Genomic DNA, 72,089 nt, shown 5'->3' with positions numbered 1-72,089 from the left:
ATTTAGACCGTTTAGGACTCTAGGGAGCGATGGTTAATTTAGACCCTTTAGGACTCTAGGGGGAGCGGTTGTTAATTTAGACCCTTTAGGATTCTAGGGGAAGCGGTGGTTAATTTAGACCCTTTAGGATTCTAGGGGGAGCGTTGGTTAATTTAGACCCTTTAGTTCTCTAGGGAGCGGTGGTTAATTTAGACCCTTTAGGACTCTTGGGGGAGCGGTGGTTAATTTAGACCCTTTAGGACTCAAGGGGGAGCGGTGGTTAATGTAGACCCTTTAGGACTCTAGGGGGAGCGGAGGTTAATTTAGACCCTTTAGGATTCTAGGGGGAGCGGTGGTTAATTTAGGCACTTTAGGACTCTAGGGAGCGGTGGTTAATTTAGACCCTTTTGTACACTAGGGGGAGCGGTGGTTAATTTAGACCCTTTAGGACTCTAGCGGGAGCGGTGGTTGATTTAGACCCTTTATGACTCTAGGGGGGGCGGGGGTTAATTTAGATTTAGGTAAATTTAGCCCCTTTAGGACTCTGGGGGGGGGAGGCAGTGATTAATTTAGCCCCTTTAGGACTCTAGGGGGGGGGGCAGTGATTAATTTAGCCCCTTTAGGACTCTAGGGAGGGCAGTGGTTAATTTAGACCCTTTAGGACTCTAGCGGGAGCGGTGGTTAATTTAGACCCTTTAGTACTCTAGGGGGAGCGGTGGTTAATTTAGACCCTTTTGGACTCTAGCGGGCGGTGGTTAATTTAAACACTCTAGGGGGGTGGTGGTTAATTTAGACCCTTTTGGACTCTAGCGGGCGGTGGTTAATTTAAACACTCTAGGGGGGTGGTGGTTAATTTTGACCCTTTAGGACTCTAGGGGGCGGTGGTTAATGTAGACCCTTTTCGACTCTAGGGGGGGGCGGGGTTTAATTTAGACCCTTTAGGACTCTAGGGGGCGGTGGTTAATTTAAACACTCTAGGGGGGCGGTGGTTAATTTAGACCCTTTAGGACTCTAGGGGGGCGGTGGTTCATTTAGACCCTTTAGGACTCTAGGGGGCGGTGGTTAATGTACACCCTTTAGGACTCTAGGGGTGCGGTGGTTAATTTAGTACCCCTTTAGGACTCTGGGGGGGCGGTGATTAATTTAGCCCCTTTAGGACTCTAGGGGGGGGGGGGGCAGTGATTAATTTAGACCCTTAAGGACTCTAGGGAGCGGTGGTTAATGTAGACCCTTTAGGACTCTAGGGGGGCGGTGGTTAATTTAGTACCCCTTTAGGACTCTGGGGGGGGGGGGGGGTGGTGATTAATTTAGCCCCTTTAGGACTCTAGGGGGGGGGGGGCAGTGATTAATTTAGCCCCTTTAGGACTCTAGGGGGGGCAGTGGTTAATTTAGACCCTTTAGGACTCTAGGGAGCGGTGGTTAATGTAGACCCTTTAGGACTCTGGGGGGGCGGTGATTAATTTAGCCCCTTTAGGACTCTAGGGGGGGAGGGGGTGGATAATGTAGACCCTTTAGTACTCTATGGGGAGGTAGTTAATTTAGTACCCCTTTAGGACTCTGGGGTGTCGGTGGTTAATTTTGGAGCCTTTAGGACTCTAGGGGCGGTTGTTAATTTAGATCCTTTAGGACTCCAGGGGGGTTGGGGGTTAATTTAGACCCTTAGGACTCTAGGGGACGGTGGTTAATTTAGACCCTTTAGGACTCTAGGGAGTGGTGGTTAATGTAGACCCTTTAGGACTCTAGGGGGAGCGGTGGTTAATTTAGACCCTTTAGGACTCTAGGGGGGACGGGGGTTAATTTAGACCCTTTAGGACTCTAGGGGGAGCGGTGGTTAATTTAGACCCTTTAGGACTCTAGGGGGGTTGGGGGTTAATTTACACCCTTTAGGACTCTAGGGGGCGGTGGTTAAACACTCTAGGGAGGCGGTGGTTAATTTAGACCCTTTAGGACTCTAGGGGGAGCGGTGGTTAATTTAGACCCTTTAGGATTCTAGGGGGAGCGGTGGTTAATTTAGACCCTTTAGGACTCAAGGGGGAGCGGTGGTTAATGTAGACCCTTTAGGACTCTAGGGGGTGCGGTGGTTAATTTAGACCATTTAGGATTCTAAGGGGAGCGGTGGTTAATTTAGGCACTTTAGGACTCTAGGGAGCGGTGGTTAATTTAGACCCTTTTGTACACTAGGGGGAGCGGTGGTTAATTTAGACCCTTTAGGACTCTAGCGGGAGCGGTGGTTGATTTAGACCCTTTAGGATTCTAGGGGGAGCGGTGGTTAATTTAGACCCTTTAGGATTCTAGGGGGAGCGTTGGTTAATTTAGACCCTTTAGTTCTCTAGGGAGCGGAGGTTAATTTAGACCCTTTAGGACTCTTGGGGGAGCGGTGGTTAATTTAGACCCTTTAGGACTCAAGGGGGAGCGGTGGTTAATGTAGACCCTTTAGGACTCTAGGGGGAGCGGAGGTTAATTTAGACCCTTTAGGATTCTAGGGGGAGCGGTGGTTAATTTAGGCACTTTAGGACTCTAGGGAGCGGTGGTTAATTTAGACCCTTTTGTACACTAGGGGGAGCGGTGGTTAATTTAGACCCTTTAGGACTCTAGCGGGAGCGGTGGTTGATTTAGACCCTTTAGGACTCTAGGGAGCGGTGGTTAATTTAGACCCTTTGGACTCTAGGGGGGGCGGGGGTTAATTTAGACCCTTTAGTACTCTAGGGGGAGCGGTGGTTAATTTAGACCCTTTAGGACTCTAGGGGGAGCGGTGGTTAATTTAGACCCTTTAGGACTCTAGGGGGCGGTGGTTAATTTAGACCCTTTAGGACTCTAGGGGGAGCGATGGTTAATTTAGACCCTTTAGGACTGGTTAATTTAGACCCTTTAGGACTCAAGGGGGAGCGGTGGTTAATGTAGACCCTTTAGGACTCTAGGGGGAGCGGAGGTTAATTTAGACCCTTTAGGATTCTAGGGGAAGCGGTGGTTAATTTAGGCACTTTAGGACTCTAGGGAGCGGTGGTTAATTTAGACCCTTTTGTACACTAGGGGGAGCGGTGGTTAATTTAGACCCTTTAGGACTCTAGCGGGAGCGGTGGTTGATTTAGACCCTTTAGGACTCTAGGGAGCGGTGGTTAATTTAGACCCTTTAGGACTCTAGGGGGGGCGGGGGTTAATTTAGACCCTTTAGTACTCTAGGGGGAGCGGTGGTTAATTTAGACCCTTTAGGACTCTGGTTAATTTTAGACCCTTTAGGACTCTGGTTAATTTAGACCCTTTAGGACTCTAGGGGGCATTGGTTAATTTAGACCGTTTAGGACTCTAGGGAGCGATGGTTAATTTAGACCCTTTAGGACTCTAGGGGGAGCGGTTGTTAATTTAGACCCTTTAGGATTCTAGGGGAAGCGGTGGTTAATTTAGACCCTTTAGGATTCTAGGGGGAGCGTTGGTTAATTTAGACCCTTTAGTTCTCTAGGGAGCGGTGGTTAATTTAGACCCTTTAGGACTCTTGGGGGAGCGGTGGTTAATTTAGACCCTTTAGGACTCAAGGGGGAGCGGTGGTTAATGTAGACCCTTTAGGACTCTAGGGGGAGCGGAGGTTAATTTAGACCCTTTAGGATTCTAGGGGGAGCGGTGGTTAATTTAGGCACTTTAGGACTCTAGGGAGCGGTGGTTAATTTAGACCCTTTTGTACACTAGGGGGAGCGGTGGTTAATTTAGACCCTTTAGGACTCTAGCGGGAGCGGTGGTTGATTTAGACCCTTTATGACTCTAGGGGGGGCGGGGGTTAATTTAGATTTAGGTAAATTTAGCCCCTTTAGGACTCTGGGGGGGGGAGGCAGTGATTAATTTAGCCCCTTTAGGACTCTAGGGGGGGGGGGGCAGTGATTAATTTAGCCCCTTTAGGACTCTAGGGAGGGCAGTGGTTAATTTAGACCCTTTAGGACTCTAGCGGGAGCGGTGGTTAATTTAGACCCTTTAGTACTCTAGGGGGAGCGGTGGTTAATTTAGACCCTTTTGGACTCTAGCGGGCGGTGGTTAATTTAAACACTCTAGGGGGGTGGTGGTTAATTTAGACCCTTTTGGACTCTAGCGGGCGGTGGTTAATTTAAACACTCTAGGGGGGTGGTGGTTAATTTTGACCCTTTAGGACTCTAGGGGGCGGTGGTTAATGTAGACCCTTTTCGACTCTAGGGGGGGGCGGGGTTTAATTTAGACCCTTTAGGACTCTAGGGGGCGGTGGTTAATTTAAACACTCTAGGGGGGCGGTGGTTAATTTAGACCCTTTAGGACTCTAGGGGGGCGGTGGTTCATTTAGACCCTTTAGGACTCTAGGGGGCGGTGGTTAATGTACACCCTTTAGGACTCTAGGGGTGCGGTGGTTAATTTAGTACCCCTTTAGGACTCTGGGGGGGCGGTGATTAATTTAGCCCCTTTAGGACTCTAGGGGGGGGGGGGGCAGTGATTAATTTAGACCCTTAAGGACTCTAGGGAGCGGTGGTTAATGTAGACCCTTTAGGACTCTAGGGGGGCGGTGGTTAATTTAGTACCCCTTTAGGACTCTGGGGGGGGGGGGGGGGGTGGTGATTAATTTAGCCCCTTTAGGACTCTAGGGGGGGGGGGCAGTGATTAATTTAGCCCCTTTAGGACTCTAGGGGGGGCAGTGGTTAATTTAGACCCTTAAGGACTCTAGGGAGCGGTGGTTAATGTAGACCCTTTAGGACTCTAGGGGTGCGGTGGTTAATTTAGTACCCCTTTAGGACTCTGGGGGGTGGGGGCGGTGATTAATTTAGCCCCTTTAGGACTCTGGGGGGGGGGGGGCAGTGATTAATTTAGCCCCTTTAGGACTCTAGGGGGGGCAGTGGTTAATTTAGACCCTTTAGGACTCTAGGGAGCGGTGGTTAATGTAGACCCTTTAGGACTCTGGGGGGGCGGTGATTAATTTAGCCCCTTTAGGACTCTAGGGGGGGAGGGGGTGGATAATGTAGACCCTTTAGTACTCTATGGGGAGGTAGTTAATTTAGTACCCCTTTAGGACTCTGGGGTGTCGGTGGTTAATTTTGGAGCCTTTAGGACTCTAGGGGCGGTTGTTAATTTAGACCCTTTAGGACTCCAGGGGGGTTGGGGGTTAATTTAGACCCTTAGGACTCTAGGGGACGGTGGTTAATTTAGACCCTTTAGGACTCTAGGGAGTGGTGGTTAATGTAGACCCTTTAGGACTCTAGGGGGAGCGGTGGTTAATTTAGACCCTTTAGGACTCTAGGGGGGACGGGGGTTAATTTAGACCCTTTAGGACTCTAGGGGGAGCGGTGGTTAATTTAGACCCTTTAGGACTCTAGGGGGGTTGGGGGTTAATTTACACCCTTTAGGACTCTAGGGGGCGGTGGTTAAACACTCTAGGGAGGCGGTGGTTAATTTAGACCCTTTAGGACTCTAGGGGGAGCGGTGGTTAATTTAGACCCTTTAGGATTCTAGGGGGAGCGGTGGTTAATTTAGGCACTTTAGGACTCTAGGGAACGGTGGTTAATGTAGACCCTTTAGGACTCTAGGGGGGAGGTGGTTAATTTAGTACCCCTTTAGGACTCTGGGGGGGGCGGTGGTAAATTTAGCCCTTTTAGGACTCTGGGGGGGGGGGGGCGGTGGTAAATTTAGCCCCTGTAGGACTCTAGGGGGGGCGGTGATTCATTTAGCCCCTTTAGGACTCTAGGGGGGGGGGGGGGGGGGGGGGCGGTGGTTAATGTAGACCCTTTTTGACTCTAGGGAGCGGTGGTTAATTTAGACCCTTTAGGACTCAAGGGGGAGCGGTGGTTAATTTAGACCCTTTAGGAATCTAGGGGGAGCAGTGGTTAATTTAGACCCTTTAGGATTCTAGGGGGAGCGGTGGTCAATTTAGACCCTTTAGGACTCTAGGGGGGGCAGTGGTTAATTTAGACCCTTTTGACTCTAGGGAGCGGTGGTTAATTTAGACCCTTTAGGACTCTAGGGGGAGCGGTGGTTAATTTAGACCCTTTACGACTCTAGGGGGAGCGGTGGTTAATTTAGACCCTTTAGGACTCTAGGGGGAGCGCTGGTTAATTTATACCCGTTAGGACTCTAGGGGTGGGCGGTGGTTAATTTTAGACCCTTTAGGACTCTAGGGGGCGGTGGTTAATTTAGACCCTTTAGGACACTAGGGGGCGGTGGTTAATTTAGACCCTTTAGTACACTGGTTAATTTAGACCCTTTAGGACTCTAGGGGGCATTGGTCAATTTAGACCCTTTAGGACTCTAGGGGGTGGTGGTTAATTTAAACACTCTAGGGGGGTGGTGGTTAATTTATACCCTTTAGGACTCTAGGGGGCGTTAATTTAGACCCTTTAGGACACTAGGGGGCGGTGGTTAATTCCGACCCTTTGGGACACTAGGGGGAGCGGTGGGTAATTTAGACCCTTTAGGACACAAGGGGGGGCAGTGGTTAATTTAGACCCTTTAGGACTCTAGGGGGCATGGGTTAACTTAGATCCTTTAGGACTCTAGGGGGAGCGGTGGTTAATTTAGACCCTTTAGGACTCTAGGGGGGCAGTGGTTAATTTAGACCCTTTAGGACTCTAGGGGGCATGGGTTAACTTAGATCCTTTAGGACTCTAGGGGGCGGCGGGGGTTAATTTAGACCCTTTAGGACTCTGGGGGGGGGGGCGGTGGTAAATGTAGCCCCTTTATGACTCTAGGGGGTGGGAGGCGTGATTAATTTAGCCCCTTTAGGACTCTAGGGGGGGGGCAGTGGTTAATTTAGACCCTTTAGGACTCTAGGGAGCGTTGGTTAATTTAGACCCTTTAGGACTCTAGGGGGAGGTGGTTAATTAATACACTTTAGGACTCTAGGGGGGCGTGGGTTAATTTAGACCCTTTAGGACTGTAGGGGGGGTGGTGGGTAATTTAGACCCTTTAGGACTCTAGGGAGCGTTGGTTAATTTAGACCCTTTAGGACTCTAGGGGGAGGTGGTTAATTAATACACTTTAGGACTCTAGGGGGGCGTGGGTTAATTTAGACCCTTTAGGACTCTAGGGGGGGTGGTTAATTCCGACCCTTTAGGACACTAGGGGGAGCGGTGGGTAATTTAGACCCTTTAGGACACAAGGGGGCATGGGTTAACTTAGATCCTTTAGGACTCTAGGGGGCGGCGGGGGTTAATTTAGACCCTTTAGGACTCTGGGGGGGGGGGGGGGGGGGGTGGTAAATGTAGCCCCTTTATGACTCTAGGGGGTGGGAGGCGTTGATTAATTTAGCCCCTTTAGGACTCTAGGGGGGGCAGTGGTTAATTTAGACCCTTTAGGACTCTAGGGAGGGCAGTGGTTTCACTCTGATGGGAGGACTAGGGTATGGAGAATACCATGAGTACATGTATCCATCATGTTGTTCACTCTGATGGGAGGACTAGGGTATAGAGAATACCATGAGCACATCATGTTGTTATGGGAGGACTAAGGTATGGAGAATACCATGAGTACATGTATCCATCATGTTGTGATGGGAGGACTAGGGTATGGAGAATACCATGAGTACATCATGTTGTTATGGGAGGACTAGGGTATGGAGAATACCATGAGTACATGTATCCATCATGTTGTGATGGGAGGACTAGGGTATGGAGAATACCATGAGTACATCATGTTGTTATGGGAGGACTAGGGTACGGAGAATACCATGAGTGCATCATGTTGTTATGGGAGGACTAGGGTATGGAGAATACCACGAGTACATGTATCCATCATGTTGTGATGGGAGGACTAGGGTTTGGAGAATACCATGAGTACATCACGTTGTTATGGGAGGACTAGGGTATGGAGAATACCATGAGTACATGTATCCATCATGTTGTGATGGGAGGACTAGGGTATGGAGAATACCATGAGTACATCATGTTGTTATGGGAGGATTAGGGTATGGAGAATACCACGAGTACATGTATCCATCATGTTGTTATGGGAGGACTAGGGTATGGAGAATACCATGAGTACATCACGTTGTTATGGGAGGACTAGGGTATGGAGAATACCATGAGTACATGTATCCATCATGTTGTGATGGGAGGACTAGGGTATGGAGAATACCATGAGTACATCACGTTGTTATGGGAGGTCTAGGTTATGGAGAATGCCATGAGTACATGTATCCATCATGCCGCGTGTCAACATTGCAGGCTGGTGGTGTGTTTTCATGGCACACATTGGGCCCCTTGATAAAAGTGGAGCAACCTTTGAATGACACAAGATATCTGATCAATGCCAATCAGCTGCGTCCCTTCATGGCAGCAGTGTATCCATCTGCAAATAGATTTTTTCAACAGGATAATGCCCCATGCCACAAGGTGAGGACTATACAGGAATGGTTCCACAAGCATGACAGTGAATTCTGCTTACAGCAGTGGCCTGCCCAGTCACCAGATGTCAATACAATTGATCATCTGTGGGATGAGATGGAACGAGCTATTTGGAGTAGAGATCCACTACCAACCAACTTGACACAACTATGGGAAGCATTGGAGTCAACATGGGCCAGCATCCCTGTGGAGCACTTTCGACACCTTGTAGAGTGCATGCCCTCAACAAATTGAGGCTGTTCTGAGGGCACAAGGGGGTGCAACTCAATATTAGGAAGGTTTTCCTCATGTCTTGTACACTCAGTTTATACTTCCATTCCGAGCTACCTTCAGACGAGGTTTGTGGGTGTTCTAGATCAAACCAACCAACGGGTTCGTGAGAATATCACCTTTCCATAGTGGGGTCATATTATTGTGTAGTGCAAACTGTTCTGACGCTACAGATTGAAGTTGGCAGATCGGTGGTACCGACTTCAGACATGGGGGTCGTAGAGTAAAATGGAGAACACTATAGTGTTTGTAAGAGTCTCATCTTTCCATATTGTGGTCATTATTTTCTAGGCCAAACCGTTGGGATGCTACAGACGTTTTTGTAAGAAAACTGATTTTCAGGAAGTCTCATGCACTGACAAACACCACTGTGGCTTTGCCACCTTTCACCGCAGATGCGGAAGGCCGCAACTTAAAGCCTGATGTTGATGTGATGTATTATGCTAACTAGATGTCAGTGGGTGCGCAGACATCAACTCTAGGGGGTTAACGGTTGACAACAAAAAGATCTTGCAGCACATCCATATAGAATTGCAAATTACTCAGATACAGAGATACACCAAAGCACACTACATACTCACACATTAAAACTAAAGCCTGTATACTCACGTCGTCAGTGATACAGATATATATGATTCTGTCATGGCAGATGTAGTGGAAGAGATAGCTGAAGGAGAAGACAACATGCTCAGTCAGATAGATACTCAGTCTGATTTGATCTTCACGGTCACATTAACATACATACACTACAAGTAGAACAGGACTATCCAACTCCAGGCGGATATGTGTGTGGCTGTCTGAGTGTTTTCCCTACCTGCCATGGCTGTAGGTGAGCTTGTTGTTCTCGGATGGTATCTTAGCTAGGATCTGTTCTGTCACCTCCAGGAAATTACCGCCACACCACGCATGTTTCGCCAGGATGGTGCTGCTGCGGGCAACCACTGCAAACAGGATCGCCATGGTTGTGGACAGGGTCAGGGAGTGTGGTGGATGTACCTGTACCAGACAGGGGGAGACAGGCCAGGGAGAGAGGGGGGAGTGTGGTGGAGGTACCTGTACCAGACAGGGGGAGACAGGCCAGGGAGAGAGGGGGGAGTGTGGTGGAGGTACCTGTACCAGACAGGGGGAGACAGGCCAGGGAGAGAGGGGGGAGTGTGGTGGAGGTACCTGTACCAGACAGAGGAAGACAGACCAGGGAGAGAGAGGGGGAGTGTAGTGGAGGTACCTGTACCAGACAGGGGGAGACAGGCCAGGGAGAGAGGGGTGAGTGTGGTGGAGGTACCTGTACCAGACAGGGGGAGACAGGCCAGGCCAGACGGTGAACAGATCACCAGATGGAATCCAAGCAGCAGTTCAGCAGGCAACAGGAGCAGGTGTCACACCCACTTGGGAGAAGCTTTTATTTCTGGAGGCAGATTTCTTATAGAAAATGACAGTGACTGGTCTTTGAACAGCAGGAGGGGGGCTTCAGAGGACGCTTCAAATACTCCTGACACTAGTTGGGCCCAAAGGCCTTTTACGTCACACCTTAGTGCTAAATAAAATTTTATCTGGCATGTCCTTGCAAGCCTGGCAGCCTCAACTCAGCATTCAGTCCCCATTAAGTAAAATATATCATTGTAATGTACTTTCATTTAGCTTTTTCTTCTTTTCTTTCAAAATAGCATCAGACCAAACACTACTCACTCAGTTCCAGGTTGGATGGTGTCCTCAGGTCTCTGCTTTGTTGTTTGCTAGAGCACCCTTCATGTAACTTGGAAAAATAAAATATTGGTAGCAGTAATCTCTCCTGATAATTTTGGTCAAAATCAGGTTGTTGGTTTGGAGTTTTGATCTGGAGCGGCCATGCTGTGGAGGGTAGCATCCTGCATATGTCCCTGCCCCAAAAAATCTAAATCTATCCTTTTGTAAAAAAACATGTTAAATAATGTGAGAGCATTAAGCTGTGTATGATCCTGCTGTAGTCTTCCTCTATCCATCTATACCTGCTCTCCTCACCGTGACCTCTGACCCATTCTTCTGTCCTCACCATGACCTTTGACCTCCGACACATTCTTCTGTACTCACCGTGTTCTCTGACCACTGAGGGAATTAAAGACTTCTATATGCTGACTGACTGGTGTGTACACTGTAGACTACTATGAGTTAGTGGTTGTTACATGCAGTGTCATACGCTGGCCACTAGGTGTCCCCAAACATTCATATGATGATAGTTACCAGACAGTTCAGGTCAAACTTTATTCACATACTGGTATAAGACACTGTCCAATAATAAATACATATCATCAGAACGCACGCACGCGCGCGCGCACACACACACACACACACACACACACACACACACACACACACACACCTCCATTATATACAGTATACATACTCAGTTTATTAGGTACACCACCCCTTTCACGATTTCATTTCACGATAATGAAATTGCTGCTACAGACAGTGAGTCACGTGGTCGTGGCTTGCTATATAAAGCAGGCAGGCATTGAGGCATTCAGTTACTGTTCGATTGAGGTGACCTAAGCGATTTTGAGCGTGGTATGATTGTCGGTGCCATGCGTGCAGGTTCCAGTTTCCGACCTCTTGGGATTTTCAGGCACGCCAGCGTCTAGGGTTTACAGAGAAGGGTGCGACAAACAAAAAACAGCATAGAGTCAGCGGCAGTCCGGAGGGCAAAAACAGCATAGAGTCAGTCCGGAGGGCAAAAACAGCATAGAGTCAGTCCGGAGGGTAAAAACAGCATAGAGTCAGTCCGGAGGGCAAAAACAGCATAGAGTCAGTCCGGAGGGTAAAAACAGCATAGAGTCAGTCTGGAGGGCAAAAACTGCATAGAGTCAGTCCGGAGGGTAAAAACAGCATAGAGTCAGTCTGGAGGGCAAAAACAGCATAGAGTCAGTCCGGAGGGCAAAAACAGCATAGAGTCAGTCCGGAGGGTAAAAACAGCATAGAGTCAGTCCGGAGGGCAAAAACAGCATAGAGTCAGTCCGGAGGGCAAAAACAGCATAGAGTCAGTCCGGAGGGCAAAAACAGCATAGAGTCAGTCCGGAGGGTAAAAACAGCATAGAGTCAGTCCGGAGGGCAAAAACAGCATAGAGTCAGTCCGGAGGGTAAAAACAGCATAGAGTCAGTCTGGAGGGCAAAAACAGCATAGAGTCAGTCCGGAGGGCAAAAACAGCATAGAGTCAGTCCGGAGGGCAAAAACAGCATAGAGTCAGTCTGGAAGGCAAAAACAGCATAGAGTCAGTCCGGAGGGCAAAAACAGCATAGAGTCAGTCCGGAGGGCAAAAACAGCATAGAGTCAGTCTGGAGGGCAAAAACAGCATAGAGTCAGTCTGGAGGGCAAAAACAGCATAGAGTCAGTCTGGAGGGCAAAAACAGCATAGAGTCAGTCCGGAGGGCAAAAACAGCATAGAGTCGGTCCGGAGGGCAAAAACAGCACAGAGTCAGCGGCAGTCAGGAGGGCAAAAACAGCATAGAGTCAGTCTGGAGGGCAAAAACCGCATAGAGTCAGTCCGGAGGGCAAAAACAGCATAGAGTCAGTCTGGAGGGTAAAAACAGCATAGAGTCAGTCCGGAGGGCAAAAACAGCATAGAGGCAGTCTGGAGGGCAAAAACAGCATAGAGGCAGCGGCAGTCCGGAGGGCAAAAACAGCATAGAGTCAGTCTGGAGGGCAAAAACAGCATAGAGTCAGTCTGGAGGGCAAAAACAGCATAGAGTCAGTCCGGAGGGCAAAAACAGCATAGAGTCAGCGGCAGTCTGGAGGGTAAAAACAGCATAGAGTCAGTCCGGAGGGCAAAAACAGCATAGAGTCAGTACGGAGGGCAAAAACAGCATAGAGTCAGTCCGGAGGGCAAAAACAGCATAGAGTCAGTCCGGAGGGTAAAAACAGCATAGAGTCAGTCCGGAGGGCAAAAACAGCATAGAGGCAGTCTGGAGGGCAAAAACAGCATAGAGTCAGTCTGGAGGGCAAAAACAGCATAGAGTCAGTCTGGAGGGCAAAAACAGCATAGAGTCAGTCTGGAGGGTAAAAACAGCATAGAGTCAGTCTGGAGGGTAAAAACAGCATAGAGTCAGTCTGGAGGGTAAAAACAGCATAGAGTCAGTCTGGAGGGCAAAAACAGCATAGAGTCAGTCTGGAGGGTAAAAACAGCATAGAGTCAGTCCGGAGGGCAAAAACAGCATAGAGGCAGTCTGGAGGGCAAAAACAGCATAGAGTCAGTCTGGAGGGCAAAAACAGCATAGAGTCAGTCTGGAGGGCAAAAACAGCATAGAGTCAGTCTGGAGGGTAAAAACAGCATAGAGTCAGTCCGGAGGGTAAAAACAGCATAGAGTCAGTCCGGAGGGCAAAAACAGCATAGAGTCAGTCCGGAGGGCAAAAACAGCATAGAGTCAGTCTGGAGGGCAAAAACAGCATAGAGTCAGTACGGAGGGCAAAAACAGCATAGAGTCAGTCCGGAGGGCAAAAACAGCATAGAGTCAGTCCGGAGGGCAAAAACAGCATAGAGTCAGCGGCAGATTTGTACTGTGTGTGCAAACCAAATTGATGGATTTTTTACACACCACAGTAAAACAGTATCCCATTACGCCTTTCAAAACCTTGTCATGCGTCTTTTGTATTAAATGAAAGCAACTTTTGCTTTTGTACTTACAATACCATCAGGCTTGATTGATCTGTATTTGTCTTGTAACGCAGTGCATGCCTGTAATTTCCTTAAAACTTGACTTTAAAAAAAAATATGTAATTGAGAAAAATGATCAGAATAACATATATTTCTGGGGTCAGTAAGTAACAACATGTGTTGGACACAGTAGCTCAGATAAAGAGCCTGATTTATGGAACTGGTAGCTGTGGAATATTGACATAAGCTCAGAACCACTTGTTTCAAACATGGTCCACTTGTGTTTCAAACATGGTCCTGTTTTATCAACTGCTGTGCTGACCAATGGACAGTCCATTACTTCCTGTCAAAATAATACTTAGCTTAAAATTGTTTGTACTTGTATTTATTGTTGAAATAAAGAGAGTGACGCAACAACATTTACAATAGGCCGATATCTAAAAATACGTACAGCCAAATTACTGATATATACATGTAATGAACACGATGGGTGACAGAGAGCTGGTTTCAAGCCCAGGGTGCAGCAGGTGTTTATTGCAAAGGACCACAGGAGGAGGCAGGTAGCTGGGTCCAGGGGCAGTCAGAAGGTCATACACAGGGGGTCCAAACAGGCAACAGTACAGGCAGGGAAAAATGTTAGTAATGTAGTCCGGGAGATCAGGTCATAGGTTGATAACAGGAAATCCAATAGGCTAAAGTACAGGCAGGAAGTAGGCAACAGGCATCGTTAGTGAGGCAGGTAAAAACTATCATACACGGGAGGAGTAAATCACAGGAAACCCAGTGCTCTGAAAGCCATGTGTCACAAAACAAATAATACCTCACAGTGATGGGGTGCAAAGAACTGAAGTAAATAGTGTGTGATAATGACATACAGGTGTGTGAACAGGTGATCAGAATTCAAGTGATTGGGATCTGCAAAGTGAGCTGCGTTCAGGGGATCTATGTGTTGGAGAGTGAGCTGCGTTCAGGGGATCTATGTGTTGCAGAGTGAGCTGCGTTCAGGGGATCTATGTGTTGGAGAGTGAGCTGCGTTCAGGGGATCTATGTGTTGGGGAGTGAGCTGCGTTCAGGGGATCTATGTGTGGCGGAGTGAGCTACGTTCAGAGGATCTATGTGTTTGAGAGTGAGCTGTGTTCAGGGGATCTGTGTTGCAGAGTGAGCTGCGTTCATGGGATCTATGTGTTGTAGAGTTAGATGCGTTCAGGGGATCTATGTGTTGCAGAGTGAGCTATGTTCAGGGGATCTATGTGTTGCGGAGTGAGCTATGTTCAGGGGATCTGTGTGTTGCAGACTGAGCTGTGTTCAGGGGATCTAGGTGTTGCAGAGTGAGCTGCGTTCAGGAGATCTATTTGTTGCAGAGTGAGCTGCGTTCAGGGGATCTATGTGTTGCAGAGTGAGCTGCATTCAGGGGATCTATGTGTTGGAGAGTGAGCTGCGTTCAGGGGATCTATGTGTTGGGGAGTGAGCTGCGTTCAGGGGATCTATGTGTTGGAGAGTGAGCTGCGTTCAGGGGATCTATGTGTGGCGGAGTGAGCTGCGTTCAGAGGATCTATGTGTTTGAGAGTGAGCTGCGTTCAGGAGATCTGTGTGTTGCGGAGTGAGCTGCGTTCAGAGGATCTATGTGTTTGAGAGTGAGCTGTGTTCAGGGGATCTGTGTTGCAGAGTGAGCTGCGTTCATGGGATCTATGTGTTGTAGAGTTAGCTGCGTTCAGGGGATCTATGTGTTGCAGAGTGAGCTATGTTCAGGGGATCTATGTGTTGCGGAGTGAGCTATGTTCAGGGGATCTGTGTGTTGCAGACTGAGCTATGTTCAGGGGATCTGTGTGTTGGAGAGTGAGCTGCGTTCGGGGGATCTATGTGTTGCAGAGTGAGCTGCGTTCGGGGGATCTGTGTTGCAGAGTGAGCTGCGTTCATGGGATCTATGTGTTGTAGAGTTAGCTGCGTTCAGGGGATCTATGTGTTGGGGAGTGAGCTGCGTTCAGGGGATCTATGTGTTGCGGAGTGAGCTGCGTTCAGAGGATCTATGTGTTTGAGAGTGAGCTGTGTTCAGGGGATCTATGTGTTGGAGAGTGAGCTGCGTTAAGGAGATCTATGTGTTGGAGAGTGAGCTGCGTTCAGGGGATCTATGTGTTGCAGAGTTATCTGCGTTTGGGGGATCTATGTGTTGGAGAGTGAGCTGCGTTCAAGGGATCTAGGTGTTGGAGAGTGAGCTGCGTTCAGGGGATCTAGGTGTTGGAGAGTGAGCTGCGTTCAGGGGATCTATGTGTTGCAGAGTGATCTGCGTTCAGGGGATCTATGTGTTGCAGAGCGATCTGCGTTCAGGGGATCTGTGTGTTGCAGAGTGAGCTGCGTTCAGGGGATCTAGGTGTTGGAGAGTGAGCTGCGTTCAGGGGATCTAGGTGTTGGAGAGTGACCTAAGTTCAGGGGATATATGTGTTGGAGAGTGAGCTGCGTTCAGGGGATCTATGTGTTGGAGAGTGACCTGCGTTCAGGGGATCTATGTGTTGGAGAGTGAGCTGCGTTCAGGTGATCTATGTGTTTGAGAGTGAGCTGCGTTTAGGAGATCTATGTGTTGCAGACTGAGCTGTGTTCAGGAGATCTATGTGTTGGAGAGTGAGCTGCGTTCAGGGGATCTATGTGTTGCAGAGTGATCTGCGTTCAGGTGATCTATGTGTTGCAGAGTGATCTGCGTTTAGGAGATCTATGTGTTGCAGACTAAGCTGCGTTCAGGGGATCTATGTGTTGGAGAGTGAGCTGCGTTCAGGGGATCTAGGTGTTGGAGAGTGAGCTGCGTTCAGGGGATCTAGGTGTTGTAGAGTTAGCTGCTTTCAGGGGATCTATGTGTTGCAGAGTGAGCTATGTTCAGGGGATCTATGTGTTGCGTAGTGAGCTATGTTCAGGGGATCTGTGTGTTGCAGACTGAGCTATGTTCAGGGGATCTGTGTGTTGGAGAGTGAGCTGCGTTCGGGGGATCTATGTGTTGCAGAGTGAGCTGCGTTTGGGGGATCTATGTGTTGGAGAGTGAGCTGCGTTCAAGGGATCTAGGTGTTGGAGAGTGAGCTGCGTTCAGGGGATCTAGGTGTTGGAGAGTGAGCTGCGTTCAGGGGATCTATGTGTTGCAGAGTGAGCTGCGTTTGGGGGATCTGTGTGTTGCAGAGTGAGCTGCGTTCAGGGGATCTAGGTGTTGGAGAGTGAGCTGCGTTCAGGGGATCTAGGTGTTGGAGAGTGAGCTGCGTTCAGGTGATCTATGTGTTCGAGAGTGAGCTGCGTTCAGGAGATCTATGTGTTGCAGACTAAGCTGCGTTCAGGAGATCTATGTGTTGGAGAGTGAGCTGCGTTCAGGGGATCTAGGTGTTGGAGAGTGAGCTGCGTTCAGGGGATCTAGGTGTTGTAGAGTTAGCTGCTTTCAGGGGATCTATGTGTTGCAGAGTGAGCTATGTTCAGGGGATCTATGTGTTGCGTAGTGAGCTATGTTCAGGGGATCTGTGTGTTGCAGACTGAGCTGCGTTCAGGAGATCTATGTGTTGGAGAGTGAGCTGCGTTCAGGGGATCTATGTGTTGCAGAGTGATCTGCGTTCAGGGGATCTATGTGTTGCAGAGCGATCTGCGTTCAGGGGATCTGTGTGTTGCAGAGTGAGCTGCGTTCAGGGGATCTAGGTGTTGGAGAGTGAGCTGCGTTCAGGGGATCTAGGTGTTGGAGAGTGAGCTGCGTTCAGGGGATCTATGTGTTGCAGACTGAGCTGCGTTCAGGAGATCTATGTGTTGGAGAGTGAGCTGCGTTCAGGGGATCTATGTGTTGCAGAGTGATCTGCGTTCAGGGGATCTATGTGTTGCAGAGCGATCTGCGTTCAGGGGATCTGTGTGTTGCAGAGTGAGCTGCGTTCAGGGGATCTAGGTGTTGGAGAGTGAGCTGCGTTCAGGGGATCTAGGTGTTGGAGAGTGAGCTGCGTTCAGGTGATCTATGTGTTTGAGAGTGAGCTGCGTTTAGGAGATCTATGTGTTGCAGACTGAGCTGTGTTCAGGAGATCTATGTGTTGGAGAGTGAGCTGCGTTCAGGGGATCTAGGTGTTGGAGAGTGAGCTGCGTTCAGGGGATCTAGGTGTTGGAGAGTGAGCTGCGTTCAGGGGATCTAGGTGTTGGAGAGTGAGCTGCGTTCAGGGGATCTAGGTGTTGGAGAGTGAGCTGCGTTCAGGTGATCTATGTGTTCGAGAGTGAGCTGCGTTCAGGAGATCTATGTGTTGCAGACTAAGCTGCGTTCAGGAGATCTATGTGTTGGAGAGTGAGCTGCGTTCAGGGGATCTAGGTGTTGGAGAGTGAGCTGCGTTCAGGGGATCTAGGTGTTGTAGAGTTAGCTGCTTTCAGGGGATCTATGTGTTGCAGAGTGAGCTATGTTCAGGGGATCTATGTGTTGCGTAGTGAGCTATGTTCAGGGGATCTGTGTGTTGCAGACTGAGCTATGTTCAGGGGATCTGTGTGTTGGAGAGTGAGCTGCGTTCAGGGGATCTAGGTGTTGGAGAGTGAGCTGCGTTCAGGGGATCTAGGTGTTGTAGAGTTAGCTGCTTTCAGGGGATCTATGTGTTGCAGAGTGAGCTATGTTCAGGGGATCTATGTGTTGCGTAGTGAGCTATGTTCAGGGGATCTGTGTGTTGCAGACTGAGCTATGTTCAGGGGATCTGTGTGTTGGAGAGTGAGCTGCGTTCGGGGGATCTATGTGTTGCAGAGTGAGCTAAGTTCGGGGGATCTGTGTTGCAGAGTGAGCTGCGTTCATGGGATCTATGTGTTGTAGAGTTAGCTGCGTTCAGGGGATCTATGTGTTGGGGAGTGAGCTGCGTTCAGGGGATCTATGTGTTGCGGAGTGAGCTGCGTTCAGAGGATCTATGTGTTTGAGAGTGAGCTGTGTTCAGGGGATCTATGTGTTGGAGAGTAAGCTGCGTTCAGGGGATCTATGTGTTGCAGAGTGAGCTGCGTTTGGGGGATCTATGTGTTGGAGAGTGAGCTGCGTTCAAGGGATCTAGGTGTTGGAGAGTGAGCTGCGTTCAGGGGATCTAGGTGTTGGAGAGTGAGCTGCGTTCAGGGGATCTAGGTGTTGGAGAGTGAGCTGCGTTCAGGGGATCTAGGTGTTGGAGAGTGAGCTGCGTTCAGGTGATCTATGTGTTCGAGAGTGAGCTGCGTTCAGGAGATCTATGTGTTGCAGACTAAGCTGCGTTCAGGAGATCTATGTGTTGGAGAGTGAGCTGCGTTCAGGGGATCTAGGTGTTGGAGAGTGAGCTGCGTTCAGGGGATCTAGGTGTTGTAGAGTTAGCTTCTTTCAGGGGATCTATGTGTTGCAGAGTGAGCTATGTTCAGGGGATCTATGTGTTGCGTAGTGAGCTATGTTCAGGGGATCTGTGTGTTGCAGACTGAGCTGCGTTCAGGAGATCTATGTGTTGGAGAGTGAGCTGCGTTCAGGGGATCTATGTGTTGCAGAGTGATCTGCGTTCAGGGGATCTATGTGTTGCAGAGTGAGCTGCGTTCAGGTGATCTATGTGTTCGAGAGTGAGCTGCGTTCAGGAGATCTATGTGTTGCAGACTAAGCTGCGTTCAGGAGATCTATGTGTTGGAGAGTGAGCTGCGTTCAGGGGATCTATGTGTTGGAGAGTGAGCTGCGTTCAGGGGATCTATGTGTTGGAGAGTGAGCTGAATTCAGGTGATCTATGTGTTCGAGAGTGAGCTGCGTTCAGGAGATCTATGTGTTGCAGACTAAGCTGCGTTCAGGAGATCTATGTGTTGGAGAGTGAGCTGCGTTCAGGGGATCTATGTGTTGGAGAGTGAGCTGCGTTCAGGGGATCTATGTGTTGGAGAGTGAGCTGCGTTCAGGTGATCTATGTGTTTGAGAGTGAGCTGCGTTCAGGAGATCTATGTGTTGCAGACTGAGCTGTGTTCAGGAGATCTATGTGTTGGAGAGTGAGCTGCGTTCAGGGGATCTATGTGTTGCAGAGTGATCTGCGTTCAGGCGATCTATGTGTTGCAGAGTGAGCTGCGTTCGGGGGATCTTTGTGTTGCAGAGTTAGCTGCGTTCAGGGGATCTGTGTGTTGGAGAGTGAGCTGCGTTCGGGGGATCTTTGTGTTGCAGAGTGAGCTGCGTTCAGGGGATCTGTGTGTTGGAGAGTGTCCTGCGTTCAGGGGATCTAGGTGTTGGAGAGTGAGCTGCTTTCAGGGGATCTATGTGTTGCAGAATGTGAGTTGGAAGCAGACGTTACAATACACCACCATTCAAAAGTTTGGGGTCACTTAGAAATGTCCTTGTTTTTTAAATAAAATAACTTTTTTTACCATTAAAATAAACATCAAATTGATCGGAAATACAGTGTAGACATTGTTAATGTTGTAAATGACTATTGTAGCTGGAAATGGCAGATTTTTTATGGAATATCTACATAGGCGTACAGAGGCCCATTATCAGCAACCATCACTCCTGTGTTCCAATGGCACATTGTGTTAGCTAATCCAAGCGTATAATTTTAAATGGCTAATTGATCATTAGAAAACCGTTTTGCAATTCTGTTAGCACAGCTGAAAACTGTTGTTCTGATTAAAGAAGCAATAAAACTGGGTTTCTTTAGACTAGTTGAGTATCTGTAGCATCAGCATTTTTGGGTTCGATTACAGACAAAAAATGGCCAGAATCAAAGACCTTTCTACTGAAACTTGTCAGTCTATACTTGTTCTGAGAAATGAAGGCTATTCCATGTGAGAAATTGCCAAGAAACTGACGATCTCGTACAACGCCATGTACTACTCCCTTCACAAGGAGTAGGTCTCTGTCCAGTGATTTTCTCATTGGGAAACGATATTTCTTAGGAACTTGTTTTCAGTTCCTACCGCTTCCACTGGATGTCACCAGTCTTTGGAATTTGGTTGAGGTTATTCCTTTGTGCAATGAAGAAGTACGGCCATCTAGGAACTGCGTAACACTGTTGAGAGTTGCGCAAGACTTGAAAAGTAGCTTGGTTTGTTGTCTTCCTGTATTGAACACCGATAGACCCGTCTTCAATTTGATCGATTATTAATACCTAAAGTTGTATTACAAAAGTAGTTTGAAATGTTTTGGCAAAGTTTACAGGCAACTTTTTAAATATTTTGTAGTGATGTTGCGCTAATTTGGAAGCAGTTTTTTTCTGGATCAAATGCGCCAAATAAAATTGACATTTTGGACATATATGGACGGGAATTAATCAATCAAAAGGACAATTTGTGATGTTTATGGGACATATTGGAGTGCCAACAAAAGAAGCCCCTCAAAGGTAAGGCATGTTTTATATTTTATTTCTGCTTTTTGTGTAGCGCCTGCAGGGTTGAAATATGCTACCCTCTTTGTTTACTGTTGTACTATCATCAGATAATAGCTTCTTATGCTTTCGCGGAAAAGCCATTTTAAAATCTGACATGTTGGCTGGATTCACAACGAGTGTAGCTTTAATTTAGTATCTTACATGTGTGATTTAATGTTAGATTTTTATATAATTTTATTTGAATTTGCCGCTCTGCATTTTCCCTGGCTTTTGGCCAAGTGGGACGCAAGCGTCCCCTAAACCATAAGAAGTTAAATAGTACCCACAAAACACCAGTCTCAATGTCAACAGTGAAGAGGCGACTCCGGGATGCTGGCCTTCTAGGCAGAGTTGCAAAGAAAAAGCCATATCTCAGACTGGCCAATAAAAATAAAATATTAAGATGGGCAAAAGAACACAGACACTGGACAGATTAACTCTCTTTCTTTCTCCCCTATAGCTTGTTCCCCTCCCCAGGGGTGGCTGTGCCCTTTGTCTCTGCTGTGCTGGGTAGGACCGGTTCTCTCTCTCTCTTTGTTCCCCTCCCCAGCGGTGGCTGTGCCCCCTGTCTCTGCGGTTGTCTCTGTGTCCTGATAGTGGACCTGAAGCTTGACAGGCGTCGTCTGAAGCCCTCTCCAGAGAAGAAGTAGAGCAGGGGGTCGAAACAGGAGTTGGAGGCAGCCAGACAGAGTGTCACCACCACACTCTTCTGCATGTACACCAGCTCTGAACAGGAAGTGGCAGTCTGGGACAGGAAGCTGAGGTGGACGGAGCGCTGGATGTGGTACGGCATGAAGCACAGCAGGAACGCCAGCATCACAATGACGATCATTCGGATAGCCTTAGACCCTGCCCCCTTCTGGCGCTGTGCAGTATGTTGCCGTGACAGCAGGGCCCGAATGATCCCGACGTAGCACAGCAGGATGACCAGGAAGGGAAGGACGAAGCCCACAGCCAATGATAAGTAGTTGAGCATGATGAGCTTCTTAAGCCCGCCCCCTGTTCTGCGCTCTGGAGGCTCGAAGCACTTGGTCTTATTGGTGGCTGGGTGGAGGTGTTGACCAGTCATGAGGAAGGGGGAGGAGACAGTGCAGATGAACACCCAGATACAGACACACACCAGACGGGCACGACGCTCTGAGACCAGGCGCAGGTTCTGCACGGGGAACACGATGGCGAGGAAGCGTGTGACGGACATGGCAGTCATGAAGAACACGCTGCAGTAGAGGTTCACGTAGAGGGCATAGGACGAAAGTCTGCACAGGAAGTCTCCCAGGTTCCAATGACCCTGAGGGAGAGGGTCAACCACAACAATCATTTATTTTAATAGCATCTTAAAGACCGGGATTCATTCAAAGGTGCATTGTTGACAATGTTTCCCCGAAGTAAAATACCTGTAAAAGTCAAGTGAAATACGCATGTCGACAACTCACCTTTGATTGAGTTTGGCCAAAACTATGTTACAGAGCACACCCCCCCCCCTCCCGGAAACAAGAGGTAGAAATAGTCCTACCTTATTAACGTAGTAGAGGACCCGTAGGGGCAGCGTGGAGACACACAGCAGGTCGGACACGGCCAGGTTCAACATGTAGATGTGGAACGCAGAACGCTGACGGAACGTTTTAACCAGAACCAACAAGGCGAACCCATTACCGGCCAGGCCGAACACGGTGATGATAGAGTACACCGTAGAGTACACCTGGAGAGACAGAAACACCTGGTAACAAACAGATACACAAACAGATACACCTGGAGAGACAGAAACACCTGGTAACAAACAGATACACAAATAGATGCACCTGGAGTGACAAACACCTGGTAAGACAAACACCTGGTAACAAACAGATACACAAATAGATGCACCTGGAGAGACAAACACCTGGTAACAAACAGATACACAAATAGATGCACCTGGAGAGAAAAACACCTGGTAACAAATATATACACAAATAGATGCACCTGGAGAGACAAACACCTGGTAACAAATAGATACACAAATAGATGCACCTGGAGAGAAAAACACCTGGTAACAAATATATACACAAATAGATGCACCTGGAGAGACAAACACCTGGTAACAAAAAGATACACAAATAGATGCACCTGGAGAGAAAAACACCTGGTAACAAACAGATACACAAATAGATGCACCTGGAGAGAAAAACACCTGGTAACAAATATATACACAAATAGATGCACCTGGAGAGACAAACACCTGGTAACAAATATATACACAAATAGATGCATCTGGAGAGACAAACACCTGGTAACAAATAGATAAACCTGGAGAGACAAACACCTGGTAACAAATATATACGCAAATAGATACACCTGGAGAGACAAACACCTGGTAACAAATATATACACAAATAGATGCATCTGGAGAGACAAACACCTGGTAACAAATAGATAAACCTGGAGAGACAAACACCTGGTAACAAATATATACACAAATAGATGCACCTGGAGAGACAAACACCTGGTAACAAATAGATACACAAATAGATGCATCTGGAGAGACAAACACCTGGTAACAAATAGATACACCTGGAGAGACAAACACCTGGTAACAAATATATACACCTGGAGAGACAAACACCTGGTAACAAATAGATACACCTGGAGAGACAAACACCTGGTAACAAACAGATAAACAAATTGATACACCTGTAGAGACAAACACCTGGTAACAAATAGATGCACCTGGAGAGACAGAAACACCTGGTAACAAATAGATACATAAATAGATGCACCTGGAGAGACAAACACCTGGTAACAAACAGATACACAAATAGATACACCTGGTGAGACAAACACCTGGTAACAAACAGATACACAAATAGATACACCTGGTGAGACAAACACCTGGTAACAAATAGATGCACCTGGAGAGACAAACACCTGGTAACAAATAGATACACAAATAGATGCACCTGGAGAGACAAACACCTGGTAACAAACAGATACACAAATAGATACACCTGGAGAGACAAACACCTGGTAACAAATAGATAAACCTGGAGAGAGAATCACCTGGTAACAAACATGTTTTTGTGCCTCTACACAAGCCTGTCTCAGGAGTTCTACAGGCAATTTGTTTGACCTCATGTCTTTGTTTTTGCACTGACATGCACTGTAAACTGTGGGGCCTTTAAGAGACAGGTGTGTGCCTTTCCAAATCATATCAAATCAACTGAATTTACCACAGGTGGACTCCAAGTTGTAGAAACATCTCAAGGATGATCAATGGAAACATGATGCTCCTGAGCTCGATTGAGTCTCATAGCAAAGGGTCTGAATACTTACAGTACCAGTCATAGTTTTGGACACACCGACTCATTCAAGGGTTTTTCTTTATTTTGACTATTTTCTATATTGTAGAATAATAGTGAAGACATCAAAACTATCAAATAACACATATGGAATCATGTAGTAACCAGGCAGAAGAAAAATCTAAAAAGTACCATAAAAGTTCGTAGAAACATGTCAAACGATGTTTATAATCAATCCTCAGGTTGTTTATGTCATAAATAATCGATCATATTTCAACCGGACAATAGCTTCGTCAATAGAAAAGGAAAAAAAAGAAAGGCGTGCTCTCGGTCACACGCAGGACTCATGTCTGGAAATTTCCACTGTCCTGAAAGTGGTGTTTCGCCCTCAGTTTTCAGAGTAAAAGCCTGAAACAATGCCTAAAGACTGGTCACATGTAGTGGAAGCCACAGAGCTCTTGAACTGGGTCATAAGGCTTTGTATGGTGGATAGGCTTTCAATGGAAAAACAGCCATTTCAATATAATAGCATTTCCTGGATAGATTTTCCTCAGGTTTCTGCCTGCCATATCAGTCCTGTTATACTCACAGACATTATTTTAACAGTTTTGGAAACTTCAGAGTGTTTTCTATCCAAATTATATGCATATCCTAGCTTCTGGGCCTGAGTAGCAGGCAGTTTACTTTGGGCACGCTTTTCATCCAAAATTCTGAATGCTGCCTCCTATCCCAAAAACGTTTTTAAAAAGGGGGAGATCCAACTGTTTGGAATAATTATAGGCCAATCGCAAAGCTGTCACCCCTGGTGAAAATACTTGAAACCCTTAGTTAGTTCCACAGCCAGAAGAGGACCCCTCCCCTCATAGCCTGGTTCCTCTCTAGGTTTCTTCCTAGGTTTTGGCCTTTCTAGGGAGTTTTTCCAAGCCACCGTGCCACCTACACCTGCATTGCTTGCTGTTTGGGGTTTTAGGCTGGGTTTCTGTACAGTACTTTGAGAAATCTGCTGATGAAAGAAGGGCTATATAAATAAATTTGATTTGATTTTGATTTGATTTGAACAGCTAAAATAGTTTCTCCGAACAATATGGGAGAAATCGGACTCTTGCGCTTACGTGTCAGGACTGTTCTCTTGGTACTTAACCATGTCTCTGGACTTCATACATCTCCTGAAATATGTGGCGTTAAAGACTCTGGTGACTCTGGATTCGCGTTCAACTGCTGTCTGTAAATCCATATGTTGTAACCCTCAATCTAGACTTGCCATTATCTTTCTGCTTCTATTGTCTGGAAATGTCCAGTCTAAACCAGGTCCTGACATTCTTACTCGAAATAAGTAGTCAGAGTGGCCTGAAGTTTTTGCATATAAATGTAAGAATTCTTCTGCCGAAGCTTGATTTTGTGAATATATGGATAAAAACTGCCGACCCTGATGTACAGTATTTATGCTTTCTGAAACCTTGCTTAAAAAATCTATTACTGACAAAAATATTGGCATAAATGGTTACAATGTGTTTCGTACAGATCGTAAATCTAAGGGTGGTGGTGCTGTATATGTAAATATTGTTGTATCTTGTTGTTATAGAGTATCTGTCTTTGAACCTAAACCTTGGCTCAACTTTAAATATTGTTGTATCTTGTTGTTATAGACCTCCATCTGCTACTGTTGGCTCTCTGGATTGCATTTTTAAATTGTTATCACAGAATGTCAATTCTGAGTTTGTCCTGATGGGTGATCTGAATCAGGACTGGTTAACATCTAGCGCTGATCAACTTAAATTCTGTGCAATATCTATAATCTCACTCAGATTGTCAACAGTGTAACGAGGTTGAATACAAAATATCAAATTACATAAGTGAGAGATGGTAAAATTCCTAAGAAATCTCCACGTGTACGAAAAGAAACTGGAAGCGGTTTGACATTCCAGGTTTTTTACATGATGTATCAAGCATTGAATGGAATAGAATGGAATTAATCCCTGATGTTGAACTATCCTTTTCTTACTTCCACAACGCATTCCAGGATGCATGCAATAGGCCCCTTTAAATAGATTCAGGATTAAGGGCAGAGAGAACCCTTGGTTTACTAAGGAACTTACAAAAAATCATAGAGGGACTAGATTGGCAGATGATTGAATGACTTTTAAACGTCTTCGAAATATGGGTGTGGCTATGATCCATAAATTGAAAGCAGACCACTACCTGAAATCTATTTCACAAAATGTAAATAATCCATCCAAATTTTGGCAAGTAATGAAGGGTTTGGAGTGCAAAAAAGATACACAGCTTCCCAAACAATTGTTGGTAGACACACAGATTGTAACTGAGAGAACCTCCATTCTGAAAGCCTTGAATACGCATTTCTTAGATGCAGGCAGTTTTTTTGAAAAGGTCAAAGGTATAATTGAGCCACCTATGAATTTACCTGACACCCCTGTGTACTCCTTCACCAGGTTCTCTTTTTCATCTTTCTCTGTTTCAGAAGTGTGTAAAGCCCTGAAAGAAATTGATAAAAAATAATCCCCTGGTCCTGATGATCTAGACCCTACACCTAGCTGCAGACATCATTGCTCCCCCTTAACATGTATTTTTAACCTCACGCTTGATGTAAAGGAAATCCCCAAGTTATGGAAATCTGCTTTTGTACGGCCTCTCCTGAAAGGTGGAGATCCTTCGCTACTTGACAACTATTGACCCATATCAAAATTGTCTGTACTGTTAAAGGTACTGGAGTCCTTAGTTAGTAGGCAGCTAAAGGTCTTCTTCTGAGAAAACAACATCTTAAATGGAATGCAATCAGGTTTTAGGTCTGGCCACAGCACTGTTTCAGCAACATTGAAGGTTTTAAATAACATCCACTGTGCTCTTGATAAGAAGTTACATTGTGTGTCTGTTTTTATTGATTTGTCAAAGGCTTTTGACACCGTGGACCATGCTGTGTTAGTGCAAAAGTTAAAATGTTGTTGAATTACTTGCACTAGATTGGTTTATAAATAACCTATAAAATTGTACACAATGTGTAATGGTGGATGGTTATAAATCTGAGTCCATAGAGATGTGCTCAGGTGTTCCGCAAGGTTCTATTTTGGGTCCACTGTTGTTCATTTTGTATATCAACAACATTGGGGATCTAATTGAAACAGCGGATGTTCATTTTTATGCAGATGATACTGTTCTTTATTCAAGTGGTAGTAATTTATCTTTAGCTTTGAAAATACCCAACGAGCATTTAACATCATACAACAGAATCTGTATGATTTAAAGCTGATTCTAAATTCGGGTAAAACAAAATGCATGGCATTTTCACATGCCAGGCATGTTACAAATCATGTCATTACCACATTGGCTGGACATACTATAGAGCAAGTTAAAGTGTACACATATTTGGGTGTGTGGGTTGATGATAAGCTGAGCTTCACTGTGTATGTAGAGAACTTGATAAGGAAGCTCAAGCTGAAAATAGGATTTTATTACCGGCATAAGGCTTCTTTTTCTTTTGAGGCCAGGAAGGAGCTGGTATGATGTACATTACTGTCGGTTTTAGATTTTAGTGATGTTATATATATGCAGGCCTCAGCCACTACCCTGAGAGCACTTGATTCAGTGTATCATGCAGCCCTCAGGTTCATTACAAATCAGAAACGTCTAACACATCATTGTGATTTCTATAGCGCTGTTGGCTGGTCGTCATTGACCTTGCGTTGTCTTAAACACTGGTATACACTGATTTATAAGGCCATATTGTAGGCTTAAACACTGGTATACACTGATTTATAAGGCCATATTGTAGGCTTAAACACTGGTATACACTGATTTATAAGGCCATATTGGGTAAAATGCCATTTTATTTCTGTTCTTTTTTAGTCAGGTCAGTAAATACATATCTATTACGGTCCCATTCTCATTTGCTTCTAACAGTACCAAAAATTAGGACAGGTCATGGTAGTTTTAGTTACTTAGTGCCGTGGTCCTGGAATTCTCTCCTGAACATTTTAAAATGTGATGATCTAGTTTCGTTGGTGGAGTTTAAACACTTGATCGATGTATATATCATAGAAGATTGTATTTGTTTTTAGGCCAGCTGTTTTTAGTCAAGACGTTTGTGTTTTTAATGTAAAATGTTATTGTTGTACTGTATGTGTGTTTATAGTTTTGTTTAATGTTGTGTTAGTTTATGTAAATAGTTTTGTCTGAAACGTTGTTCCCCCTGCTGCTATTGGACCAGGTCTCTCTTGGAAAAGAGATGTTATCTCAATGAGAAAAACCTGGATAAATAAAGGTAAAATAAATCCTAATAAAACCTACGATCACATACCTTTTCCACTCAATGGAGAGTTGAGTTGTAGCAGGGTGTTGCGTTCCCTCCGCCAAGAGGCGTACGTATCAGAGATGTCCAGGGCCAGTTTATTACTGGCCACCCATTCCAAAACAGATCAACTCTTTGTTAAGGGTTTCAGTGAGGGTCATCCATTTTCAGATAAGAGGTCTGATTTTTCTCCATGTAATGACTATATGGTAGCTATGTCATTTTGCAGACACTTATGCAAAGCGATGTACAGTCATCCTCATTCCAAATACTGTACAGTTCCTTATATATATATATATATATATATATATATGTGTGTATAGACCCATGGACCATGGTTACTCTGAACATGCTGCTTCTGTTAGATTGATTGGCTAGTGGTATCTCTCATTGCACAGCCATAGAATAGAAGCATATCAATGAGTGGGCATCTGGCCTATGCATGGGGGGGGGGGGGGGGGTCAGATAGGGAGACAGATGGTTACCTGGTTACGGAATTCATCGATAGATGGACAGTTGGTGACGTTGTACCTCAGAGTCACGTTGTCAAACTCCTCTAGATCCATATCTGTAACACAGACAGAGAGCATAAAGAGAGAGGAAGACAGACAGTATGAGAAAACATGTTTCTACAGAGTTCAGGTAGGCCTCCGCACATCATGAAAGAAAGTTGGAGGTGTTTTCAACAATGACAGGAATCCCATACTAGGGCATAACCAGGAAACACTTTCAGTTTTCCAGTCATATTCAGTGGTTTTATGTTTGCTTTGACCAAATGGAGCCAGCTGCATACCACCCTGCATACCACTGCTGGCTTGCTTCTGAAGCAGGTTTGGTCCTGGTCAGTCCCTGAATGGGAGACCAGATGCTGCTGGAAGTGGTGTTGGAAGGCCAGTAGGAAGCACTCTTTCCTCTGGTCTAAAAAAATATTCCAATGCCCCAAGGCAATGATTCGGGACACTGCCCTGTGTAGGGGGATGTTAAATGGGTGTTCTGACTCTCTAAGGTCATTAAAGATCCCATGGCACTTATCATTAGAATAGAGGTAAGAGTAGAGTAAGGGTGTTAACCCTGGTGTCCTGGTTAAATTCCCAATCTGGCCCTCAAACCATCACGGTCACCTAATAATCCCCAGTTTACATTTGGCTCATTCATCCCCCTCCTCTCCCCTGTAACTATTCCCAGGTTGTTGCTGTAAATGAGAATGTGTTCTCAGTCAATTTACCTGGTAAAATAACATAAATGTGATATTTAAAAGCTCTGGTGATTTTGAAGTAGATACACAAGACCAAAAGTATGTGGAAACCTGCTCATCAAATATCTCATTCCAAAATCATTAATATGAATTTGGTCCCCACCTTTGCTGCTATAACAGCCCCCACTGTCTAGTTGTCGGAACGTTGCTGCAGGCTCTTGCTTCCATTCAGCGACAAGAGCATTAGTGAGGTCGGGCACTGATAAGGCCTGGTTCACAGACAGCGTTCCAATTCATCCAAAAGGTGTTTGATGGGGTTGAGGTCAGGGCTCTGTGCAGACCAGTCAAGTTCTTCCACACTGATCTCGACAAACTATTTCTGTATGGACCTCGCTTCGTGCACAGGGGCATTGTCATGCTGAAACAGGAAAGGGCCTAATCCAAACTGTTGCCACAAAGTTGGAAGTGTATAACTTTAAACAGTATAACTTTAAACCGTCCCCTCACCCATACCCGGGCTCAAACCAGGGACCCTCTGCACACATCAACAACAGTCACCCACGAAGCATCGTTACCCATCGCTCCACAAAAGCCGCGGCCCTTGCAGAGCAAGGGGAACTACTACTTCAAGGTCTCAGAGCAAGTGACGTCACCGATTGAAACGCTATTTAGCGCGCACCACCGCTAACTAAGCTAGCCATTTCACATCCGTTACAGAAGCACATAATTGTTTACAATGTAATTGTATGCTTTAGTGTTAATATTTCCCTTCACTGGAACTAAGGGGCCCAAACCATGAAAAACAGCCCGACCAAACTTTACAGTTGGCACTATGCATTGGGGCAGGTAGCGTTCTCCTGGCATCTGCAAATCCCAGAATTGTCCATCAGACTGCCAGATGGTGAAGCGTTTATTCATCATACCAGAGAAAGTGTTTCCACAGCTCAAGAGTCCAATGGCGTAAGCTTTACACCACTCCAGACGACGCTTGGCATTGTGTCAGTTCCGAGGAGAAGAGAACAGCTATTGAGTCAGGACTGTTCTGTTCTGACAGTAACATTTATTGGGTCAGTACTGTTCTGTTCTGACAGTAACATCTATTGAGTCAGTACTGTTCTGTTCTGACAGTAACATCTATTGAGTCAGTACTGTTCTGTTCTGACAGTAACATCTATTTAGTCAGTACTGTTCTGTTCTAACAGTAACATCTATTGGGTCAGTAATGTTCTGTTCTGACAGTAACATCTATTGAGTCAGGTCTGTTCTGTTCTGACAGTAACATCTATTGGGTCAGTACTGTTCTGTTCTGACAGTAACATCTATTGAGTCAGGTCTGTTCTGTTCTGAGAGTAACATCTATTGGGTCAGTACTGTTCTGTTCTGACAGTAACATCTATTGAGTCAGGTCTGTTCTGTTCTGAGAGTAACATCTATTGGGTCAGTACTGTTCTGTTCTGACAGTAACATCTATTGGGTCAGTACTGTTCTGTTCTGACAGTAACATCTATTGAGTCAGTACTGTTCTGTTCTGACAGTAACATCTATTGAGTAAGGTCTGTTCTGTTCTGACAGTAACATCTATTGGGTCAGGTCTGTTCTGTTCTGACAGTAACATCTGTTGGGTCAGTACTGTTCTGTTCTGACAGTAACATCTATTGGGTCAGTACTGTTCTGTTCTGACAGTAACATCTGTTGGGTCAGTACTGTTCTGTTCTGACAGTAACATCTATTGAGTCAGTACTGTTCTGTTCTGACAGTAACATCTATTGAGTCAGGTCTGTTCTGTTCTGACAGTAACATCTATTGGGTCAGTACTGTTCTGTTCTGACAGTAACATCTATTGAGTCAGGTCTGTTCTGTTCTGACAGTAACATCTATTGGGTCAGTACTGTTCTGTTCTGACAGTACCATCTATTGAGTCAGGTCTGTTCTGTTCTGACAGTAACATCTATTGAGTAAGGTCTGTTCTGTTCTGACAGTAACATCTATTGAGTCAGGTCTGTTCTGTTCTGACAGTAACATCTATTGGGTCAGTACTGTTCTGTTCTGACAGTAACATCTACTGAGTCAGGTATGTTCTGTTCTGACAGTAACATCTATTGAGTCAGGTCTGTTCTGTTCTGGCAGTAACATCTATTGAGTCAGGTATTTTCTGTTCTGACAGTAACATCTATTGGGTCAGTACTGTTCTGTTCTGACAGTAACATCTACTGAGTCAGGTCTGTTCTGTTCTGACAGTAACATCTAATGAGTCAGGTCTGTTCTGTTCTGACAGTAACATCTAATGAGTCAGGTCTGTTCTGTTCTGACAGTAACATCTATTGAGTCAGGTCTGTTCTGTTCTGACAGTAACATCTATTGAGTCAGGTCTGTTCTGTTCTGACAGTAACATCTATTGGGTCAGTACTGTTCTGTTCTGACAGTAACATCTACTGAGTCAGGTATGTTCTGTTCTGACAGTAACATCTATTGAGTCAGGTCTGTTCTGTTCTGGCAGTAACATCTATTGAGTCAGGTATTTTCTGTTCTGACAGTAACATCTATTGGGTCAGTACTGTTCTGTTCTGACAGTAACATCTACTGAGTCAGGTCTGTTCTGTTCTGACAGTAACATCTAATGAGTCAGGTCTGTTCTGTTCTGACAGTAACATCTAATGAGTCAGGTCTGTTCTGTTCTGACAGTAACATCTATTGAGTCAGGTCTGTTCTGTTCTGACAGTAACATCTATTGAGTCAGGTCTGTTCTGTTCTGACAGTAACATCTATTGAGTCAGGTCTGTTCTGTTCTGACAGTAACATCTATTGAGTCAGGTCTGTTGTTGAGTCATGGAAATAGTAAAAAATAATAAGCTCCTTATGGAAAAATCAAGACACTTCTTGATGACTGCCATAGAAATGGGACAATCCTGTACAATTCTGTAACAGTAATGGTATTGGGGAACCCCAAACATTTTCATCTAGACTTTCACATAATCAAAGAGAGAGCTCAGCAGGATATGCTCTCTATTGAGAAAGATACACACATCCTGAGCATATCAGACCAGACCTCTTCATTATACAACTCCAAAGATGAGTCAACCTCCCAGCACAGAGCACTACTACCTCATTGAAATTAAGGATACATTCACCCAGCTGGAGGTAAGGCAGGTGGAGCTGGACCAGCAGGTGAACACACTCCAGTCAGCACCAAAACAATTAGTCCAGCTAAACATCATCCTTTCAACCAGACCTGCAGAGCTGGAGCTGGAGAGAGACATGTCTGCACTCTGGACAGAGCAGGTGAAAGTGCTCGAGGAGAAGGTTAGAACACCTACGTGTGACAGAACAACCCATTAGAGAGCTGGCCACCCCCACAGAAAAGCCAGCAGAACAGCCCAATCCAAACTCTGACCATAGCCTCCACATCACAGCAGGACAGACAAATGAAGAACCCCAAGCCCAGGGGATCCCACTCACCCCTGAGTACCCCCCATCAGCCACATAATAAAACACACAAATGACCCAGACGGAAACTGGGCTCTCAGGTAGTCCCATCCACCAAACTACCAAGTGTGAAACAGGGAAGGGACTCAGGTGGTATGCTAATTTGGTATAGAGCAGACCTAACTCACTCTATTAAATTAGTCAAAACAGGAGCATTTTACATTTGGCTAGAAAATTAAAAGGCGATGATCTCAAAAGAGAAAAATGTCCTCCTCTGTACTACCTATATCCCACCACTAGAATCCCCATACTTTAATGAAGACAATCATTTCCAGGCCCAGGGACATGCACTAGTCTGTGGCGATTGAAATGCCAGAACTGGACAAGAACCCGACACCCTCAGCACACAGTGGAACAAACACCTACATGGAGGTGACATCATTCCCTCCCCCATATGTCCCCCTAGACACAAAAATGGGTCACAACTCCTGCTTCTGAGACTCGTACTATCCACCTCTTGCATCTTAGCCTGAGTCCTGGTAACAGGACAAAATACAAACCCAACCCCAAAATAACTGTGGTGTTGATGGTATCGTCAATGACATGATTAAATATACAAACCACAAATTCCAATTGGCTATAATTTAACTCTTTAATTTTTACTTTAGCTCTGGCATGTTCCCCAATGTTTGGAACCAAGGACTGATCACCCAACTCCACAAAAGTGGAGACAAATTTGACCCCAATAATTACTGTGGGATATGCATCAACAGCAACCTTGCGAAAATCCTCTGCTTTATAATTAACAGCAGACTCGTACATTTCCTCATGAAAATAATGTATTGAGCAAATGTCAAATGGGCTTTTTACCAAATTACCGTATGACAGCCCACATATTCACCATGTGCACCCTAACTGACAAACAAACCAAAGCCAAGGCAAATTCTTCTCATGCTTTGTTGATTTCAAAAAATATTTTGACTCAATTTGTCATAAGGGTCTGTAATACAAATTGATGGAAAGTGTTGTTGGGGGACAAACATATAAAATTAATGTACACAAACAAGTGTGTGGTTATATTTGGCAAAAAACACAACAAAGCTATCACCTACAGAGAGATGAACCTGGAGAAGAGGCCCCTAAGCAAGCTGGTCCTGGGGCTCTGTTCACAAACACAAACAGACCCCACAGAGCCCCAGGACAGCAACACAGTTAGACCCAACCAAATCATGAGAAAACAAAAAGAGAATTACTTGACATATTGGATAGAATCAACAAAAAAAACTGAGCAAACTAGAATGCTATTTGTTAAACACGTGACCTGACAGACATCCTGTTAGTAGCTATGTTCAACACCTGACCTGACAGACATCCTGTTAGTAGCTATGTTAAACACCTGACAGACATCCTGCTAGTAGCTATGTTAACCACCTGACCTGACATACATCCTGTTAGTAGCTATGTTAAACACCTGACAGACATCCTGTTAGTAGCTATGTTAAACACCTGACAGACATCCTGTTAGTAGCTAAGTTAAACACCTGACAGACATCCTGCTAGTATCTATGTTAAACACCTGACCTGACAGACATCCTGCTAGTAGCTATGTTAAACACCTGACCTGACAGACATCCTGCTAGTAGCTATGTTAAACACCTGACAGACATCCTGTTAGTTGCTATGTTAAACACCTGACCTGACTGACATCCTGCTAGTAGCTATGTTAAACACCTGACAGACATCCTGCTAGTAGCTATGTTAAACACCTGACCTGACAGATATCCTGCTAGTAGTTATGTTAAACACCTAACAGATACCCTGCTAGTAGCTATGTTAAACACCTGACCTGACAGATGTCCTGTTAGAAGCTATGTTAAACACCTGACAGACATCCTGCTAGTAGCTATGTTAAACACCTGACAGACATCCTGCTAGTAGCTATGTTAAACACCTGACCTGACAGACATCCTGATAGTAGCTATGTTAAACACCTGACCTGACAGACATCCTGATAGTAGCTATGTTAAACACCTGACCTGACAGACATCCTGTTAGTAGCTATGTTAAACACCTGACAGACATCCTGCTAGTAGCTATGTTAAACACCTGACCTGACAGATATCCTGCTAGTAGCTATGTTAAACACCTGACCTGACAGACATCCTGATAGTAGCTATGTTAAACACCTGACCTGACAGACATCCTGATAGTAGCTATGTTAAACACCTGACCTGACAGACATCCTGTTAGTAGCTATGTTAAACACCTGACAGACATCCTGCTAGTAGCTATGTTAAACACCTGACAGACATCCTGCTAGTAGCTATGTTAAACACCTGACCTGACAGACATCCTGATAGTAGCTATGTTAAACACCTGACCTGACAGACATCCTGATAGTAGCTATGTTAAACACCTGACCTGACAGACATCCTGATAGTAGCTATGTTAAACACCTGACCTGACAGACATCCTGTTAGTAGCTATGTTAAACACCTGACAGACATCCTGATAGTAGCTATGTTAAACACCTGACCTGACAGACATCCTGTTAGTAGCTATGTTAAACACCTGACAGACATCCTGTTAGTAGCTATGTTAAACACCTGACAGACATCCTGTTAGTAGCTATGTTAAACACCTGACAGACATCCTGCTAGTATCTATGTTAAACACCTGACCTGACAGACATCCTGCTAGTAGCTATGTTAAACACCTGACCTGACAGACATCCTGCTAGTAGCTATGTTAAACAACTGACAGACATCCTGTTAGTAGCTATGTTAAACACCTGACCTGACAGACATCCTTCTAGTAGCTATGTTAAACACCTAACCTGACCTGACATCCTGCTAGTAGCTATGTTAAACACCTGACAGACATCCTGCTAGTAGCTATGTTAAACACCTGACAGACATCCTGCTAGTAGCTATGTTAAACACCTGACAGACATACTGTTAGTAGCTATGTTAAACACCTGACCTGACAGACATCCTGATAGTAGCTATGTTAAACACCTGACCTGACAGACATCCTGATAGTAGCTATGTTAAACACCTGACCTGACAGACATCCTGTTAGTAGCTATGTTAAACACCTGACAGACATCCTGCTAGTAGCTATATTAAACACCTGACAGACATCCTGATGGTAGCTATGTTAAACACCTGACCTGACAGACATCCTGTTAGTAGCTATGTTAAACACCTGACTGACATCCTGATAGTAGCTATGTTAAACACCTGACCTGACAGACATCCTGATAGTAGCTATGTTAAACACCTGACCTGACAGACATCCTTCTAGTAGCTATGTTAAACACCTGACAGACATCCTGCTAGTAGCTATGTTAAACACCTAACCTGACCTGACATCCTGCTAGTAGCTATGTTAAACACCTAACAGATATCCTGCTAGTAGCTATGTTAAAGACCTGACCTGACAGATGTCCTGCTAGTAGCTATGTTAAACACCTGACAGACATCCTGCTATTAGCTATGTTAAACACCTGACCTGACAGATATCCTGCAGTAGCTATGTTAAACACCTAACAGATATCCTGCTAGTAGCTATGTTAAACACCTGACCTGACAGATGTCCTGTTAGTAGCTATGTTAAACACCTGACAGACATCCTGCTAGTAGCTATGTTAAACACCTGACAGACATCCTGCTAGTAGCTATGTTAAACACCTGACAGACATCCTGATAGTAGCTATGTTAAACACCTGACCTGACAGACATCCTGTTAGTAGCTATGTTAAACACCTGACAGACATCCTGCTAGTAGCTATGTTAAACACCTGACCTGACAGATATCCTGCTAGTAGCTATGTTAAACACCTGACCTGACAGACATCCTGATAGTAGCTATGTTAAACACCTGACCTGACAGACATCCTGATAGTAGCTATGTTAAACACCTGACCTGACAGACATCCTGTTAGTAGCTATGTTAAACACCTGACAGACATCCTGCTAGTAGCTATGTTAAACACCTGACAGACATCCTGCTAGTAGCTATGTTAAACACCTGACCTGACAGACATCCTGATAGTAGCTATGTTAAACACCTGACCTGACAGATATCCTGATAGTAGCTATGTTAAACAACTGACCTGACAGACATCAATCAATCAATCAATCAAATTTATTTTATATAGCCCTTCGTACATCAGCTGATATCTCAAAGTGCTGTACAGAAACCCAGCCTAAAACCCCAAACAGCAAGCAATGCAGGTGAAGAAGCACGGTGGCTAGGAAAAACTCCCTAGAAAGGCCAAAACCTAGGAAGAAACCTAGAGAGGAACCAGGCTATGTGGGGTGGCCAGTCCTCTTCTGGCTGTGCCAGGTGGAGATTATAACAAAACATGGTCAAGATGTTCAAATGTTCATAAATGACCAGCATGGTCGAATAATAATAAGGCAGAATAGTTGAAACTGGAGCAGCAGCACCTAAACACCTGACCTGACATCCTGATAGTAGCTATGTTAAACACCTGACCTGACAGACATCCTGTTAGTAGCTATGTTAAACACCTGACAGACATCCTGTTAGTAGCTATGTTAAACACCTGACAGACATCCTGTTAGTAGCTATGTTAAACACCTGACAGACATCCTGCTAGTATCTATGTTAAACACCTGACCTGACAGACATCCTGCTAGTAGCTATGGTAAACACCTGACCTGACAGACATCCTGCTAGTAGCTATGTTAAACACCTGACAGACATCCTGTTAGTATCTATGTTAAACACCTGACAGACATCCTGCTAGTATCTATGTTAAACACCTGACAGACATCCTGCTAGTAGCTATATTAAACACCTGACAGACATCCTGATAGTAGCTATGTTAAACACCTGACCTGACAGACATCCTGTTAGTAGCTATGTTAAACACCTGACAGACATCCTGTTAGTATCTATGTTAAACACCTGACAGACATCCTGCTAGTATCTATGTTAAACACCTGACCTGACAGACATCCTGCTAGTAGCTATGTTAAACACCTGACCTGACAGACATCCTGCTAGTAGCTATGTTAAACACCTGACAGACATCCTGTTAGTAGCTATGTTAAACACCTGACCTGACAGACATCCTTCTAGTAGCTATGTTAAACACCTAACCTGACATCCTGCTAGTAGCTATGTTAAACACCTGACAGACATCCTGTTAGTTGCTATGTTAAACACCTGACCTGACTGACATCCTGCTAGTAGCTATGTTAAACACCTAACAGATATCCTGCTAGTAGCTATGTTAAACACCTGACCTGACAGATGTCCTGTTAGAAGCTATGTTAAACACCTGACAGACATCCTGCTAGTAGCTATGTTAAACACCTGACAGACATCCTGCTAGTAGCTATGTTAAACACCTGACAGACATCCTGCTAGTAGCTATGTTAAACACCTGACAGACATACTGTTAGTAGCTATGTTAAACACCTGACCTGACAGACATCCTGATAGTAGCTATGTTAAACACCTGACCTTACAGACATCCTGATAGTAGCTATGTTAAACACCTGACCTGACAGACATCCTGTTAGTAGCTATGTTAAACACCTGACAGACATCCTGCTAGTAGCTATATTAAACACCTGACAGACATCCTGATGGTAGCTATGTTAAACACCTGACCTGACAGACATCCTGTTAGTAGCTATGTTAAACACCTGACCTGACAGACATCCTGATAGTAGCTATGTTAAACACCTGACCTGACAGACATCCTGTTAGTAGCTATGTTAAACACCTGACAGACATCCTGCTAGTAGCTATGTTAAACACCTGACAGACATCCTGCTAGTAGCTATGTTAAACACCTGACAGACATCCTGTTAGTAGCTATGTTAAACACCTGACCTGACAGACATCCTGATAGTAGCTATGTTAAACACCTGACCTGACAGACATCCTGATAGTAGCTATGTTAAACACCTGACCTGACAGACATCCTGTTAGTAGCTATGTTAAACACCTGACAGACATCCTGCTAGTGGCTATATTAAACACCTGACAGACATCCTGATAGTAGCTATGTTAAACACCTGACCTGACAGACATCCTGTTAGTAGCTATGTTAAACACCTGACCTGACAGACATCCTGATAGTAGCTATGTTAAACACCTGACCTGACAGACATCCTGATAGTAGCTATGTTAAACACCTGACCTGACAGACATCCTTCTAGTAGCTATGTTAAACACCTGACAGACATCCTGCTAGTAGCTATGTTAAACACCTAACCTGACCTGACATCCTGCTAGTAGCTATGTTAAACACCTGACAGACATCCTGCTAGTAGCTATTTTAAACACCTGACAGACATCCTGCTAGTAGCTATGTTAAACACCTGACAGACATCCTGCTAGTAGCTATGTTAAACACCTGACAGACATCCTGCTAGTAGCTATATTAAACACCTGACAGACATCCTGTTAGTAGCTATGTTAAACACCTAACCTGACCTGACATCCTGCTAGTAGCTATGTTAAACACCTGACAGACATCCTGCTAGTAGCTATTTTAAACACCTGACAGACATCCTGCTAGTAGCTATGTTAAACACCTGACAGACATCCTGCTAGTAGCTATGTTAAACACCTGACAGACATCCTGCTAGTAGCTATATTAAACACCTGACAGACATCCTGTTAGTAGCTATGTTAAACACCTGACCTGACAGACATCCTGCTAGTAGCTATGTTAAACACCTGACAGACATCCTGCTAGTAGCTATATTAAACACCTGACAGACATCCTGATAGTAGCTATGTTAAACACCTGACCTGACAGACATACTGTTAGTAGCTATGTTAAACACCTGACAGACATCCTGTTAGTATCTATGTTAAACACCTGACAGACATCCTGCTAGTATCTATGTTAAACACCTGACAGACATCCTGCTAGTAGCTATATTAAACACCTGACAGACATCCTGATAGTAGCTATGTTAAACACCTGACCTGACAGACATCCTGTTAGTAGCTATGTTAAACACCTGACAGACATCCTGTTAGTATCTATGTTAAACACCTGACAGACATCCTGCTAGTATCTATGTTAAACACCTGACCTGACAGACATCCTGCTAGTAGCTATGTTAAACACCTGACCTGACAGACATCCTGCTAGTATCTATGTTAAACACCTGACAGACATCCTGTTAGTAGCTATGTTAAACACCTGACCTGACAGACATCCTTCTAGTAGCTATGTTAAACACCTAACCTGACATCCTGCTAGTAGCTATGTTAAACACCTGACAGACATCCTGTTAGTTGCTATGTTAAACACCTGACCTGACTGACATCCTGCTAGTAGCTATGTTAAACACCTAACAGATATCCTGCTAGTAGCTATGTTAAACACCTGACCTGACAGATGTCCTGTTAGAAGCTATGTTAAACACCTGACAGACATCCTGCTAGTAGCTATGTTAAACACCTGACAGACATCCTGCTAGTAGCTATGTTAAACACCTGACAGACATCCTGCTAGTAGCTATGTTAAACACTTGACAGACATACTGTTAGTAGCTATGTTAAACACCTGACCTGACAGACATCCTGATAGTAGCTATGTTAAACACCTGACCTGACAGACATCCTGATAGTAGCTATGTTAAACACCTGACCTGACAGACATCCTGTTAGTAGCTATGTTAAACACCTGACAGACATCCTGCTAGTAGCTATATTAAACACCTGACAGACATCCTGATGGTAGCTATGTTAAACACCTGACCTGACAGACATCCTGTTAGTAGCTATGTTAAACACCTGACCTGACAGACATCCTGATAGTAGCTATGTTAAACACCTGACCTGACAGACATCCTGTTAGTAGCTATGTTAAACACCTGACAGACATCCTGCTAGTGGCTATATTAAACACCTGACAGACATCCTGATAGTAGCTATGTTAAACACCTGACAGACATCCTGTTAGTAGCTATGTTAAACACCTGACAGACATCCTGTTAGTATCTATGTTAAACACCTGACAGACATCCTGCTAGTATCTATGTTAAACACCTGACCTGACAGACATCCTGCTAGTAGCTATGTTAAACACCTGACCTGACAGACATCCTGCTAGTATCTATGTTAAACACCTGACAGACATCCTGTTAGTAGCTATGTTAAACACCTGACCTGACAGACATCCTTCTAGTAGCTATGTTAAACACCTAACCTGACATCCTGCTAGTAGCTATGTTAAACACCTGACAGACATCCTGTTAGTTGCTATGTTAAACACCTGACCTGACTGACATCCTGCTAGTAGCTATGTTAAACACCTAACAGATATCCTGCTAGTAGCTATGTTAAACACCTGACCTGACAGATGTCCTGTTAGAAGCTATGTTAAACACCTGACAGACATCCTGCTAGTAGCTATGTTAAACACCTGACAGACATCCTGCTAGTAGCTATGTTAAACACCTGACAGACATCCTGCTAGTAGCTATGTTAAACACCTGACAGACATACTGTTAGTAGCTATGTTAAACACCTGACCTGACAGACATCCTGATAGTAGCTATGTTAAACACCTGACCTGACAGACATCCTGATAGTAGCTATGTTAAACACCTGACCTGACAGACATCCTGTTAGTAGCTATGTTAAACACCTGACAGACATCCTGCTAGTAGCTATATTAAACACCTGACAGACATCCTGATGGTAGCTATGTTAAACACCTGACCTGACAGACATCCTGTTAGTAGCTATGTTAAACACCTGACCTGACAGACATCCTGATAGTAGCTATGTTAAACACCTGACCTGACAGACATCCTGTTAGTAGCTATGTTAAACACCTGACAGACATCCTGCTAGTGGCTATATTAAACACCTGACAGACATCCTGATAGTAGCTATGTTAAACACCTGACCTGACAGACATCCTGTTAGTAGCTATGTTAAACACCTGACCTGACAGACATCCTGATAGTAGCTATGTTAAACACCTGACCTGACAGACATCCTGATAGTAGCTATGTTAAACACCTGACCTGACAGACATCCTTCTAGTAGCTATGTTAAACACCTGACAGACATCCTGCTAGTAGCTATGTTAAACACCTAACCTGACCTGACATCCTGCTAGTAGCTATGTTAAACACCTGACAGACATCCTGCTAGTAGCTATTTTAAACACCTGACAGACATCCTGCTAGTAGCTATGTTAAACACCTGACAGACATCCTGCTAGTAGCTATGTTAAACACCTGACAGACATCCTGCTAGTAGCTATATTAAACACCTGACAGACATCCTGTTAGTAGCTATGTTAAACACCTGACCTGACAGACATCCTGTTAGTAGCTATGTTAAACACCTGACCTGACAGACATCCTGCTAGTAGCTATGTTAAACACCTGACCTGACAGACATCCTTCTAGTAGCTATGTTAAACACCTAACCTGACCTTACATCCTGCTAGTAGCTATGTTAAACACCTGACAGACATCCTGTTAGTAGCTATGTTAAACACGTGACAGACATCCTGCTAGTAGCTATGTTAAACACCTGACAGACATCCTGCTAGTAGCTATGTTAAACACCTGACCTGACAGACATCCTGTTAGTAGCTATGTTAAACACCTGACACCTCACTTTTCATTTTGTTTCACCTCTGAGATTACAGTTTTTCAGTAAACAGCTGGGAAATATAAGACATAGACAAACATCCTGCTCAGGTACAAGGAAGTGTGTGTGTGCGTGTGTGTGTGTGCGTGTGTGTGCTTGTGCGTGTGTTAGTGTGTTTGTCCAGGCCCCAGGTTGAATAGAGTGCCCATTCTCTTCATAGTAGACTAGTGTTTTCCAGGGTGCCATTTGGGACACACTTAAGATGTTTGTAGGCAGAGGACATGTACAATACATCTAGATAGATGTTGTCATTCATGATCATCTGTCCACTAAATAAGCTATACAAGTAATTCAAACAATATAAACTACATTTAAACAATATAAACTATATACCTCCTGGTGGTTCAACTACAATGTTAGCTGGAGGCCAGACCACTGGTCCTCCTGGTAGTTTAAATTCAATGTTAGCTGCAGTCCAGCCCACTAGTCCTCCTGGTGCCCACTGGTCCTCCTGGTAGTTTAACTACAATGTTAGCTGTAGGCCAGAACAGTGGTCCTCCTGGTAGTTTAACTACAATGTTAGCTGTAGTCCAGAACACTGGTCCTCCTGGTAGTTTAACTACAATGTTAGCTGTAGTCCAGAACACTGGTCCTCCTGGTAGTTTAACTACAATGTTAGCTGTAGTCCAGAACACTGGTCCTCCTGGTAGTTTAACTACAATGTAAGCTGTAGGCCAGAACACTGGTCCTCCTGGTAGTTTAACTACAATGTTAGCTGGAGGCCAGAACAGTGGTCCTCCTGGTAGTTTAACTACAATGTTAGCTGTAGTCCAGAACACTGGTCCTCCTGGTAGTTTAACTACAATGTTAGCTGTAGTCCAGAACACTTGTCCTCCTGGTAGTTTAACTAGTATGTTAGCTGTAGTCCAGAACACTGGTCCTCCTGGTAGTTTAACTACAATGTTAGCTGTAGGCCAGAACACTGGTCCTCCTGGTAGTTTAACTACAATATTAGCTGGAGGCCAGAATACTGGTCCTCCTGGTATTTTAACTACAATGTAAGCTGTAGTCCAGAACATTGGTCCTCCTGGTAGTTTAACTACAGTGTTAGCTGGAGGCCAGAACAGTGGTCCTCCTGGTAGTTTAACTACAATGTTAGCTGTAGTCCAGAACACCGGTCCTCCTGGTAGTTTAACTACAATGTTAGCTGTAGTCCAGAACACTGGTCCTCCTGGTAGTTTAACTACAATGTTAGCTATAGTCCAGAATACTGGTCCTCCTGGTAGTTTAACTACAATGTTAGCTGTAGTCCAGAACACTGGTCCTCCTGGTAGTTTAACTACAATGTTAGCTGTAGTCCAGAACACTGGTCCTCCTGGTAGTTCAACTACAATTGATTGTTTGGCCCCATTTAATTTGTGCCCTTGTTCCCTGTAACGTTGCCCCAAGGGGTATAGCTCGACCTCTTGATGAAGAATATGTCTGAGGTCCATCGGTACCTTGTGAGCTTTTGTGAAGGCTCTTACAATACACATGACTTCCAGACGTGTCTGCTTGTCCCCTAACATCTTACTAGAAAAGCTGAAACTTTTTCTTAACAAATAACAAAAAGAAAACCAGGCCCATCGTGGACACCGACGTCTTGCTCCCAGACAAATTAAACAACTTCTTTGCACGCTTTGAGGACAATACAGTGCCACCGACATGGCCCGCGACCAAAGACTGTGGGCTCTCCTTCTCCATGGCCGACGTGAGTAAAACATTTAAACGTGTTAACCCTCTGAAGGCTGCCAGGGAAGACGGCATCCCTAACCGCGTCCTCAGAGCATGCGCAGACCAGCTGGCTTGTGTGTTTATGGACATTTTCAATCAATCGCTATCCCGGTCTGTTGTCCCCACATGCTTCAAGAGGGCCATCATTGTTCCTGTTCCCAGACAGCAAACGTAACTGAACTAAATGACTATCGCGTGCTATGGGGATAGCACTCACTTCTGTCATCATGAAGTGCTTTGAGAGACTAGTCAAGGATCATATCACCTCCACCCTACCTGATACCCTCGACCCACTCCAATTTGATTACCGCCCCAAAAGGTCCACAGACGATGCAATCGGCTGCACACTGCCCTATCCCATCTGGACAAGAAGAATACCTATGTAAGAATGCTGTTCATTGACCACAGCTCAGTATTTAAAACCATAGTACCCTCCAAACTCATCAAGCTTGAGTCCCTGGGTCTTGGCCCCGCCATGTGCAACTGGGTCCTGGACTTTTTCGACGGACCACTCCCAGGTGGTGAAGGTAGGAAACAACATCTCCACCCCACTGATCCTCAACACTGGGGCCCCACAAGGGTGCGTTCTCAGCCATCTCCTGTACTCCCTGTTCAACCATGACTGCGTGGCCATGCACACCTCCAACTCAAATCATCAAGTTTGCAGATTACACTACAGTGATAGGCTTGATTACCAACAACGAGACAGGAGGAGGTGAGGGTCAGGAAAATAACCTCTCACCCAATGTCAACAAAACAAAGGAGATGATCGTGGACTTCAGGAAACAGCAGAGGGTCCACCCCCTCCTATACACATTGGCGGGACAGTAGTGGAGAAGGTGTAAAGTTTTAAGTTCCTTGGTGTACACATCACGGACAAACTGAAATGGTCCACCCACACAGATATCGTGGTGAAGAAGGCGCAATAGCGCCTCTTCGACCTCAGGAGGCTGAAGAAATTTGGCCTGTCACCTAAAACCCTCACAAACTTTTACAGATGCACAATCGAGAGCATCCTGCCTGTCAAGTAAACATAAAAAAATTATTCAGGAGACAGGCGCAGGAATGCGTAATAGGAGTTTTTATTTTACCAAATTACAGAGTGCCGAGTAAAGGCACAGGGACAAAGACCAAACAAACACCTATACAAAACACAGGGTTGAGACCCAAACAGAAGAGCTAGGAGTACCTCGAATAAATAACATAATCGCACAATGATTATCACACGGGACAAGACCTGTAATCATCTGCGCAATCCACAATGGCACTAAAGCGAAAAAACACACAGCACAGGTACAAGACCAACGGACATAGTAACAATAATCGACAGGACAATGGTAAACCAAGGACACACTTATTCAATCACTCGGAATGTGCGTAATGAAAGTTCCAGAGAGATCATGACACTGTCGGCTGTAACACCGCCTGGTAAGGCAACTGCACTGCCCTCAACCGCAAGGCTCTCCGGAGGATAGTGTGGTCTGCACAACGCATCACCGGGGGAGGGGCAAACTACCTGCCCTCCAGGACACCTACACCACCCGATGTCACAGGAAGGACAAAAAGATCATCAAGGCCTGTTCACCCCGTTATCATCCAGAAGGCGAGGTCAGTACAGGTGCATCAAAGTAGGGACAGAGACTGAAAAACAGCTTCTATCTCAAGGCCATCAGACTGTTAAACAGTCATCACTAACACAGAGAGGCTGCTGTCTACATAGAGATTCATATCACTGGCCACTTTAATAATGGATTTAATAAAGGTATCACTAGCCACTTTAAATAATGCCACTTTAATAACGTTTACATACCTTACATTACTCATCTCATATGTATATACTGTATTCTATACCATCTAATGCATCTTGCCTATGCCGCACAGCCATCGCTCATCCATTTATTTATATGTACATATTCTTATTCCATCCCCTTACATTGTGTGTATAATTTGTTAGATTACTTGTTAGCTATTACTGCACTGTCAGAACTAGAAGCACAAGCATTTTGCTACGCTCGCATTAACATCTGCTAACCATGTGTATGTGACCAATAAAATTTGATTTGATTTGGTGTATAGACGTAATGACATTTTAAATGTCTTTATTCTTTTGGAACTTCTGTGAGTGTAATGTTTACTGTTAATTTTAATTGTTTATTTCACTTTTGTTTATTATCTATTTCACTTGTTAACATGTTTCCCATTCCAATAAAGCCCTTGAATTGAATTAAATTGAGCGAGAGAGAGCAAGTGAGAAAGCCTCACTTATCCTGCTGGATGTCTAAGAGAGAGAGTTCCAGCTTGAGAGGTCCAGGTGGATTTCTTTATTTTATTTCACCTTTATTTAACCAGGTAGGCTAGTTGAGAACAAGTTCTCATTTACACCTGCGACCTGGCCAAGATAAAGCATAGCAGTGTGAACAGCCAACAACACAGAGTTACACATAGAGTAAACAATAAACAAGTCAATAACACAGTAGAAAGAAAAAAAATAGTCTATATACATTGTGTGCAAAAGGCATGAGGAGGTAGGCGGATAATTACATAATTACTGGTGTGCAAAGATACTGGTGTGCAAAAGAGCAGAAAAGTAAATAAATATAAACAGTATGGGGATGAGGTAGGTAAATTGGGTGGGCTATTTACAGATGGACTATGTACAGCTGCAGCGATCGGTTAGCTGCTCAGATAGCAGATGTTTAAAGTTGGTGAGGGAGATAAAAGTCTCCAACTTCAGCGATCTTTGAAATTCGTTCCAGTCACAGGCAGCAGAGAACTGTAATGAAAAGCGGACAAATGAGGTGTTGACTTTAGGGATGATCAGTGAGATACACCTGCTGGAGCGCGTCGGGTGGGTGTTGCCATCGTGACCAGTGAACTGAGATAAGGCGGCGCTTTACCTAGCATGAACTTGTAGATGACCTGGAGCCAGTGGGTCTGGCGATGAATATGTAGCGAGGGCCAGCCGACTAGAGCATACAGGTCGCAGTGGTGGGTGGTATAAGGTGCTTTAGTAACAAAATGGATGGCACTGTGATAAACTGCATCTAGTTTGCTGTGTAGAGTATTGGAAGCTATTTTGTAGATGACATCGCCGAAGTCGAGGAGCGGTAGGATAGTCAGTTTTACTAGGGTAAGTTTGGCGCCGTGAGTGAAGGAGGCTTTGTTGCGGAATAGAAAGCCGACTCTAGATTTGGTTTTAGATTGGAGATGTTTGATATGAGTCTGGAAGGAGAGTTTACAGTCTAGCCAGACACCTAGGTACTTATAAATGTCCACATATTCTAGGTCGGAACCATCCAGGGTGGTGATGCTAGTCGGGCAGCGGGTACAGGCAGCGAATGGTTGAAAAGCATGCATTTGGTTTTACTAGCGTTTAAGAGCAGTTGGAGGCCACGGAAGGCATTGAAGCTCGTTTGAAGGTTAGATAGCACAGTGTCCAAGGAAGGGCCAGAAGTATACAGAATGGTGTCGTCTTCGTAGAGGTGGATCATGAATCGCCCGCAGCAAGAGCAACATCATTGATATATACAGAGAAAAGAGTCGGCCCGAGAATTGAACCCTGTGGCACCCCCATAGGACCAGACAACATGCCCTCCGATTTGACACACTGAACTCTGTCTGCAACGTAGTTGGTGAACCAGGCAAGGCATTCATTAGAAAAACCGAGGCTACTGATTCTGCCGATAAGAATATGGTGATTGACAAGAGTCGAAAGCCTTGGCCAGGTCGATGAAGACGGCTGCACAGTACTGTCTTTTATCGATGGCGGTTATATCGTTTAGTACCTTGAGTGTGCCTGAGGTGCACCCGAGACCGGCTCGGAAACCAGATTGCACAGCGGAGAAGGTAAGGTGAGATTCGAGATGGTCAGTGTTCTGTTTGTTGACTTGGCTTTCGAAGACCTTAGATAGGCAGGGCAGGATGGATATAGGTCTGTAACAGTTTGGGTCCAGGGTGTCTCCCCCTTTGAAGAGGGGGATGACTGCGGCAGCTTTCCAATCCTTGGGGATCTCAGACGATATGAAAGAGAGGTTGAACAGGCTGGTAATAGGGGTTGCGACAATGGCGGCTGATAGTTTCAGAAATAGAGGGTCCAGATTGTCAAGCCCAGCTGATTTGTACGGGTCCAGGTTTTGCAGCTCTTCCAGAACATCTGCTATCTGGATTTGGGTAAAGGGGAAACTGCGGAGGCTTGGGCGAGTAGCTGCGTGGGGGGCGGAGCTGTTGGCCGAGGTTGGAGTAGCCGGGAGGAAGGCATGGCCAGCCGTTGAGAAATACTTGAAGTTTTCGATCAGGTCTGGAGTGAACCAAGGGCTATATCTGTTCTTCGTTCTGCATTTTTTGAACGGAGCATGCTTATCTAAGATGGTGAGGAAGTTACTTTTAAAGAATTACCAGGCATCCTCAACTGACGGGATGATGTCAATATCCTTCCAGGATACCCGGGCCAGGTCGATTAGAAAGGCCTGCTCGCAGAAGTGTTTTAGGGAGCGTTTGACAGTGATGAGGGGTGGTCGTTTGACTGCGGACCCGTAGCGGATACAGGCAATGAGGCAGTGATCGCTGAGATCCTGGTTGAAGACAGCGGAGGTTTATTTGGAGGGCCAGTTGGTCAGTATAATGTCTATGAGGGTGCCCTTGTTTACAGATTTAGGGTTGTACCTGGTGGGTTCCTTGATGATTTGTGTGAGATTGAGGGCATCTAGCTTAGATTGTAGGACTGCCGGGGTGTTAAGCATATCCCAGTTTAGGTCACCTAACATAACAAACTCTGAAGCTAGATGGGGGAGAGAGAGAGAGAGAGAGAGAGAGAGAGAGAGAGAGAGAGAGATACAGAGGGAGAGAGCGAGAGAGAGAGAGAGAGAGAGAGACGTGATTTTCTAGTCCAGTGAGGTCAGATGGTATCGTGTGAAGGGCCACTTTTATTATTATTTTATTTCACCTTTATTTAACCAGGTAGGCCAGTTGAGAACAGGTTATCATTTGCAACTGCGACCTGACCAAGATAAAGCAAAGCAGTGCGACAAAAACAACAGAGTTACACATTGGATAAACAAACAAATCAATAACACAATAGAAAAATCTATGTACAGCAAAGGCAGTAAGATTAAGATTTATGACACTTTCTCTTGGTTTGACAATGTCAACATGATCACCATGCCAATAAAGTCCTTTGAATTGTTTTATTTTATTTAACTTGGCAAGTCAGTTAAGAATACATTTTTATTTACAATGACGGCCTAGGAACAGTGGGTTAACTGCCTTGTTCAGGGGCAGTACAACATATTTTTACCTTGTCAGCACTGGGGGATTCGATCCAGCAACCTTCAACGCTCTAACCACCAGGCTACCTGCCGCCCCAAAAATATTAAATGAACACCTGTAGTGTTATAGTAAATCTTTTTGTGGTGTTGTTCTGCACTCTAGTTATGAATTTGTCTCCCTCTACCTTATGGATGCATTGTATGATAAACCTGACCCCAGACTGGATGCATTGTATGATAAATCTGACCCCAGACTGACCCCATACTGGAAGCATTGTATGATAAACCTGACCCCAGACTGACCCCAGACTGGATGCATTGTATGATACACCTGACCCCAGACTGACCCCAGACTGGATGCATTGTATGATAAACCTGACCCCAGACTGGATGCATTGTATGATAAATCTGACCCCAGACTGACCCCAGACTGACCCCAGACTGGATGCATTGTATGATACACCTGACCCCAGACTGACCCCAGACTGGATGCATTGTATGATAAACCTGACCCCAGAATGGATGCATTGTATGATACACCTGACCCCAGACTGACCCCAGACTGGATGCATTGTATGATAAACCGAGAGCAACTGGCGGCAAAAGAGCTGAGCACAGAACTCAGATCTACTGCAGCAGGTAACTTTGATTGTAAACTACATCAAACCACATCCAGCGTGCTCACACCTGCTGGCAAAACTATGTGGATATCTGAAATCAGAGCAGTGGTCATTTTAGCATGTATATCTTGGTGCGCCCCCCCCCCCCCAAAAAAAGAAAAATTTGGGATGCATGCCAGCAAAGCCCACAAACTGTTAGGGCCAACATAAAGTCCAAACAGCAGAGTCCCAACACCTTACCACTGCTACACCTGGCTATCAGCAGAGTCCCAACAGCAGAGTCCCAACACCTTACCACTGTCACACCTGGCTTTCAGCGGATCCTTGTCTGGCAGCCAAACACTTCATTCAGCCTCATTTACTGCCTTAAAAAAATAGCTGATATGGCAGTAAGATTAAGATTTATGACACTTTCTCTTGGTTTGACAATGTCAACATGATCACCATGCCAATAAAGTCCTTTGAATTGTTTTATTTTATTTAACTTGTAGTTAAATAACACCTGTAGTGTTATAGTAAATCCTTTTGTGGTGTTGTTCTGCACTCTAGTTATGAATTTGTCTCCCTCTGCCATATGGATGCATTGTATGATAAACCTGACCCCAGACTGGATGCATTGTATGATAAATCTGACCCCAGACTGACCCCATACTGGAAGCATTGTATGATAAACCTGACCCCAGACTGACCCCAGACTGGATGCATTGTATGATACACCTGACCCCAGACTGACCCCAGACTGGATGCATTGTATGATAAACCTGACCCCAGACTGACCCCAGACTGGATGCATTGTATGATAAACCTGACCCCAGACTGGATGCATTGTATGATACACCTGACCCCAGACTGGATGCATTGTATGATAAATCTGACCCCAGACTGACCCCAGACTGGATGCATTGTATGATAAACTTGACCCCAGAATGGATACATTGTATGATACACCTGACCCCAGACTGACCCCAGACTGGATGCATTGTATGATAAACCGAGAGCAACTGGCGGCAAAAGAGCTGAGCACAGAACTCAGATCTACTGCAGCAGGTAACTTTGATTGTAAACTACATCAAACCACATCCAGCGTGCTCACACCTGCTGGCAAAACTATGTGGAGATCTGAAATCAGAGCAGTGGTCATTTTAGCATGTATATCTTGGTGCGCCCCCCCCCAAAAAAAAAAAACATTTGGGATGCATGCCAGCAAAGCCCACAAACTGTTAGGGCCAACATAAAGTCCCAACAGCAGAGTCCCAACACCTTACCACTGCTACACCTGGCTATCAGCAGAGTCCCAACAGCAGAGTCCCAACACCTTACCACTGTCACACCTGGCTTTCAGCGGATCCTTGTCTGGCAGCCAAACACTTCATTCAGCCTCATTTACTGCCTTAAAAAAAATAGCTGATATGGCTGACTTGCTTTAACAAATGTGGTTTCTACTGACAATTGAGATGTACAAACTATGGCATAAGGCTACGACAAACGGATAAGAGGCAATCCGAAATTTCGATTAAGACATTAATGAGCAAGCGAGAACGGACGTAGTCAATATAGCTATTTGTTCAGCACTTTTGAAATGTATAGTGACAGAATTCAGAACATGGGCCATTCTTACAGTGTTCTCCCTGTACACCAAGTCAGAACCGTAGGATAAATAAAGGGGGCATATAAGCAGAAAATTAAAGCTCTTACAATATTCAATGATTACATTTCTCTAAAACAGGTTATAGGCTACATGTGCACCACCAAGCTAGAACAGTATGCGAAATTAAGAGGGGTAAATACTGGGAGACTCTGGCGGCTCAGGGCAGACGGGAGACTCTGGCGGCTCAGGGCTGACTGGGAGACTCTGGCGGCTCAGGGCTGACTGGGAGACTCTGGCGGCTCAGGGCTGACTGGGAGACTCTGGCGGCTCACGGCTGACTGGGAGACTCTGGCGGCTCACGGCTGACTGGGAGACTCTGGCGGCTCAGGGCTGACTTGGAGACTCTGGCGGCTCAGGACAGACGGGAGACTCTGGCGGCTCAGGACAGACGGGAGACTCTGGCGGCTCAGGACAGACGGGAGACTCTGGCAGCTCAGGACAGCCGGCACTTGTGGTACTGGGCCGAGGACACGCACCTCAGGGCGAGTGCGGCGAGGAAGAACAGGAGGAACTGGGCTCTGGCGACGCACAGGAAGCCCGGTACGGGGGGCTGCCTCTGGAGGGCTTGGCGTGGAGATGGCACCGGATAGACCGGACCAAGAAGGCGCACTGGAGATCTGAAGCACCAAGCCTGCCCAACTTTACCTGGTTGAATGCTCCCCGTAGTCAGGCCAGTGCGGCGAGGTGGAATAGCCCGCACTGGGCTGTGCAGGCAAACCGGGGACACCATGCATAAGGCTGGTGCCATGTATGCTTGTCCGAGACGCACTGGAGACCAGATGCGTAGAGCCGGCTTTATGGCACCTGGCTCGATGCCCACTCTAGCCTTGCCGATACGAGGAGCTGGAATGTACCGCACCGGGCTATGCACACCGTGCGCTCCACCGCATAACACGTTGCCTGCCCGGTACAATGCCCTCTCTCTCTAAGGTAAACATGGGGAGCTGGAGCAGGTCTCCTACCTGACTTCGCCCTCCCCCAATACATTTTTGGGGCTGCCACTCGGGCTTTCAGCCGCGCCGCCATGCTGCCTCCTCATACCGGCGCCTCTCTGCTTTCGCTGCCTCAAGCTCTGCTTTGGGATGACGATATTCCCCTGGCTGTGCCCAGGGTCCTTTGCCGTCCAGAATGTCCTCCCAAGTCCAGAAGTCCTTTGATCAAATCAAATCAAATTTTATTTGTCACATACACATGGTTGGCAGATGTTAATGCGAGTGTAGTGAAATGCTTGTGCTTCTAGTTCCGACAATGCAGTAATAACCAACAAGTAATCTAGCTAACAATTCCAAAACTACTACCTTATAGAAACAAGTGTAAGGGGATAAAGAATATGTACATAAAGATATATGAATGAGTGATGGTACAGAGCGGCATAGGCAAGATACAGTAGATGGTATTGAGTGCAGTATATACATATGAGATGAGTATGTAAACAAAGTGGCATAGTTAAAGTGGCTAGTGATACATGTATTACATAAAGATGCAGTAGATGATATAGAGTACAGTATATACATATACATATGAGATTAATAATGTAGGGTATGTAAACCTTATATTAGGTAGCATTGTATAAAGTGGCTAGTGATATATTTTACATAATTTCCCATCAATTCCCATTATTAAAGTGGCTGGAGTTGAGTCAGTGTGTTGGCAGCAGCCACTCAATGTTAGTGGTGGCTGTTTAACAGACTGATGGCCTTGAGATAGAAGCTGTTTTCAGTCTCTCGGTCCCAGCTTTGATGCACCTGTACTGACCTCGCCTTCTGGATGATAGCGGGGTGAACAGGCAGTTGCTCGGGTGGTTGTTGTCCTTGATGATCTTTATGGCCTTCCTGTGACATCGGGTGGTGTAGGTATCCTGGAGGACAGGTAGTTTGCCCCCGGTGATGCGTTGTGCAGACCTCACTAACCTCTGGAGAGCCTTACGGTTGTGGGCGGAGCAGTTGCCGTACCAGGCGGTGATACAGCCCGACAGGATGTTCTCGATTGTGCATCTGTAGAAGTTTGTGAGTGCTTTTGGTGACAAGCCAAATTTCTTCAGCCTCCTGAGGTTGAAGAGGCACTGCTGCGCATTCTTCACGATGCTGTCTGTGTGGGTGGACCATTTCAGTTTGTCTGTGATGTGTACGCCGAGGAACTTAAAACTTACTACCCTCTCCACTACTGTTTCATCGATGTGGATAGGGGGGTGTTCCCTCTGCTGTTTCCTGAAGTCCACAATCATCTCCTTAATTTTGTTGACGTTGAGTGTGAGGTTATTTTCCTGACACCACACTCCGAGGGCCCTCACCTCCTCCCTGTAAGCCGTCTCGTCGTTGTTGGTAATCAAGCCTACCACTGTTGTGTCGTCCGCAAACTTGATGATTGAGTTGGAGGCGTGCGTGGCCACGCAGTCGTGGGTGAATAGGAGGTACAGGAGAGGGCTCAGAACGCACCCTTGTGGGGCCCCAGTGTTGAGGATCAGCGGGGTGGAAATGTTGTTGCCTACCCTCACCACCTGGGGGCGGCCCGTCAGGAAGTCCAGTACCCAGTTGCACAGGGCGGGGTCGAGACCCAGTGTCTTGAGCTTGATGACGATCTTGGAGGGCACTATGGTGTTAAATGCCGAGCTGTAGTCGATGAACAGCATTCTCACATAGGTATTCCTCTTGTCCAGATGGGTTAGGGCAGTGTGCAGTGTGGTTGAGATTGCATCGTCTGTGGACCTATTTGGGCGGTAAGCAAATTGGAGTGGGTCTAGCGTGTCAGGTAGGGTGGAGGTGATATGGTCCTTGACTAGCCTCTCAAAGCACTTCATGATGACGGAAGTGAGTGCTACGGGGTGGTAGTCGTTTAGCTCAGTTACCTTAGCTTTCTTGGGAACAGGAACAATGGAGGCCCTCTTGAAGCATGTGGGAACAACAGACTGGGATAGGGATTGATTGAATATGTCCGTAAACACACCAGCCAGCTGGTCTGCGCATGCTCCGAGGGCGCGGCTGGGGATGCCGTCTGGGCCTGCAGCCTTCAGAGGGTTGACACGTTTAAATGTTTTCCTCACGTCGGCTGCAGTGAAGGAGAGTCCGGATGTTTTAGTTGCGGGCCGTGTCAGTGGCACTGTGTTGTCCTCAAAGCGGGCAAAAAAGTGATTTAGTCTGCCTGGGAACAAGACATCCTGGTCCGTGACAGGGCTGGTTTTCTTTTTGTAATTCGTGGTTGACGGTAGACCCTGCCACATACCTCTTGTGTCTGAGCCGTTGAATTGAGATTCTACTTTGTCTCTATACTGACGCTTAGCTTGTTTGATTGCCTTGCGGAGGGAATAGTTACACTGTTTGTATTCGGTCATGTTTCCAGTCACCTTGCCCTGATGAAAAGCAGTGGTTCGGGCTTTCAGTTTCACGCGAATGCTGCCATCAATCCACGGTTTCTGGTTTGGGAATGTTTTAATCGTTGCTATGGGAACGACATCTTCAACGCACGTTCTAATGAACTCGCTCACCGAATCAGCGTATTCGTCAATGTTGTTGTCTGACGGAATACGAAACATATCCCAGTCCACGTGATGGAAGCAGTCTTGGAGTGTGGAATCAGATTGGTCGGACCAGCGTTGAACAGACCTCAGCGCGGGAGCTTCTTGTTTTAGTTTCTGTCTGTAGGCAGGGATCAACAAAATGGAGTCGTGGTCAGCTTTTCCGAAAGGAGGGCGGGGCAGGGCCTTATATGCGTCGCGGAAGTTAGAATAGCAATGATCCAAGTTTTTTCCAGCCCTGGTTGCGCAATTGATATGCTGATAAAATTTAGGGAGTCTTGTTTTCAGATTAGCCTTGTTAAAATCCCCAGCTACAATGAATGCAGCCTCCGGATAAATGGATTCCAGTTTCCAAAGAGTCAAATAAAGTTTGTTCAGAGCCATCGATGTGTCTGCTTGGGGGGGGAATATATACGGCTGTGATTATAATCGAAGAGAATTCCCTTGGTAGATAATGCGGTCGACATTTGATTGTGAGGAATTCTAAATCAGGTGAACAGAAGGACTTGAGTACCTCTATGTTGTTATGATCACACCACGTCACGTTAACCATGAAGCATAGCCCCTCTTCTTACCAGGAAGATGTTTGTTTCTGTCGGCGCGATGCGTGGAGAAACCAGTTGGCTGCACCGACTCCGATAGCGTCTCTCCAGTGAGCCATGTTTCCGTGAAGCAAAGAACATTACAGTCTCTGATGTCCCTCTGGAATGCTACCCTTGCTCGGATTTCATCAACCTTGTTGTCAAGAGACTGGACATTGGCGAGAAGAATGCTAGGGAGTGGTACACGATGTGCCCGTCTCCGGAGTCTGACCAGAAGACCGCTTCGTTTTTTTGGGTCGCCGGCTGGGATCCATTCCGTTGTCCTGGGTGAAAGGCAGAGCACAGGATTCGCTTCGCGAAAGTCATATTCTTGGTCGTACTGATGGTGAGTTGACGCTGCTCTTATGTTCAGTAGTTCTTCTCGACTGTATGTAATGAAACCTAAGATGACCTGGGGTACCAATGTAAGAAATAACACGTAAAAAAACAAAACACTGCATAGTTTCCTAGGAACGCGAAGCGAGGCGGCCATCTCTGTCGGCGCCGGAAGTTGTTGCTGTCCGTTACCACGCTGTTTGGTCCTTGGTTGGTGGGTTATTCTGTCACGATCGTCGTATGGAGTGGACCAAAGCGCAGCGTGATTAGAATACATTCCTCTTTATTGTAGGAAGAACACGAAGAACACTTAAACAAAAACAACAAAACGATAAGACGAGCGTGACCACTATATAAACAATGTGCTAAGGTGCAACATAACATAGACAATAACCCACAAAATACCCAAAGAGGAAGGCTGCCTAAATATGGTTCCCAATCAGAGACAACGATAAACACCTGCCTCTAATTGAGAACCAATCTAGGCAACCATAGACCTACATAAACACCTAGATGGAAACAACCCAATAAATCTAAAAAAACCTGGACAGTGCAAACACCCTAGATGAGACAAAAACACACATATCACCCATGTCACACCCTGACCTAACCAAAATAATAAAGAAAACAAAGAATACTAAGGTCAGGGCGTGACAAGCTTACTACACAACATACACTTAGTATTACTTTCTTAGCTACAGTATACATATCTCCCAGGCATATTACATCATTTATGCAGCATCATAAAATAATTTTTGGTGCGGAAGTCCCTTGTATGAAAATTTTGGCATGAAACTCATCATGCCGCCCCGAATTGAGAGCTTAGAGAAACTCCGTAGTCCATAACAGTTCAGCATTATATACAGAGGGTAAAAGGATGTTCAACATTGTTCAACATATGACATTAAAATGATAGGTTTCTACACTGCTGTAAAACCACCAATCAGATATCATCATCTGAACACATCTCAGTTCTGCAACTTAGCAGTCTGTCTGTCTGCCTATCTCTATATAGGTGTGCCGGCCTGTCTGTCTGTCCTAGGTCAGACTCACACACCTTAAGTTTCTAATCTCACACACGCAGCTCAGCCAAACACCTGGGGTGGCAGGTAGCCTAGTGGTTGGAGTGTTGGGCCAGAAACTGAAAGGTTGCTGGATTGAATCCCGAGCTGACCAGGTAAAACAATCTGTTGTTCTGCCCCTGAACAAGGCAGTCCCCTGTAGGCTGTCATTGTAAATAAGAATTTGTTCTTAACTGACTTAGCCTATTTAAATAAAAAAAATCCAAACCTATTGATTTACTAACACAGTGTGAACCAGTAAGCATTGCTCCCTAGGTGTTGACATATTTATGGCCTTAGACATGTCATCTTTGCTCAGACACTTTACCTAATAAGAAGTTGTTCCAGTTTAAACAGTGACTGAGGGATTGCATTATCAAACAGTAGATTAAGGGTTTCCTATTGAATTCAGCAGACCACAAGGGAGCCCTGTTCAAGAAGGGCAGCTAAATCAATGGTAAATATAAAGTAACTAATTTAATACCATTCAGTATCCAGAGGTTTGTTCATATATACATAGAGTTTCTTACCGTAACCTGCAGACTGTTGCCTGACAGATGATAGAACCTGCTGCTCTGCTTCAGCCTCAGAGTACTGTTGCTTTGGGACACACTGATACAATCACACAACTTCTGCTGCACCTCCTAGGTCTCTCTCTCTTCCACTTCCTCTCTGACTCTTTCTCTCACACACACACACTTTCTATCTCTTACTCTCTCTTTACCTTTCTCCCTCTCTTATTCTCTATCGCTCTCTTAATATTTATCTTACTCTCCCTCTTTTTCTTACTCTCTCCCTCTCTTACTCATACCTTCTCTCTCTCTCTCTCTCTCCCTCTCTATGAGTTTGTAGCTTCAACCCTTGCATCACACACACACACACACCACACACACACACACACACACACACACACACACACACACCAACTGATTAATGGACTGCTGAATGTATATGTCTTTCCCTTGCTTTGTTTGCTCTTTTCCATATTATGTCTATCTCTGATAAGCTACCCAGGAAAGGGCTGAAAATAGCCCATATTAATATATGTAGCCTTTGAAATAAGGTTCATGAAATCAATAACTTGCTAATTTAAGATAACATTTATATATTAGCCATTTCTGAGACTCACTTAGATAATTCATTTGATGATATATCAGTGGCAATACAAGGAACAAAAATGGAAGCAGCAGTCAACAATATCATGACACAATGCGAGACCCAGATGCAGACACAGGAGGCAGATGGTTGGAGTCGTACAATATTTATTAATACAATGGGGTAAAGCAAGAGATTGGTCGTGGACGGGCAAAAGTACCGAAGGGTAGGCAGAATCAAGGTCAGGGCAGGCAGGATGACCAGGCAGGCGGGAAAGTAGTCCAGAGTCTGGCAGGGGTCAAAACCGGGAAGACTATCAAAAAGAGAATAGCAAAAGGAGTACGGGAAGAACACGCAAGTCGACTTGACAAACATACAAGACGAACTGGCACAGAGAGACAGGAAACTAATCAAAGCAAATGTATTTATATAGCCCTTCTTACATCAGCTGATATCTCAAAGTGCTGTACAGAAACCCAGCCTAAAACCCCAAACAGCAAGCAATGCAGGTGTAGAAGCACGGTGGCTAAGAAAAACTCCCTAGAAAGGCCAAAACCTAGCAAGAAACGTAGAGAGGAACCAGGCTATGAGGGGTGGCCAGTCCTCTTCTGGCTGTGCCGGGTGGAGATTATAACAGAACATGGCCAAGATGTTCAAATGTTCATAAATGACCAGCATGGTCAAATAATGATAATCGCAGTAGTTGTTGAGGGTGCAACAAGTCAGCACCTCAGGACTAAATGTCAGTTGGCTTTTCATAGCCGATCATCAAATCAAATTTTATTTGTCACATACACATGGTTAGCAGATGTTAATGCGAGTGTAGCGAAATGCTTGTGCTTCTAGTTCCGACAATGCAGTAATAACCAACAAGTAATCTAACTAACAATTCCAAAACTACTGTCTTGTACACAGTGTAAGGGGATAAATAATATGTACATAAGGATATATGAATGAGTGATGGTACAGAGCAGCATAGGCAAGATACAGTAGATGGTATTGAGTGCAGTATATACATTTGAGATGAGTATGTAAACAAATTGGCATAGTTTAAAGTGGCTAGTGATACATGTATTACATAAAGATGCAGTAGATGATATAGAGTACAGTATATACATATACATATGAGATGAATAATGTAGGTTAAGTAACATTATATAAGGTAGCATTGTTTAAAGTGGCTAGTGATATATTTACATCATTTCCCATCAATTCCCATTATTAAAGTGGCTGGAGTTGAGTCAGTGTCAGTGTGTTGGCAGCAGCCACTCAATGTTAGTGGTGGCTGTTTAACAGTCTGGAAGATGTTTGTTTCTGTCTGCGCGATGTGTGGAGAAACCCGTTGGCTGCACCGCCTCGGATAGCGTCTCTCCAGTGAGCCACGTTTCCGTGAAGCAAAGAACGTTACAGTCTCTGATGTCCCTCCGGAATGCTACCCTTGCTCGGATTTCATCAACCTTGTTGTCAAGAGACTGGACATTGGCAAGAAGAATGCTAGGGAGTGGTGCACGGTGTGCCCGTCTCCGGAGTCTGACCAGAAGACCGCCTCGTTTCCCTCTTTTTCGGAGTCGTTTTTTTGGGTCGCTGCATGGGATCCACTCCGTTGTCCTGTTTGTAAGGCAGGACAGGATCTGCGTCGCGAAAAACATATTCTTGGTCGTACTGATGGTGAGTTGACGCTGATCTTAAGAGTATCTTAAGAGTATATTAAGAGAGTTGAAAACAGCAGGTCTGGGACAGGTAGCACGTCCGGTGAACAGGTCAGGGTTCCATAGCCGCAGGCAGAACAGTTGAAACTGGAGCAGCAGCACGGCAAGGTGGACTGGGGACAGCAAGGAGTCATCATGCCAGGTAGTACTGAGGCATGGTCCTAGGGCTCAGGTCCTCCAAAAGAAGGAAAGAGAAAGAAAGAATTAGAGAGAGCATACTTATACTTCCCATCCCGGGTCCGGGAGCGTAATCATCAACTGACACTAATTAGCATAACTTAACGGACATAAATATTACTAGAAAATATTCCTATTCATGAAATCACAAGTGAAATATATTGAAACACAGCTTAGCCTTTTGTTAATCACCCTGTCATCTCAGATGTTGAAAATATGCTTTACAGCCAAAGCAAGACAATTATTTGTGTAAGTTTATCGATAGTCTAGCATAGCATTATGACTAGCTAGCAGCAGGCAACCTGGTTACGAAAATCAGAAAAGCAATCAAATTAAATCGTTTACCTTTGATGAGCTTCGGATGTTTCCACTCAAGAGACTCCCAGTTAGGTAGCAAATGTTCCTTTTTTCCAAAAATAATATTTTTTGTAAGCGAAATAGCTCCATTTGTTCTTCACGTTTGACGTCGAAAAATATTCCAAATTAGCTCCATAATATCGACAGAAACATGGCAAACATGGTTTATAATCAAACCTCAAGGTGTTTTTCAAATATCTATTCGATAATATATCAACTGGAACTGGTGGCTTCTTAGTAGGATAGAGAAACAATGGCCGCATTTGTCCTTTACGCACAAAACACTCTGAGAGACTTCAGCTGACCACTGACGCAATGTTGACGTTCAGGCTCATTTTTCAAAATAAAAGCCTGAAACTATGTATTGTGACACTAGACACATTAGGGAAGCCATAGAAAAAGGAATCTGGTTGATATCTCATTCACTGCTCAATAGGGACGCATAGGAACGCAGAGCCTTCTAAATAAGAGTCCCTTCCTGTTTGGATTTTTCTCAGGCTTTCGCATGCAATATCAGTTCTGTTATACTCACAGACAATATTTCTACAGTTTTGGAAACTTTAGAGCCTTTTCTATCCTAAGCTGTCAATTATATGCATATTCTAGCATCTTGTCCTGACAAAATAGCCGTTTACTTTGGGGACGTTATTTTTCCAAAAATGAAAATACTGCCCCCTAGATTCAAGAGGTTAAATTCACACAGGACACTGAATAAGACAGGAGAAGTACTCCAGATATAACAGACTGACCCTAGTCCCCCGACACATAAACTACTGCAGCATAAATACTGGAGGCTGAGACAGGAGGGGTCAGGAGACACTGTGGACCCATCCGATGATACCCCCGGACAGGGCCAAACAGGCAGGATATAACCCCACCCACTTTGCCAAAGCACAGCCCCCACACCACTAGAGGAATATCTTCAACCACCAACTTACCATCCTGAGACAAGGCCGAGTATAGCCCACAAAGATCTCCGACACAGCACAACCCAAGGGGGGGTCACCAACCCAGACAGGAAGATCACGTCAGTGACTCAACCCACTCAAGTGACGCACCCCTCCTAGGGATGGCATGGAAGAGCACCAACCAGTAAGCCAATGACTCAGCCCCTGTAATAGGGTTAGAGGCAGAGAATCCCAGTGGAAAGAGGGGAACCGGCCAGGCAGAGACAGCAGGGGCGGTTCGTTGCTCCAGTGCCTTTCCGTTCACCTTCACACTCCTGGGCCAGACTACACTCAATCATATGACCTACTGAGTTTGAGTTTTTTTTATTTTTACAGGGACAGTGCACATTAATCAACGTTTCAGTAAAAGTGCCGGTTTTAGCCAGCCGGCTAATTTTCAACCGCAGTCCCTGGGCAGGTTATTAAAAACAATTACAATATAGACAATAGCAGCATAGAACAAGCAAGACAGAGCAACATAGGACAAGCAAGACGTAGCATACAGACAGAGCAACATAAAACAAAAAGCAGCAAGACAAAATTCATAAAAGCAATAAAGTGTTTCCACACCTCACAAGCTACAGACAACAGACAACATGGAAAGCGGCAACACACAGCTAGGGACCATGTTCACAAATCTGATTGACCTTTAGCCATGTCTTCAAGCATTTTGTGAAAGTGTGATATGTGGTGCAGTTATGTGTGTCTGATGGCAGTGTATTCCAGACATGGGAAGCTCTCACAGAGAATGCAGATTTACTAAAGGTGCTTTTCCTTAAGGGAACTATACAGTCACCTCTCATGGCAGACCTTGTGGATCTGCTGCCATATGTCTGGGTTTTCTGTTTAACAAAAATATTGAGTGGATGGGGAGCCAGGCCATTAAGGATCTTGAATACAAGACATGCGTCGGTGTATTGCACAAGATTTTCCCAACTCAAGAGCTCATGCTTTCTAAGAATGTGACAATGATGATGGCTATTGGGCTTCCTATCAAGCACTTTGAGAGCCTGTTTGTAGACAGACTGAATAGGTTTTAATGTTGTACAGCAAACTTGGGCCCAACTAGTCAAGCAGTATGTTAAGTGGGGGGGTATCATAGTTTCGAAGTACAGTTTTGCTACCTCTGTAGTCAAACAATTTCGTATAAATCGGAAATTAGCTAGGTTGAATTTGGTTATTTGAATTACTTTTTTCACATGCTTTTTAAAAAGAGAGGTTGGAATCAAGTATGATGCCAAGGTACTTAAAATCGGATACCACCTGGAGCTTCTCCCCTGACACATAGACATCTGGCTCAGTAGCATCTGTTGCCCTCTTTGTGAAGAACATGCAAACAGTTTTTTTCACATTGAGATGCAAACACGAGTCACTGAGCCACTTTGTAACCTGGACCATTACAGTAGTGAGTTCTTGTGCAGCTTGTTGTTTGCTCTTTGCATGCACATATATCACTGTATCATCTGCATACATTTGAACTTCAGACCCAGTACAGACAGAAGGCAGATCATTAATGTACAGGCTGAACAGGAGGGGCCCCAGTATTGACCCTTGGGGCACGCCCACATCATAGCTACGAGTGGGCGACAGCTCATTGCTCACTCTGACACACTGAGTTCTGCCTTCAAGGTATGATTTCATCCATCTCAAGGCATCAGGGGAAAAGTTGAACTTGGACAATTTTGTGATGAGAATCTCATGGTTAACAGTATCAAAAACCTTCCTTAGGTCCAGAAACACAGCCCCCACAACACCCCCTTTGTCCATCTTGGACTTCACATTTTCCAGAAGAAAGCAGTTGGCCGTTTCTGTGGAGTGTTTCGCTCTGAAGCCAAACTGCATGGAGTGTAATGTGAAGGGGCTGTTGTTGAGGTGGGCAATCAGTTGTTCTGCTACACACTTTTCAACAACCTTTGACACCACAGGTAGTATACTAATGGGCCTGTAGTTACTCACATCAGCAGGGTCGCCTGATTTAAAGATGGCCGTTATTATGGCCGACTTCCATACCCTTGGAAACACACCGAGACCAATAGATGTGTTGGTGACCTTAGTAATGGGGCCAATGAGTGACTCTTTGTAGTTTTTAAGAAAGGTAGAGTCCATCCCAAACACATCTTTGGCTTTAGAGTTCTTTAGTGAGCTAATCACCTTGTTCACCTTTGACTCAGAAACCTCCCTTATGATGAAGACAGGTTGAGTGTCATTTACTAGCACTGGGCCCAGGAAACAAGTGGAGGGGTTCTGTGTCAGTGCCCTGACAGAGTCAATAAAGTAGGAATTGAAGGCTATTGCTATTTCGACTGCATCCTGTGTTAGATTGTTATTCACCATGATTTCTAGTCTTTTTGCAGTGTTACTATGGTCTTTCCCTGTTAACTTTTTTAGACTGAAAAAACTGAAGAGCTGAGTCTTCAATATAGACTTAAAGGTTGAGACAGAGTCTGAGTCTCTCACATGGGTAGGCAGACCATTCCATAAAAATTGAGCTCTATAGGAGAAAGCCATATACAAGAATAAATACACTGGGGAAAATAAGCGACACCTGGAGGGAGACAATCACAGGAACAGGTGAAAAAGATCAGGGCGTGACAAACAGAGACATCTCGCAGATGGTTGACACCACGACCAGCTGGCGCAACTGTGGCCTGCGATGGAGGTTCTCTGCATTCTTCAACTTTAAGATCTTCTTCAAGGAGCGTCACCTCCAATGAGCGAGGATCCTCTACCATAAGTCGACACAGCGAGCCAGCACCCCAGCCCATTCAGCAGTCCACCCAGGTTAGCGATGCCTGTTTGTCCCTTCCAGACAAATATGACGGGACTCCATCCAAATACCGTGGCTTCATCCTCCAGTGCTCACTCTGTTTTTCTCATCAAACGGGAGCCCCCACCACGAGAGGTCCAAGGTTGCCACGATCAGTGGTGGCAGAGAGGGGGGTGAGAGCCTACTCCAACTATGGTAGGAGTATCAGACTGCTGCAGTGGTCGCCCTCACCTTCTGTACAGTGGCAGCATCCAGCGGATGGAATGAGCCAGCGCTCCGCACCTTATTCAGAAGAGGATTGCACGAGAAGGTACAGACGGAGTTGGCATGCCGAGACGACACTCTCTCATTGGACGCTCTCATCGCGTTGGCCATCTTTCGGAATAACCTGCTTTGCTCTCTCCATCCTTTGTTGACCGTTCTGAGCCTGAACCCATGCAGGTAGGGGCCACATGCCTCCCCGTGGCTGAGTGACGCCGTTGGAGACAGCTGATCCCTGTTGTGGTCATTAGGGTCAGCTACATCCCAACCCAGGAGTCCCTCGAGGTACAGCCACATGATCATTCCTCTCCTGGGGTCGGTGCCGCTGGGAAGTTTATTGACCAGGCCCTTGCCTCTTCCTTGAACATAACATGATACCAGTTCTCCTCTCCGTTTCCAGATGAAGTGCTGGATAACCAACCACTGGGATCTGGGACAATCACACACACCATCACCGTAGGACCCCTGTACCAAGAAAGCCTTCCATTCCTCATCATCCAGACACCAATACACAACGTCATCCTCTGCCTCCTGTGGCTCCAGCGCCACGACCCCACCATCTCCTGGTCAAGGATTGAGATCACTGCCTGGGCACCCAGATGTCGGAAGAACTGCTTTCCTTTACCTTTGGTTCCACTTTGGTTGAGGGTCCTGTGGTTGCCCTCCAGGTTGACATCCCACAGGTTTACCAGGATCTCCGGGAGGCTTTCTCCAAGACCTGTGCCACCTGGCTTCCTTCTCATCGGCCGTGGGACTGTGCCATTGACCTGCTAAAAGACTGTTGGTGGCTGAAACCTATGGAGAAGTACATCCAGGAGGCTCTCCAACAGAGTATAATTCGCCCATCCACCTCCCCTGCGTAGGCAGGTTTCTTCTTTGTCGCCAAGAGGGAGTGGGGTCTTCGCCCATGTATTGACTACAGAGGTCTCAATGCAATCACCACCAAGTACCACTACTCCCTCCAGTTGGTGTCTGGCCTCCATCGAACAGCTCCACTTTTTTACTAAGCTGGACCTGCAGAGTGCCTACAATTTGATCCACATCCTGGGAGGGGGACGAATGGAAGAAGGCCTTCAGCACAATGTCTGGGCCTTACGAGAACTAGGTGATGCCTTATGGATTAGCAAATGCTCCATCAGTGTTCCAGACATTCAACATTCGAGGAGTTCTGGGACATGCTTGAGTGTCAGGTGGACGTCGATGACATCCTGGTCTACTCGGCCATCTTGGAGGAGCACGTCGCCCACATCCGGGTAGTCCTGGGACACTTCCTGGAGAACCATCTGAACGTCAAAGTGGAGAAGAAGTGCCAGTTTCATCAGGCCATCGTCTCCTTGGGATATCGGATCAGCCTGAAGTGAGTGGTTCTGGAGGAGAGGAAGGTCGAAGCAGTCAGGTCATGGCCAGTCCCAACTACCATAAACGGACTACAAGTTCTGCAGCCGATGAGGCCTTCCGCCTACTCAAGGGGTGTTTCACCACCGCTCCATTGATGAAACACCCAGATCTTATGCTGCCCTTCGTCGTGGAGGTGGATGCCTCAGAAGTGGGTGTGGGGGCCATCCTGTCACAATGTCAAGGCAATCCACAAAAATTTTAGCCATCTGCATACTACCCTGAAAAACTGTCTCCTGCAGAAAGAAACTATGGAGGTGAAGTTGGCATTAGAGGAGTGGAGACTGACCAGTTTTCTCATTCTTACCGACCATCGGAACCTGGAGTACATACGGAAAGTGAGGTGGCTGAACCTGTACCAAGCATGGTGGTTCCTTTTTGTGACGTAGAAGTCCGTCACTGGCCGCGGGCAGCATTTGGTACTTTAACGCACCCACACATTCATCACTCCTCCCTGCTCCTTTATAAGATAACAATGTGGGTCGACATACAAATTAACTCTGTCTTAGTACATACATTTCACACTTACGTCAGTGTTCATATTTAATTTAAGCAATGTTTATTATACTTATCGATGTTGTGGATGAGCGTGTTGCTTGTTTGTTCTGTTCCTCTCTCTCTCTCCATCTCTGTAGCTTCCGGGTATGCTGGATAAGGACCCGAGCTAAGGGAATTGGGCTGACTTTGTAGTGCCTGTCCCGAATGGTTCATTAATGTAAATGGTCATATTGAAATACACTGTCAGTAGTGATGTAATGTTGTAAATGTTATCTTGGGACATTGTTTCATAAAAAACGTGTTGCAATATATATCCTTCAGTATGTTTAGTTAATGGAAAATGTAGGTTTGACTAGGTAATTGCTTAATTAATTAGTGTTAATTGTTCTGAGGGGAGGGGCTAGCCCTACAAAAGCCCTAGCCCTACAAAAGGTGCCTCTCTTTCGGTTCATGGAGAGGCATTTTGGATTGAGCTGTGGATGGGGTAGCATTGTTTTTAGCTGGCCCATAAGGTATATGTTTGATGGCAGTACTGTGGTTTTTGTTCCAGAATCACATTGTATATAAAAAGTGAAGAACTTTTGCGGCTCCGCCATCTTTTTATTTTGATAGAGGTTAGGTTTTCCAGTATAGCCTTCTGGCCTACTCTACGTGACACTTTTCTTTAACAGATTCAACTTCACCCTGTCATACCGCCCTGTTTCAAAGAACATCAAACCCATCGAGAGCATCCTGACCAGTTACATCACCGCTTGGTATGGAAACTGCTCGGCATCCAACCGTAAGGTACTACAGAGGGTAGTGTGTACGTCCCAGTACATCACTGGGGCCAAACTTCCTGCTGTTGGGTTTTAGTTTGAAATACTTGTATGAGGAATATATGTTGGGGCCAATTGAGGTTGGAAAAGAACCAGGAGCCTAAAAGTTACTAAATAAGGGAAAAGGAAATCACATGGTTGAGATCACAGATAAGGGTGGATAGCTGTGGATTAGTGAGGAATGGGGGCCGAGGTCAGATCAGGTCAGGTCACATGAAGGGAGAAACACACACCACATTTTGTCACACACACAACTTAAGTTTCTGCCTAGCAACGGAGATGTATTGGATGTCGAGATATGCAATGAGTCGACTCTGCCCAGTGGAAGGTATAAATATAATTGATGTGGTTAGTGTTGGGCCAGTAACAGCTGTTTGACCCTGTGGGTGAATAAACTTGGTTTGAGATTTTACCAGTAGTCCGTTGAGTTCTAAATAAGCAGAGTAAGAACTAACACTGCCATCCAGGACCTCTGTACCAGGCGGTGTCAGAGGGAAGGCCCAAAAAATGATCAGACTCCAGCCACCTAAGTCATAGACTATTCTCTCTGCTACTACACAGCAAGCGATACCAGAGCTCCAAGTCTAGGTCCAAAAAGGCTCCTTAACAGCTTCTACCACAAAGCCATAAGAACTGCTGAACAATTCAAATGGCCACCCCAACAATTTACATTGACCCCATCCCCATTTGTTTTTACACTGCTGCTACTCACTTCACCCCTACCTACATGTACAAATTACCTCGACTAACATGTAACCCGCACATTGACTAATCTGCACCCCATGTATACAGTAGACAAGTTGTATTTTGTCTTACTTTTTAAGTACATTTTTTACTTTAGCTTATTTAGTAAACATTTTCTTAGCTCTTTTTTGAACTGCATTGTTGGTTAAGGGGTTGTAATGAATCATTTCAAAGTAAGATCTACACCAGTTGTGTTTGACAAATACGATTTGATTTGCAGTTATTGCACTTTGCCGTTGTAGGACTGTGATGTTGTTGACATGGTGTTGTGCTCAGATGGTATTTATCCTACTTACCTTCTGGCCTGGTCCAAGTACAACACAACCTTCGGGCCTGGTCCGGGTACAACACAACCTTCGGGCCTGGTCCGGGTACAACACAACCTTCTGACCTGGTGTTACGTTTCTGTGTTGTAGTTTGTGTATTTGAGTGTGTTTCAGGAGATGGCTTCCTGAAATCCCCCAGCAGCTGATTGGTCAACTCCACGATTAATTGGAGAGCTGACCCTGCCCCCTCGTCAGGACGCAGCTGTCTCCAATTTCCAAGGCCTTCTGAATCTATAAAAGCCAGTGTTCTGTTGTTCAGGCGAGAGATTGATTGTCATATAGATCATTGCTGAGAGAGAAGGTTGATGGCTGAGGGGTATAGCATGTTGGTCGTTGGTATGTACTATGTTAGTTGTTGTTGGTAGCAGCTTTGGTATGTTCTGTGTTTGTTGCTTTGTCAGAGCTTCTTTAATGGCCTGAGTTTTTTCTCAGTTTTGTTGTGAAGTGTTCAATATTCTGTTTCATTTGTTCCCAGGGGGGAAGGGGAAGGCACCAGGGAGTGTTTAGGCAAGAGGCCCGCGGGCATACATATACTCGTAGTATATTCACTGTCTAGGCACACTAGGTAAGACCTGGGCGGACCACCCCCTGTATTTTGGTTAGGGCACCAGGTTGTGCTAGTTAGGTAAGTAGTGGGTAGGAAGGTAAGGTAGGAGAGGGGGCTTTGGGATGTACTTTCTTTGCTTTGGTTCTGTCCAGCCCCTTTTCCCCATATTACCGTGTAAAGGAATAAATTCCTAGTAAACAGTAAATTCTCTGCCTTTTGTCATCCTTACTCACACCTACAATCCATACCTCTTTCACTTCACGGAGAGTTGAGTTGTAGCAGGGTGTTGTGTTCCCTCTTCAGAGGCGTGCGTAACACCTGGTACAACACAACCTTCTGGCCTTGTGCAACACAACCTTCTGGCCTTGTGCAACACAACCTTCTGGCCTTGTGCAACACAACCTTCTGGCCTTGTGCAACACAACCGCCTGGCCTTGTGCAACACAACCGCCTGGCCTTGTGCAACACAACCTTCTGGACAGAGCCGGGTACAGCGCAATCTTCTGGCCTGGTGTGTTCAACACAACCTTCTCGTCTGGGCTTGGTCCAGCACAACCTTCTGTCCTCTTTTTGTCTCTTTCTCTTAATGAGTTGCTTTTTGTTCGCTACAGTAGTTAGAGGATGTTGGTAACCGAGTAGCATATACAGAGGAAATGAGAAACCAGATTAAAGTTTCCTGTAGAGGAAAAGTGTAATTCAGTTACAACTCAGTTTTACAGAGCGACAAATGTTATACACCCCAGGGAGGTTGAGGTAGGGAGAGAGAGCCTTAACACTCAGGCTGACTGGCACCCAGGACCAACAGCAACATTACAGTAATGAGAATTATTATACTAACATCATTAGTGTATAAATGGTTTACTCCATCGGAAGACAGTGTGTTATAGGTCTCTGTGGATCTCTAGCGGGAGCTATGGGAGATTCTCAATTGCACAAAAGTCTGTCCTCTTCTCAACTCCTCCATCTTCTCCTCCCTTAACTGGAACCGTGGTCGAGGAGAGTTCCATTTAGTTAGTAGGCGGACGGAGGAGTGTTCTTGCCGCCTCCTAGCCAGGAAGCACAAGAATATGAGTCCTTTACCGTGGAGTTTTTGAAAACCCATTTTGAATCAGCTGTTTACTCGGAAGAGAAAAGCAGGTACCTACTAAAACCATCCACTACTTATCCTTTATCTAAACATATTAAACCATCCACTACTTATCGTTTATCTGAACATATTAAACCATCCACTACTTATTCTTTATCTGAACATATTAAACCATCCACTACTTATCCTTTATCTGAACATATTAAACCATCCACTACTTATCCTTTATCTGAACATATTAAATCATCCACTACTTATCCTTTATCTGAACATATTAAACCATCCACTACTTATCCTTTATCTGAACATATTAAACCATCCACTACTTATCCTTTATCTGAACATATTAAACCATCCACTACTTATCCTTTATCTGAACATATTAAACCATCCACTACTTATCCTTTATCTGAACATATTAAACCATCCACTACTTATCCTTTATCTGAACATATTAAACCATCCACTACTTATCCTTTATCTGAACATATTAAACCATCCACTACTTATCCTTTATCTGAACATATTAAACTAGCTACATTTATTTTGACTACTTTACACATTTATTTTGGGATTCCATCCTTGTAAATGTAATTTACATAATGATGAGCGAGTAAGGAAGGAAAGTCTAATTAAACGCCATCCCTTAATATGACCTCTCATAGGCTGGGATTCAGTATCGTCATTTATTTACCATCCCTGAATATGACCTCTTCTAGGCTGCGATTCAGTACCATTTGCATTAGCTAAATTTGTTACAGCGTGCTTGACAAAGGCTATTTCGATTTGAGCCGACATCCACAATGTTTATCGTGAAAGCCGTCTCCATGAAAGTCAGGGAAAATGCCTTTTAAAAACGCGTATTGTCATTGTCCAGTGCACTATGCTATGAATTGAATCCCAGCCCAGCCTATCCATGTTCAGACCATCTGGTCACTACAGAGCGTTGTGTACTGGAAGTCATCATGATTCCCCTGAAAATCTTCGTTGTCATTCCTGTAGCTCTCTGGTCTACCCATCTCCCTGTAAGGATAGAGATGTATATTGTAATCTCAATACACTCCATCATACACTCCCTCCAACGTTGTATGAAATTGCACTTATTCAGCTTTCTTGCTTGTAAATAGCCTTTGCTATTGTGATGTTGTTTTTTAATATTTGATTTTGTCTAAGTATTGTGATTGCTGGAAAATGGATTTCCACATTGAGGACATGAATCTGAGTCAAGTTAATACAAGACACATAGTCACATCATATACACTTTTAAGCACAATATCTTTGTTCAGTTGCACTCAAATGCAGGAAGTCTAAAGAGAGATGACCTGCAGGGGAGAAACTCAGAAACTAAATGAAACACTCTAATTTATAAACTAAACACCATCAGAGGTACTGTTCACAGTAGAGTGAACCAACAGGACTGACAGGTATCATCTTCATTACATTTAGTAACAAAACAAGTTTCATGTTTAAACAGTGGAATGAAAGGAGTTCCATGGTATTGACTGAGGAGCTATCTGTCCATAAAGGAAGTAACAGCCTAGGGCAGGATTCATGTTACATTGAGAAACAGACAGACATGCATGAAGACGAACAGAAATGCAGAAGGAGCCACAAACAGCAGAACTATATAAACATCAAAGATGGCTGTTAAGATAAGAGATATGTGATCTGGTCTGAATGTCTGTCTGCTAACTAACTTCCTGTGGCTGGAGACACAAACCAACAGCACTTTCTCAGACAGATGCGACAGAAGGAAAGACAGTGTGTTGTGTTAGAGGCAGAGGAGTGTCAGACTCTAAAGAAAACAGCAGAATATTGATGTCTAAAGAGAACAGCAGAATATTGGTCACTAAAGACAACAGCAGAATATTACTGTTTAAAGACAACAGCAGAATATTACTGTTTAAAGACAACAGCAGAATATTACTGTCTATAGACAACAGCAAAATATTACTGTCTGAAGACAACAACAGAATATTAATGTGTAAAGACAACAGCAGAATATTCCTGAAAAAAAGACAACAGAGAATTTTAATGTCTAAAGACAACAGCATAATATTACTGAATAAAGACAACAGCAGAATATTACTGTCTAAAGACAACAGCAGAATATTGCTGTCTAAAGACAACAGCAGAATATTACTGTCTGAAGACAACAGCAGAATATTACTGTCTAAAGACAACAGCAGAATATTACTGTCTAAAGACAACAGCAGAATATTACTGTCTG

General features: G+C 45.1%; 1 protein-coding gene across 2 annotated transcripts; it reads right to left on the bottom strand.

Moving 5' to 3' along the window:
- Positions 1-20,860: 20,860 nt before the first annotated feature.
- On the bottom strand, positions 20,861-68,289 carry LOC110504460 (cysteinyl leukotriene receptor 1-like). 2 transcript variants are annotated; one of them, XM_036970472.1, is made up of 4 exons: positions 68,196-68,289; positions 28,590-28,672; positions 22,043-22,228; positions 20,861-21,817 (listed from the first exon to the last, which is right to left on the bottom strand). In XM_036970472.1, the coding sequence occupies exons 2-4, from the start codon at positions 28,668-28,670 to the stop codon at positions 20,984-20,986; spliced, it is 1,101 nt and encodes a 366-aa protein (XP_036826367.1). In that variant the 5' UTR covers positions 28,671-28,672; positions 68,196-68,289; the 3' UTR covers positions 20,861-20,983. The 2 variants fall into 2 exon arrangements, with proteins under 2 accessions (XP_036826367.1, XP_021438893.1); XM_021583218.2 differs by lacking the exon at positions 68,196-68,289 and adding an exon at positions 57,662-57,803.
- Positions 68,290-72,089: the final 3,800 nt, after the last annotated feature.

This window comes from Oncorhynchus mykiss, chromosome 31 (genome assembly GCF_013265735.2).
Source record: "Oncorhynchus mykiss isolate Arlee chromosome 31, USDA_OmykA_1.1, whole genome shotgun sequence".
Taxonomy (NCBI): Eukaryota; Metazoa; Chordata; class Actinopteri; order Salmoniformes; family Salmonidae; genus Oncorhynchus; species Oncorhynchus mykiss.
Note: the sequence above shows the minus strand (reverse complement) of the source record. Positions and strands in the feature narration are given on the sequence as shown.

What these genes read in the sequence shown, in the direction of transcription:
- LOC110504460 (XM_036970472.1), bottom strand. Translation starts at nt 28,670, where the DNA reads ATGGATCTAGAGGAGTTTGACAACGTGACTCTGAGGTACAACGTCACC. An exon ending in TCGATGAATTCCGTAACCAG is followed by an intron (nt 22,229 to 28,589) that starts GTAACCATCTGT and finishes CTGTCTCTCCAG; the next exon opens with GTGTACTCTACGGTGTACTC. An exon ending in TCCTCTACTACGTTAATAAG is followed by an intron (nt 21,818 to 22,042) that starts GTAGGACTATTT and finishes CCTCTCCCTCAG; the next exon opens with GGTCATTGGAACCTGGGAGA.